Source organism: Poromitra crassiceps (assembly GCF_964638095.1).
Source record: "Poromitra crassiceps genome assembly, chromosome: 3".
Classification (NCBI taxonomy): Eukaryota; Metazoa; Chordata; class Actinopteri; order Beryciformes; family Melamphaidae; genus Poromitra; species Poromitra crassiceps.
Window position 1 is genome coordinate 68,878,117 of NC_139625.1, and position 72,089 is coordinate 68,950,205.

General features: G+C 43.5%; 1 protein-coding gene and 1 pseudogene across 2 annotated transcripts; both read right to left on the bottom strand.

The window, feature by feature from the left end:
• Nucleotides 1–25,809: 25,809 nt before the first annotated feature.
• mns1 (meiosis-specific nuclear structural 1) lies at nucleotides 25,810–27,318 on the bottom strand (the record flags this gene model as incomplete). Its single annotated transcript, XM_083633128.1, has 1 exon — nucleotides 25,810–27,318. The coding sequence occupies one exon, from the start codon at nucleotides 27,316–27,318 to the stop codon at nucleotides 25,810–25,812; it is 1,509 nt and encodes a 502-aa protein (XP_083489254.1).
• Nucleotides 27,319–37,057: 9,739 nt separating this feature from the next.
• On the bottom strand, nucleotides 37,058–39,187 carry LOC310773240 (choline transporter-like protein 2 pseudogene; annotated as a pseudogene). The gene has a single exon. The product of its transcript is annotated as a choline transporter-like protein 2 pseudogene (transcript).
• Nucleotides 39,188–72,089: the final 32,902 nt, after the last annotated feature.

Consider the following 72,089-nt stretch of genomic DNA (forward strand, 5'->3'; position numbering starts at 1 on the left):
CTGAAAACACAAAATATCAAAGTATGATAAATATGTGCACAAAATCAAATAAATAATTTACTTTTACAGTTGCCATGTGGATTTTTAGCTTAGCTTGATAAAAGCATAAACAAATGGAACCAAATGAACCAAGCTTATGTTCTCTCTCTCTCTCTCTCTCTCTCTCTCTCTCACACACACACACACACACAGGAATCACACAGGCAGCTGCAGGCAGCCAAATGGCCGCACATGATCGTCACTAACGTATCGATCACAATAAAACAGTACATACACACAACGTTGCACAACACAGAGCTAGTCGAGTCGCTAAGTTTACACAGACGGCTGTGTGTGATCATTTCATCTCAAACGCGATACAAAAAATAGGCTACTTCTTACCATCGTCATCGCTCTCTCGAAGTGGCACCCATTCCTCCTCCGATTCATCTGTGTCAGACGGATCAGAACGCTGTGAAGGGGAGCCTTCGTCACCCTGGCGCTCCGTCGTGGAGCAACAACAAAAGAAACGCCCGCGTCTTCCTCGCCATCGTCGCCATCCGAGAACTCTGGGTCGGACTCTGTTTCGACCACAGGCTCCATCTGGACCCTGGGCAGGGTCAGCAGCCCCATGGTCTCTTCGATTGTCCGCTGGCGTGGACCGGGGTGCGTGCTGGAACTGGGCCCAGAATCAAAGTGTTGAGGACGCCCAACAGCGCTGCGGCTGCGGCCACGCCGGCCACCGCCTCTCTTCATCTGCTACTGCTAAATAGATTACTGCTAAATGGGTGACTATACTATAAATACTAAACGTGATTTAGCGGGTTCCTTTTATCAGTTTGACTTGAAACAATGTCACAGGCTGGGAAAGGGTCTGATCTAATGTAAACAACCAAAACATGAAAGTACGTCCGAGTACGTCCTTGGCACAGAACGCCATTGTTAAAAGTACGTCCGGGTACGTCCTTGGCAGAGAATGAGTTAAGAGCCTTCTTTAGTGATGTGTTAAGAAGGCTGTTAAGAAGGCGTTTGGGAAACACTTATTTGGAGCCTTCTTAACTCCTTCTTAACTCCGTAAGAAGCTTCTTAACTCCTTAAGAAGCTCCTTTGTTGGGAAACGCAGCCATAGTGACATCACATTGAAGGCTGAGTTCACCCAGGCTACCATTTCCTAGGCAATTGTTTTCAACCACTCCCGCTTGTGGCTCCATTTTGAAGGGTGAGGGGCAACGTGAGGGGCCCTCAAAAACGAGGGGTAGGGGTAAAAATAATAAATGGGATTGGGATTTTCTCTCTGTGTTGCTAACTTTTCCCCTAATAAACACAAACTAAAAAAGTTTCAACTTCTCCACTGAGCTAGCTCTCTCTCTCTCGCTCGCTCGTGCGCTCTCTCTCTCTCTCTCTCTCTCACACACACACACACACACACACACACTAGTGCCTCTTTAGCATTTTTGAGCTAGGCGCTAACTGGCTCCCTGGGGTGTGCGTACGTGTGTGTCTGAGGGAGGGAGAGAGAGAGAGAGAGAGAGAGAGAGAGAGAGAGACAGAGAGAGAGAGAGAGTGTGTGTGTGTGTGTGTGTGTGTGTGTGTGTGTGTGTGTGTGTGTGTGTGTGTGAGAGAGAGAGAGAGATGGAGAAAGTGTGTGCACGGTAACTCTTCCCTCTAATTCTGATAAATGATGTATTCAGGATGGCGCTCTCAGCACTCTAACTCCAGATTTCTCTGTAAATCCCTCTCTATCCCTCTCTCTCTCTATTGCTCTCTCTCTACCGCTCTCTCTCTCTATCGCTCTCTCTGTCTTTCTCTAGTCAGTTTAACAATGTGAATCAGTGTCCTTAAGTGATAGTGGACCTAACCAGACAGTTTTAAGCTTTCTATACCCCTCTCCTCGTCCTTCTCTCAGTAATGATGAAAAACCTATACAGCGATAGAGTTCCTATAAGGACAATATTCAGGTTTTCCATCAGAGCATAAAACAGTTATATAGCCATCTACTGTAGCACACTTTCAGTGGTTTATCCCTTTAATCTCACCATCGCCGACGCACCCCAGCAAGCAAAATTACGTCATGATGACGTTGTGATGGCGTCTTTCAGTGACGTTCAGGACGTCGCCAAATCACAGCCGGTTTGGGGATGATTTAGATGTATATGCGGGAACGTCGAGCTGACGTTGAAATATGACGTTACCATGAATGGGCATACTCAGTTATTCTGCTATGTACACATTGTGTATTCAGCAGCTTTATACATAATTATGTCCAGATTAACAATTTATGCTACATTAAAAAAAAAAAAATCGTGACACAAGTGGGATTTGAACCCAGGATATCCCGCTTAACAGCCTGCTACTCTACCACTTCACTCTCTGTTCACTGAGGTAATCAGTGGTATGTTGAAGTAATATACCATTTCAAAACAAGACTCCCCTTTACTGGTTCTTTTTACAGTGTGTACAGTGGTAGACAGATCAATAAGCGTGTTTTACCGCACTGTGGCATTCATTCTGTCTAACGGTAGAATATGGTATCAAAGTGGGACACTAGAGGGCAGCAGCGCACAACTACCTACTGGAGCTGGTTTCCAGAGGGAATTATCGTCAGACCAACTCGCCACAGACAGCTAGGCCTATATAACCTACTACACAGGCACGGAGCCTTCCTCCTGGCGCATGATTGTATAGGCTACTTTTTTTACTTTCACTGTCCTTCTTGCTGCATGAGGGGATTTCCCCTGTAATTTTTTATGAAACATTCGCACTGTTCCGCCTTGCTGCTCCGACGCTTTCAGGTGGAGGCGGGTTGTCTGTATCACATCAGTGGAGGCAGAACAGTTTAAAAAACAAAAGGTAATTTCATTCTAACCTTAATCTCGAAGAATCATATACCGTAGGATACATGTAACCTTATTATGACAAGAACGTGTTTTTTATTTAAAAACATGGGCGTCACAGTGTGAGACTCTATGGGCTCTATCGTTGCAGCGGCGCAGTTTCTAGGCCGAGCGCCAGCCGCAGCGCAAAGCAGTGGGCGTGGAAAGGCGCACTTGATATCTTGGTATCGGCGCTAAACTCAGCCTCAACCATTATAACCACGCCTTTTAAGCGTAAAATTATGCATTGTCCGCTCATTGGAGAATTGCAGGGAAGAGACACACGCTTGCCTTTTAAGCTCCAATTCCTGGACAAATCCGGTAAAACCAGACAAAGCCAAGGGCTCCGCCGCCCCCCCCTCCCTTCATCCGGTCTGTCTATCTCCATATATAGGCTATTATTCCATATTATTATGCTTCTCAAACCAATCTAACTGCAGTTAAAATACTGCAAGCATGTAAATACGCTACACTATAGCAAGACCAAAGTGAAAATAATGTTCTAAATGCATCTGATAGAAAAAAATATTGCCTATGGCTGGATGTCATGAGATTAGATGAAAGTTTGGCCAGAATGATATTGTTTTATCTCTCCTCCCCCACTGCACGATGCAACATCCTCTGAATGACACCTATCACTTTTACTGGATCTGATAACTTTATTCTATTTAATTTACTGGATTTTATTATTGAGTAATAGTATTTTATTTGGCCTATATATGCGTCCCCCCCACCCCCTGCCCACAGGCTCTGACAAATATGTTCATTCTCAATAAAATCTTCAGTAATCAATCAGAGTGACTTTAAAAGCCAGATTGGCAGCAGCTGGCGCAGTGTGATCAATATGGCAGACCACAACCGATCCGCAAAGTTCTCTGCTGAGGAGAAAATGGTGCTGGCGAATCAGGTGATATATCTGTCCACCATCCATTTTGAATAGCTACAAAACAACTCTTTACTTAAGTCATTTATTCATCTATCCATCCAGGTTCAAATGTACCATCGCGCACTGTTTGGGGAGGGGAATTACCCCGCCGGGAGGGCCGATATGCGCTGCGGCTTGTTCAGCACCTCGGACAGCGCCGCTGCCACAGACGGGGGAAACATTTGGAAATAATTCTAACTACTATGCTTTGCACACAGAAAAAATAAATACAAAAGACAATTCTGTAATGAATAGCTGTAATGAAGAGTGGGGTTTGAAGAAGCGCTACACAACAGTTTATCCAGTTTCTCTCTTTCTCTCTTTCTTTCTCTCTCCCTTTCTCTCACATTAAACGATATACATGCCTATAATGTCAATTATCTGAATGAAATAATAATACATATTAATTAGGAATATTAGTAATATTAGTAGCCTAGCTAATTTCGGGGGGGGGGGGGGGTAATAAAACGTAGAGCTATATTACACATAAATGGGGATTATTATGATAGCCTAAACTAAATTTATGAAACTGCATTACAGCTTCACCCAAAGCCTGAGAAGGGTTGCAATCTTATATTCTATTGTAATCTAAAGTATTTTTTTCTATATATTGTATTCTCCATTCACTTTCCTGTCCCCGGTGCACAGAATCCTGCTTTAGGCCTGCTTTTCAAAAGCGCAAAGCGCTAAAAGTAGGCCAGGTCGGAAGATGGCTGGAAGATAGCAGTACGCCGGTATTTAGCGCCGACACGCCCACTTTGGCGCATTCAGGGACTCCGCCACGCCCATTCGGCCTAAAGCGCATTTGGCAGCCTAAAGCCTATTGCTATCTTGCCGAAACAGGCGCAAGGCACGTTTTTTTGCGGTTAAGGCCCGTAATAGCGCCGATGGCCTGTGGGAGAATAGAGCCCTATAAGTTCGTCACGATTTGCGGTGTCTGTTGTTGCTGATGTCACATCATCAGTGACATTATCAGGTATTCATAAATCCTGATTTTGGTCACATTTTCATTGTGACATCACCAGTGATGTCATAAATCAATTGTGACATCATCAGTGATGATGTCATAACTCAAGCAAGCTTCAAGAGCCAAAACCTGCTGAGGCCAGGCAGCAAGGCCAGGGAGATTAATGTCAAATGAGGTCAAGTTCATTCATATGCCACTTTTATGCTCATGCCTTGCTCAAGCGATCGTTCAGGATTCACGCCTATTTTCCAAGCGTGACGCGTCAAGCCAGGCATGAAGTCAATGGGAGTTGTGGGCGGGTTCAAGGCGTGCCGAATAGGCGCTGAGAGGAAAAGAGAACGCTTCTTGTGTGAACGGTTAGGCGTCCGTTCAGCTTGTGCCTGCTTCAAGCTTCAGTTCTACTTACGTTTGGCGTCCTGTGTGAACAAGGGCTAAGGTAACAGCATTTTGCATCTGAACATATATATATATATATATACAAGACAATGAGACAATGCAAGCCGGGCCCATTAAAACACGTTCAAAAAACGGCAAAACAGGTTTTGTGCAGGACAGATGTGGTTTGGCGAAGATTTGACAAAATCTGAAGGAGAAATTCTAAATGGCGGAAAATCTAGTTAGACAGAAATGGACGTGGTCTATATAGAAAGAATGTTGATCGTAGAAGCTATGGTTCCAAAGTTATGGACCAAAACGTAAAGAGGGCAGCTATAGCGCCACCGTGAGGTCAATCGGTGTAATTTTTGAGTACTCTATGAACGCAATTTGGGAACAGTCGCTCTTATGGTTTGTGAGCTATGGGTACTTATTGTTGCCATAGCGCCCCCTATAGTCGAAATGACACAATTGTTTTTTATCAGCTCAGAGTACATAGCTGCACACCTGTACCAAGGTTCATTCGCAACAGCCAATGCGTTCCGGAGTTAGGGCGATTTTTGTGAACTAGGCCACACCCACAAAAGTCAGCGAAATAAGTTTTGTGTAGGACAGTCCACACACGCTGTGTGATGTGGTTTGGTGAATATTGGACAAACTTTTAAGGAGAAATGGCGAAAAAATGCTTTTGGAGAAAATTCAAAATGGCCGAAAATCTAGTTAGACGGAAATTGGCGGGCCTCTATCAGCAGATGCGGAATGACCCAAAGAATCCAGGGAAAAATAATTTTGGTTGTAGATGCTACGGTTCAAAAGTTATGGACCAAAACGTAAAGAGGGCTGTTATAGTGCCACCTAATCAACAAGTATAATTTTTCCGCCCATAGTAAAAGGTGACTCTGTGAACCTACCTACCAAGTTTGGTAGCGGCAGGCTTATGGTTTCTGAGTGGGACCAAATAGGCTTCCAAATTGGCTTCCAAATCGGCTTCCAAATGGGCTTGCAAATTGGGTCGACAAACCCTGTTATAGGGCCTGCGCCACTGCGTGCGCTGGCCAAAAACAGAAAGAAGAAAAGAAAGTATACACAATCATTTATCAGTTTTGGGGACATGTGGGAGACGACACACTATGATTCAGCTTTGTCTTAAATTAAATGGCCCTTTAACCTTATCGACACGGGGGAAATATATTCGGTGGGTATTTATGTAAAAAGTTTTGGGATGCGATGCATACAGGAAATAAATAACTGTGTTTGTGAGCACTCCAAAAATATTTCCATTGGGCCCCCTCAGTAACACGGGCGTGTTTTAATGGGCCCGGCTCACATTGTCAGAGGCTATATTTTAAAGTCAGGGTCCCGGGCTCAGCACATTTCTGAATCTACAGCATAATACACTTTTGGGTGAAGTGCCCCTTTAACGTTCTCAAAGGCTGGAGAATTAAAGTGCCATTAGAGTTTATCTGTAGAGCCGCTGGAGCGTGAAGATATGTAAATGTGCACTCCCCAGAACAGTGGCGTTTTCCCAATTTATTCGTAATTATGTGGCATTGTGGTTGTTGTGGCATATAAATCTCACGTCTACGTATTCTGTCTATTCTTTCTCTCCTTCCCTCCATTTATTTGTGACTTCCTTCCATCCAATCTATCTCTTACTGTATGGCAGGAATGCACAAATACAATGTGATTATTTTACATAGTTCAGGTTAATTACCCTCCACAATCTATAGAATGTGCAGTTAAAAAAAGAGCATTGCTCTCAGTGAGACTCCCCTGAATAAATAAAGTAAAACAAACATGATTGTAATTTACAATAGTGTGGTTCACCGTTTGCTAACAGTAGCACTGAACCCAAAAGAGGGCCAAATTTCATGCAATTCAGCATAGCACCACCCACTGGCAGCACAAAAAATGGTTTATCTCAAGAACCGTCCAATCAACGAATCCATGAATCCAAAAGAGGCATTCCTCCTCTGTTCTCGGTCATGCAGCGCTTGTTCATCCCTGGCCTGTTGTTCCTCTCTCTCTCCTCGTCCGCTCTTCAATTTCGATTAGCTCTTCATCCGTTGTTGTAAACAAGTCGATAGTCGCGGGAAAATGGCCCCGGTGCGATTCCTAGTAGACAATAGCCAGGTAGACAAAGGAGTCAGCAGGAAACTCAGGAGACTTCAACGGGACTTGGGGCGAGAGTTGTATTCAGACCCGGATGAGAAAACTGAGGCTGCCCGAGGCAGCCCAGAGGAGACTAGACGGATTCACGTTAATTTATATGGATCAGATATTATGAGGATATGAACCGCTACGTTGCGGAAAATACGTTATTTACAGTGAGTACTACCTATGCCCCCTTTTCGCCCGTTTTGGCCAGTTCGGACTCTACTCGGACCTGAATATCTTCTATGGTGATCATAATTAAACCAAAGTTCTCTGGGTGAGTAAAACATAATATTTTAAGCTGGAAATAAGGTCTGGGGTGTAAAAAAACACAATTCTGCTTTAACGGCTGATACCATTACTTAACAATACTGCCTGCTAGTGTGTACTGTGCTTGTCACCAGGGGCGGACTGCATAATCGGGCACGTCGGGCAAATGCCCGGTGGCCTGGCCTGGCCTGCCCTGCAAAAAAAAAAAAAATTGCAGGCCAGGCCACTCACTGAACAGCAGGCCAGGCGCCGCCTACTGGTTTACTAGTGGTTGTATTACTTTATTCAGGGTTAAAGTGGGTGCATCTCATTGTAAAATTGGACTTGGCCCAAATTGGGCTTCAAACGGCCCAAATCGGGCTTCAAACGGCCCAAATCTGGCTTTAAATGACCCAATTTGGGCTTCAAACGACCCAAATCTGGCTTCAAACGGCCCAAATTGAGCTTCAAACGGCCCAAATTTTTCGCCGGCACGCACGTCGGCCCGTAGCGGCCTGGCCTGCTTGGTATCTAATGCCCGGCCTGAATTATGATCCCAGTCCGCCCCTGCTTGTCACCTATTGGATGAGAAGACTAATGGGACAAACAGACAAGAGATACAACTATTTATATATCAAAAAGTTGGTATTCATCCAGGTTGTCAAATCAAAAGCCCTTTTGCTTTTTACAGCCACTTTAGTGACTGAGATACCGGATCCTGTTGCTTCAAAGATCCTTGATGAATGCCATCCCTTGTCTCGTCGTTTTCCACTATCCTTTGCCCCAAAACAGTTGAATATGATATAAATATGTATATATCAAAATATCATACCGCTGAAAATATGAGCTTAAAAAATGAATGTTCAAAATTAAAGTTTATAGTCTGTATCACCTCTGGCAATTCCGTACCCCGTTAGCGTTTCATGAAGGTTTGTGCCATGGGCGGCAAATTAAAGCAGAATTACCATAAACAGAATACAAAAAAAATAAGAAAAAAAATCTAAAAGAAAATACAGCAAGGTTTGATGGCTCAGCATTTTACACCATGCGCGAGCGCGCGCGCGCACACACACACACACCTTCTTAAATTAGTGAAATTTAGAATTTTGGGAGGGAGGAGAAAAAACTTTTCATGACGCTTACTCGCACAATAAAGAAAGTACTCTGTCACTGTTCAAATGGAACAAAAAGAATTAAACTCTCGTAACGGGACAAGCCCGTCTTTTATTGTCACACGAACACCAGAATACATGCATGCGGCCACAACACACTCATGCTGACGGTGGCCGGTGAAAAGTGTCCTCTGCATTTAACCCATCCAGGCATGTCCTTTCCTCCGGGGGGCAGGCCAGGAGCAGTGGTCGCTTTCTCGTACAGCGCCCGGGAACCAACTTCGGATGTTGTCGTCACTGGTCGGATGACGATGACGATCTGATCTTCTGCATGTTTTTAGTGGGGGGGTTATATACGGAGGAACCCCCTGGGGGAGCACGGGGAGAACATGCAAACGCCACACAGAGAGAAAGGCCCTTACGACGAGATACCCCACCTGGGCAGTAAGCACTGAAGATATGGGGGGGAACACAACCACAGCGCCCACAGTGTCCCAGGCGAGAATCGAACTCAGGACCTTCTGACTGTGAGGCGACAGCTCTACCACTGAGCCACCGTGCCCAATGAATGAAAAACAACTTACCTTTTTCACAGCAACCATTTTGATGTGTCATAGCAGGGTAAACAGGTGCATTGCATTTAGGTGTTGCAGTGCCATGCTAGCTCATTGGAATGGAAATGGAACAGCTAATGGAATGGAACCATCATTTACACCTCACCTGTGTTTACCCTGCTATGACACGTCAAAATGGCTGCTGTGAAAAAGGTTTAAATATGTGAGAGGTTTTCATGACAGTTGCAAGCTGCAACTGTGGCACAGTAGCGCAGTGGTATAGTGTTCTTGCCTCACAGCAAAAAGGTCCTGGGTTCGATTCTCGCCTAGGATGCTCTTGGCACTCAGGGTATGTCTCCCCATGCCTTCGGTGCTTAGTGCCCAGGTGGTCTATCTCGTCGAAAGGGCCTTTCTGTGTGGAGTTTGCATGTTCTCCCCTTGCGCCCCTGGGGTTTCCATATAACATAACATCAATATGGACCCCTACTGGATTCAACATGATAGTGTGACAGTCGCATTTCTTAGTAACAGTAATTTGGTGTTAATAATTGTCAGCTTGCGTCACTGCGATGGCGTGGGGTCAGGCTTAGTCATTGGTTTAGCGTGAATCTGCCACCTCCCATTTAGAGTGATTGGAGAAGCATTTAAAGGTTTTGTAATAATTATGTTCTGTTTAATGTCACGTTTCCTATGTAGTGATTGAATGGGCTTAGAGCAAATAGGAATAGAGTTTAGGACTGTGGTTAGCGGTGATTGGATGAGGGTGGCCTGAGAGGGCACCTGAGAATCCCCAGATGTCCAGTATTTTTGAAGGGATAATGGTGATGTGCGGCTGAAGCGCATGGACATTCACTGTTTCATGTTGTCCCAACATTCACTTCTTCATGTTGGGATCGCAGCTCAACAAAAACAACGACTGGACCCACCAAGCCGATAGCTCTACTAGTCTAGATGGACTGCTGGCCAGGTGGCAAGAAGGTCCGCTGGAAAGTCGACACCAAGTGGACCGCCCAGGTAAAGAACGCCTTCATTGCTAGTGTAACGGGTTAATCTGGTTCACTTATGAATTTAACCAAAACACCACCATTTCTTCATTTTGTGTGTGAATGTCTTGATTGAGTGCTCTGTTGTTGTTGTGTGTGAAGGCACCCACGTTGGTGACGTCGCGTTGTGCACATGCGCACAGCTCCAGAACACAGTCGGATGGGAAGATGGCGACGAGTTCAGCTGTGTCGGTGGAAGTCTCTGCCTGAAACGCTTATTATTCATTGCGGTAACACTTTATAATAACGTTCAGTAGTAAATCATTTATAAGCTATTAATTAATGATGAACTAATGATGAACTAATCATTTACAAAACATTTGTAGATGATTAATAAGTGCTATGTAAACATATTAAAAACGTGTTGTAAGTCATCTATAAACTTTCAGCAAATCATGAAATGATCATAAATAAAACGTAAATTGTAAAGACGGTTTTCACCAGAGCGCAACCCCACAGCACTTCCTTTTTCTCAGCATTCGGCAAACTGCAGAAATATTCACTCGACATCGTTACTTTTGTTTTCGCCGCTCAGCTGTATAGACGGTTTGCATGGAATGGTCAGTCCTGCACTTGAATGTTTTTTTTTCTTTTATGTCCATAGCAAACACTGCAACAGGAAGTGAGCGGGGGTTCAATTTAGAATGTTTTTGTTGTCAAGTTAAAACCGTCTATAAGTTGTGGATGTCTCATTGAAGCTGCATTCAGTGATGTTCCATTTGGAGGAGTTCCCCCTCCCCTCCCTACATCATTCACGGGAACGCGCACACGCAAGCTGCGTCTGCAGCGCAGATCCAACATGGCAGCGGTCTGCAAACTGTAAACACAGCAGCAATGTAAGTACAATATCAACCGTGCCACTTTCCAGCCACCTACTGAAATTAAATCAGAACTCATCAATCAGTACTGTGGCGATTCTGGTTTTTAGAGTGATGTTGATGTCTGACTAGGAACTGAAGTGCATGCATGTTTCCAGCCGGAACTGTGTTGTTGTTGCTTTCATGTGCTAGACATGACTGACGTCCATGCTGAGAGTTGCTGGGAAGCTGTGAATTATTAAGCCTGTACCAAAGTAAGTCTCCTGCCTCCTTGACTCTGACGGGGGTTGCTAACACCCGGATGGTAACTTTAGTATGATTATGGTGTTTGCTAATAAAAATGTGTCCTAATGGCTAACTTAGATCGATAGCTGGCCACGGCTAGCATAGCTAGGTTAGCGTTAGCCGAGCTAGCCATCAGGAGGAGTAGATAAACACCACTGTCTAACCAAGCTAGTATTACAACAGTTTTTGCAAACATGTCTAGAGCAAAGCCAATTAGTTATTTATTGCGAGCAAGTTATTAGAATGGGACTCGCTAAAATGGCAGAAAGCAGCAGTTAGCGTCCCTCGCCATTCAGAGAAATCTGAATACTTTACACAAACGCACCTTTTTTCGCTCAATCTTGTGGCCGCGAAAATATTTTGTTTCAGAAATAAATGCTTGCTTGTGTGCCTTGCTACAGTGAGACGGTAGTCTCCTCCATCTGCCATGACCATTGTAACATAATTTTCTTTATCAGGCAGACGAACCGCTGGCTGTGGTGGCAGGGGAAACAAACACAGGGACGTCCGTCTCAAGATCTGCCTGCCTGTGGAGTGGACTTTGGATGATTTCAACAACCAGTTTCATCGATACAATATGTATTGTACATGTTGCTGAGATACTAAATGAACACCTTTTTCTTTGCTTATTTTCCATTTGTGCACTTCTAGTTTATAAGTCATCATCTGTAAATATATCCGTACAGTATGGTGTCCTATAATTTGACAACAAAGCTATATGGAGAATATGTAGGCTTTCTCCTAAGGTTTAGAGACACTGACACTGTTTTATTGTTGTAATTATTGTGTTTTCAATTTGTAAATCATGGTTCCACACATTTTCGATTGAAAAAAGTATTTATTTCCCCCCAGACCTTGATTTTTTGGTATATTACCCCTTTTTGTAATTGGAATGCTGTATTTTAATGATCCAATAAAAAAAAACATTTAGTAAAAGCTGCACAATATAGATGTATTCTGCTGGGGCCTGGGGTCCATTAATCATTTGTACCAGGTGAGGAAGATCTACAGATTATATGTAACACATTTATGAGTGATGAATTGTTTACACTTTAGATTAGGGGATAAAGAAAGTTTTATAAATGATTTGTATACATGTACAAATCATTTGTAACTGTTGAGGAAGAACTACAGATGATATGTAACACATTTATGAGTGATGAATTGTTTACACTTTAGATTAGGGGATAAAGAAAGCTTTACAAATGATTTGTATACATGTACAAATCATTTGTAACCGTTTAGGAAGATCTACAGATTATATGTAACACATTTATGAGTGATGAATTGTTTACACTTTAGATTAGGGGATACAGAAAGCTTTATAAATGATTTGTATACATGTACAAATCATTTGTAACCGTTGAGGAAGCGTTATAAGTGAGTTGTAAATTATTTACACATCATTTATTACAGTTGAGCAAAACTTTGTAGTTTGTGCTGCAGTGCTTCTAAGTGCTGACTGCTTCGGTCGGCCTGGGGATACATGGAGTCAGTCCCTGTTCACCCGCATGGGAGAAGCTTCATTAACAGGTCATAACCGGTACAGTATCATTGTTTTGAGGCTTTTAACAGGCTACCTTACAAGTAATTAATGAGACATCCACAAATTATATGCAGATCATTTACAAATGATGTGTTCATCATTTGTTCATGATTAACAAATGTGTAAGTGGTGAGATACTGATAAACAGAAGTTGCAATATAAAAACTGACTTAGAAGTGATTTATAATGTATCAACTAATTACTTTTAAATAATTTACTAATGATTTGCTCATCATTTGTTCATGATTAATAAATGTTTATAGAGATAATGGTTGGAATATAAAAACTTTGGATAGAATATTGGTTAATTAACAATTTACTAACGTTTTATTTATGATAATTTCATGATTTACTGAAAGTTTATAGATGACTTACAACCCGTTTTTAATATGTTTACATAGCACTTATTAATCATTTACAAATGTTTTGTAAATGATTAGTTCATCATTAGTTCATCATTAATTAATAGCTTATAAATGATTTACTACTGAACGTTATTATAAAGTGTTACCAAGAGTTTGAGACCTAGTACTGCTGCTTCCTGACTCGTGAATGTCGTGACACACGTCTCTAACCAGAACACAACGCAGAGGAAAAACACACGGGTTACATTGCTGCTGTGAGCCGGATTCATATCTGATCGATGTCATCTCGGTCGCTGTGGGAAGCTCAACACACTCGCATTGTTTCAAGTTGGTCACTCTCAGCCGCATGGGACATTTTGAATAGAGAGAGGAACTGCAGCTGGTGCAGCTAAGTGAGCTAACATTAGCTGGCGAGCACCGCATGTGGAGTGAAAAGGTAGCATTGCTGCTGCATGCTGGCCGCCGTGGACTTTTCCCCAGCGAGGAGGGCATGGCAGGAAGCGTCGGAGAATGACGGAGGAGCAGGCCAGGCAGCAGCGGACGGCCAGGCAGCAGCGGACGGCCAGGCAGCAGCGGACGGCCATGCAGCGCTGTCCGGTGGAGATGGGGGAGCTGGTCGGTGAAGGAGCCCAGGCGCTGGAGGAGCAGGCCCAGGGTGAGCGCGTCGCCGGAGGTACTCTGGAGCTACGTGCGGGAGAGCCGGTGCCCCAGGAGTTCAGCTGGGTCGCCATGGACTGAGTTGGGGGTGAAGGTGCCTTGTTGTTCTGAACTGTTCCGGGTCTGTTATGTTGTTTTGCCATACTGTTGACTTGTGTTTTATTTTGTTTTTCTCTAATGAGCATGTTTCACTGAGATGGTTGAATTGACTTTGTGTGGATTCCTGACTGGAGAGCTGAGAAACAAACTGCAGATCCCTGACCTTGGAGTGGGAGCGTCCGATCACCTCTTCATGCTTTTCCCTAGTGGGGCAACGAGGATGTAGGTGGAGAGTAGCTGAACGAGGAGCCGCTGCTCACTGGGGACAGTGCTGTTCAGGTGTTGCGGGCTCCGGGGAGCCACAGCAAGAGTGAGTCTTGTTGGAAGTCTTGTTGGAGTATGAAAATGCTGTATAATGTTTGATTTATTCTGTTTATCGCAGGCTCATAGAGAATATTGTACAGGAACTTGTTACATGGGGTATGTTGGCGAAGCGCAGGGAATGGTGTAGCATAAAGCTAAAGTAGCTATTAGATAGCTAGTAGATATTTTGGATGTGTGTTAAGGGGGGACACGGTCACATGAGCCTAAAGGGACCACGTGTAATGGGTGTAGGCTGCACGCACCTCTATGTTCTGAAAGGGTTGAGGGCCTGATCAACCTGTAACGCCTTTTAATCTGTTTTACGGATAGTTTCAAACTGAACTTGAAGATTAGGGGCTCTATCGTTGCATCGGCCTATAAACTGTGCCCAGCGCCCAGGCCAGCGCAGATTGGTGGGCATGGATCGGCCCACTCGATATTTTGGTGTCAGCGCTACACGCGGCCTTAAGCATTATAACCACGCCTTTTAAGTGTAAAATTATGCACTACCTGCTCATTGGAGAAGTGCAGTAAATGCATCACAAGCTTCCCTTTTAAGCTCCAATTCCACAGAGCGATCCAGTCCGGTCAGAAAAGCCGACCGAAGCGCTCTGAGTTCCCCCCCTCCCTGTTTCATTCCCGTCTGTCTCATATATAATATTATTATTATTATGCTTCTCAAACCAATCTAACTGCAGTTTAAATACTGCCATCATGTAAATATGCTACACTATAGCAAGATCAAAGTGAAAAGAATGTTCTAAATGCATTGGCTAGAAAAATATAGCCTATCCCTATGTCATGATGAGATTAGATTGGTGAAAGTTTGTCCAGAATGATATTGTTTTCTCTCACTACCTTTTCTTCTCCAGTGCTGCAGATGAGGCACATAAATATAGCCTACATTATGTAAAGTCATTGCATAAATGTGTTTTTATTGTAAAAGTGGATGTGAAGTAAGCCAAGTCTTGTTGGAGCGGACATCACAGTACAGCCGTGTTGTGGCTGTCTCTCATTTAAATCACGTTATATCTGCGTGGGATATATATACCACCTAGGTTACATCATAGGTTTCACATAGGGTTGTGTTTGGATGTCGTGTTTTATTTTGGCCAATATTGAAATGTTCGAGAATTGCATGTTGTGTGAACAGAAAGATTATTTCTATCTACCACTTTAGACAATTTAGGCTGATTTGGTTGATATTTCTTCTCAAAATGTATTAGTCTCAATGCATGCTGGGAGATTTGAGGGAGTGAGAGAGAGAGGGGGAGAGAATGTGAGATGGCAGAGGAGAGCTCCGCGCAATTACAATATAACCGGCGCACTGAATAAGGCCTGGTTTTGAAAAGCGCTAAGCGCTAAATTAACGCCAGGGGGGAAGATATCGTTAGGCCGGTATTTAAGGCCGAAACATCCATTCTGGCCTATTCTGGCCCTGCGCCACGCCTCTTCGGCGTAAAGCGCATTTCGGGGCCTAAAACCATGTTGCTATCTTCCCGAGGCAGGCGCAAGGCGCGTTTTTTTTGCGTTTAACGCCAGTTTTTGCGCCTAAGGCCACTGCAAAGATAGGGCCCTAGATCTTTGCTAACTGGTCCAGGGGGCAAGATTGGGTGTGTTACACACAGTCCTTGGTGTTGAAGTGAAGTTTTATTGCAGGATGATTTTGGTGAAATTCAGGAGGTGTGAATGTAACGGGTTAAGGCCGTTTCACACAGATGCGGTGCGGAATGCGTTGCGAAATGCGATGCGAAATTTCGTACGGATTTTTCGCATTGCAAACTATACACACAGGTCCGGGTGCTAATTATTCACATTCCCATGTTAATTTTCCATCTGTGGAAAAACTGTGAGCAGAGACCACGATGGAGTCAAGCAGTAGTAGTAGCAGTGATGACGACCTGCTCCTCATTTTGCTGAGAAAACAAACGAGAAAGAGGAAAAGAAGGTTCTGGGTTCACCCAATTTTAGAGAGGCGCACAGACATGGCGAGTTTCATCAGCTGGTCCAGGAGCTGCGCCTGTATCACGGTCGCTTCAGGCAATATTTCAGAATGGGAGTTGAGCAATTTGAGGCTCTGTTGGGGATGATAGCCCCTCACATAATGAGGAAACACACAAACTACCGCAAACCTATCGACCCTGAACAACGACTGGCAGTGTGTTTGAGGTGAGCATTTTCATGTAATTAGGGGTTCAAGCCCTGAAGGGGCTGAAACCCTATTGTTTTTCTGCCGGTTTATTATTATTCCCGTTCTTGTTCATCTGCCCCAACGCAAATTCCCGTGAGTTGGTAAATGGTAGAGACCTGAAATTTGGCCCAATGACAGATATTGTTGGCAGGTAGCTGCTCAAGAAAGATTTTTTGAATCGGCCTGAAGGTGGTGCTATAATCGACGGTTTTACGTTAAAGGCCATAACTTCCACGCCGTTGGTCCGATTTTCAAACTTTTTTTTTCCAGATGTTCAGGTGAACCTGCTCTACAAGTTTGCCATAAGGACCCTCAATGTCCGTCTGGAAAATTTTTAAGATATTTGGAAAAGTTTGGAAAACACATTTTTGACATCTCCTCCTAGACCGTTGGACCGATTTGCACCAAAATCGCCAGGAAGCATCTATGGAGCAAGCTCTACAATCGTGATTGGTGGATTTTTGAAATCTACTTTAGTTTCGGAGATATTGATCGTTAAAGTTGTGAGAGGGCGTGGCCTCACAGCTAAATTGTCATAACTTCATGACCGATTAAGGAATCTTCACGAAACTTGCAGGAGGTCTTCGGAGACCATCCTAGACCATGTGTGTCAAATTTTGTGCAATTCGACCAAAAGGGGGCGCCATAAACGCCAGAAATGGGCGTGGCTTAACATAAAAAAGGCTGTAACTCCACACCTGTTTGTCCAATGATCGCAAAACTTGTCAGATATATCAAGGAGGATGTCCTAGTCAGAATCAGAAGCTTTGTCATCTGCGCAAGGCTTGAACCCCGCCCATCGCCGCTTGCGGCTATATTTTATTTTGTTTACCGTCTTTTGCTTTAAAAAAAATCACGATATACGAGGGATCAGTGTTTGTAAACAAATGACGAAACTGGGGGGGACGTTCACGCTAGGAAGGCTATAGATAGCCTGTAACATTACAGTAGGCTATGAACACAAATTGAATCATCACCATTCCAAACAGCGGCGCAGCTCCATACTACAATGTGACGTCAGTTGTAAGTAAAGGATTTCATTGGTCAAACGTATCTTGCCGCATCCGAAAATCCGCGGAAGTCAAAGTCCGTCCGGAAAAATAAACCCCGCACGAATGTTCCGCCTCGGTGTGCAAGGTTCAATTGCAACTCATTAAAACATTTTGTTGCAAATCTCTGTGCCGAATATTCACGCGAAAATCCGCACCACTGTGAAACGGCCTTTAATCTGGTTCTCTTATGAATTTAACCAAAACACCACCATTTCTTTGTTTTGTGTGTGAATGTCTTGATTGAGTGCTCTGTTGTTGTTGTTGTGTGAACGCATCCATGATGGTGACGTCACTTTGTGCACATGTGCACAGCTCCAGAATCACAGTCGGATGGGAATATGGCGACGAGTTCAGCTGTGTCGGTGGAAGTCTGCCTGAAACGCGTATTATTTATTGCTTATTGTTTATTTTTGTAACACAGTTTTATGGAACCAGCTTTTTATAAACAGTAAAGAGTTTGAGACCCAGTACTGCTGCCTCCCGACTTGTGAATGTCGCCACACATGTCTCTAAGGGACGTGTTTAGAAGGGGGGGTCACTGGAGGGATTTGGTGTGCTCTGAAATAAAAAGCTGTGCCCCTTCTCTGATCAAAATATATTTTTCCTTGACCCTCCAAGTGATTTGAAAAATATGATTGACCCTCCCCAAACAATAACTTTTCTGGCAACCTTCCTGTCGTACTCATTGACCATTGACTCAATAGCCCTGTGCACGAGTTCAGCGGTCGTCTGCCATTTCCTCATCCCGTTCCTTTTCTTCGTCCTCAACGAGGTGTAGAAAAAAGCTCTCAATTGCCGCTGTCCCATTGAGAATAATAAATTGTTGACCTGCTTTAGTCCTATAGATTAAAACAGGGATGCCGAGTGATTGGTTTAACAGGCAATCCCGAAACCATTCTATTTGAATGTGTTCACATTCAAAAAAAGAAGAAAACAACTCAAACGCAAAATTGAAATTAAGCCATCCACACGGTTTGTCGCCGTTTTTGTGAGGCAGCAGTAACTCTTCCAGCACTCGTTTGATTCCTTTCAGTTTGTTGTCCTCCTTTTTGTCCAAAGCATCTTCGAATTTGACAAGAACATCGACAGCAGAGAGAGACTGCAGCGAAATCCTTAATCTTCTGTGCAGATAGCTGGTTTTACGGACATTCGTCCTCTCTATATTTTTTGATGCCATGTCTGTTTGTTTGCTCGACTTTGTTCCAGTGGGTTATTCGCGCTGGAAATGTACTTCCGTATTATCACCAGAAAAGCGCCACTGATTCGCCAGATACTGTACACGCCTACTGTCTGGATAGGCCAAGCACAAAGATCGACAGATAGGACCGCCAAAGAGAAACAATGCACCGGGACATACCAAACAGTTTGGACAGGAGGGGTGTAAATGAAGCAACTCAGTAGTTGTTGAAGTCCGAAAAGCAAACGTAAAAAAAAAGAAAAAAGTTTATATATTTTTATCGAATCAAAATTGTATACCCCTCCCCTGGACTCAAATTAAAGAGAGTGTACCCTCCCTCAGACTAAATTTAAAACAGGATGACCCTGCCCTATTTTCCTCGTGGACCCTTCCCGAAATAACAAACGGTCCCTAACCAGAACACAACGCAGAGGAAGAACACACGGGTTACACTAGCAGTCACAGAATAATAATTCCCAGTCGTGTGTCCAGATTGTTTGTTGTGGTTAGCGTGAGAGATGTGTGGTTTAGACCCCTAGATGGGGTCCTCTCGCCATTCCGAAGTGTCGGCATTCCGATCATTGATTTCTATGCTTTCGGAGAGGCGGCCCTTTTTATCTCCAAAAAAGGTTTTGCCATTGCGAAAGATATTAGGTCCGCCTTTCCGACATAGCATCTTGAGTTATTTAGCCTACAGGGGTGGGAGAGGTTAGGTTCTGGGGGAGGTTAGGTTTAGGCGTGGGGGGTGGGAGAGGTTAGGTTTAGGGTTAGGGTCTGCAGGAGGTTAGGTTTAGGCATGGGGGGTGGGAGAGGTTAGGTTTAGACGTGGGGGCTGGGAGAGGTTAGCTCCAGCCGGTCCCCCGGGTTAGGGTTCTTTCGCAATGGCGAGACAGATCTCCATTCCGACAATTTTGTCGGAGTGCCGACATTTCGGAATGCCGGGGTGTCCCCCCCTAGATAACGATGCCACATTGGACACATTCACATGCGACCGTGACAATATCGAGTGATCATATTAGTGTCCATGGGATAATGTCCATGTAAAAGGTCATGTAAATGTCCATCTAAGATGTCAAATAAAAGTCCTTTAACACGTTCACTGCCGTCGACGAGATATCTCGTCAAAAAAAATCCAACGGTTGACTGCCGTCGACGAGTTATCTCGTCTAAAAAAAAATTGACGGTGGGACGTGGATCAAACCCTTTTACATCTCCTATAAAAATATGGGAGCCACCGAACGTGTACAACCCATTCCACCGACCCACTAAGTGGCGACAGTGCTCTCCAGACTAGAGAAAGCCGAGCCAAAACTGCAGGGAAAAGCGTGAGGAAACGTGAGGAAACCTACTGTAGAATGGTTTGGCGAAAACGCTTTCGCGCTGGCGCACAACGGTGGGGGGTTCCAAAAATAGACTGGGTGCAACACACTTTGAAACACGCAGCATAAAGCGAATCGCACAAAGCTTCATCCCAGCTCTCAACCGAAACCCCAAGAAACGAACGAGCCCCATCCAGGCTCGCCCTACGAGGGGCCGCCAGGCAGCAGACAGGCAGCAGAAACTCGCTTGTGACACACCCGCTGCAGAGCCACGGAGAAACACACACGGAGGGGAGGAGTTTGCAGGAGAGGGGGGTGGGGGAGGGGGTGCTGTTTTATTGGACTAAACTATTACGGTAGTTTAGTCTCTCTCTCTCTCTCTCTCTCTCTCTCTCTCTTTCTTTCTCTCTCTCTCTCTCTCTTAGCTTATGCTTACTGTGGAATAAGTGTACGCACGCACGCACGCACGCACACACACACATTTAAATACTTTTATTTGGATCTAGAGTACAGCAAATATTACAGACCCAAACATTTTAGAAGAAGGCCGCAGTACAGTACATTTATATTGAACCAGACACTGATGCATGTACTTCTTAAGCACAGGAAAAGACATTGCAGCAAGATGATGACTTAAATATAATGTATGCAAACTAACATATGTAAGCATGTTTAGCACTCAAGGATATACAAAGCATCGCCTTTTCCAGATAAAGAGACTGCCTATTATGGCTGAGATGGAGCAGTATTTTGCTAATTTTTTTGCATCGGGCTTTAGCAGCCTGCCTAGTTGCAGTCCACGGAGCACGAGTTTGTGGACATGCCCCAGACTCCCAAACACAAGCACAATGAGTTGACAGCTGTAGCCTAGAGTTGTAATATATTCTACCAAGGGCTGATATTTCATGAGTTTGGTTGTGAAACAGGTGTCCATGTACAGATCAAAAGAGCAGGCGATTTCAATGATGGTGACTGACTTTCTGCTTTCATTGATGAAAACAATGTCTGGGGTATTTGGGATATTGTGCAGTGTGTTGTTGTCGGTGGTGTTGTGATTGAACCAGTCCAGTTTGACAGTGCTGTGTTTGTGCATTTGTGTTGTATTGTCCTGTACTTCTCTGATGCTGTTTGACACCAGATCCACCAGGCGGTCGTGTCTGCTTATGTAAAGTCGTTTGTATTGGCTGCAGCCGTTTAGGATATGTGCTATTGTCTCTTTGTCACGGGGGGTTGGGTGTAGGATACAGTGTGGGTCATGTGTTGATGGATACCAGGTTGCCAGGTTATATACACACACACACACACACACACACACACAAACACAATACAGTATACACACTTGCCCAAGGGCACCCGTAATCACAGGCACATGAGGTGGTTCTAAAAATCCATTTATCTCAAAACTCTGAAAATCTCTGAAACCATGCTGTATTCAACTGCTAATGCCTACATAACTACTAACTCTACAAACTAACTCTTTTAGACAGAGAAAGCACACATTCTATTAGTTATTTTGAGATATTTTGTGTTCACAAAGTCCTAGCAGAAAATAATCCTCGGCTCTTGAAAGATGAGCCAGAATCCTCAAAAAAAACCTTGGCAGAAGCTACCTACAGTAAAAAAAAAACTGTTGGCAGTGAATGTGTTAAGTGCAGTGGCGGACTGCATAATCGGGCACATCGGGCAAATGCCCGGTGGCCTGGCCTGGCCTGGCCTGCCAAAAAAAAAAAAAATTTTTTTTTTTTTTTTTTTTTTTTGCAAGCCAGGCCAGGCCACTCACTGAACAGCAGGCCAGGCGCCGCCTACTGGTTTACTAGTGGTTTTATTACTTTATTCAGGTTTAAAGTGGGTGCATCTCATTGTAAAATTGGACTTGGCCCAAATTGGGCTTCAAACGGCCCAAATCGGGCTTCAAACAGCCCAAATCTGGCTTTAAACGACCCAAATCTGGCTTCAAACGGCCCAAATTGGGCTTCAAACGGCCCAAATTGAGCTTCAAACGCCCCAAATTTTCCGCCGGCGCCCTTCGGACGCCGACACGCGCGTCGGCCCGTATCGGCCTGGCCTGCTTGGTATCTAATGCCCGGCCTGAATTATGATCCCAGTCCGCCCCTGGTTAAGTGTCTGTGATAATGTCCATGGGGGACCCCAGTCGTTGCAGAGCTGTTTTGCTCAGATGGCATCAGGGGGAGGAAGGACTGACAAAGTCCTGATTTGTGGGGGCTTTTGGGTCTCATTGAAGAGGCGGGTGGCAGCTGGGTAGAAGCTGCCCCTGGGACAGGAGATTCTGGTACTGCAAGAAATAAGTCTTCTGCCATGGGGGAGGACCCTAAAGAGTTTATTACCTGCATGGGTGGGGTCGGCGCTGCAGTCTGGAGATGTCCTTGCGGGCAGCACCAGCAGCAAGCTTCTTGGTGGGAGCTTTGTTCCACTCCCATTTCAGGTCCCGGCTGATTGGAAGCCCAGGAAACGGAAGGACTCCACAGTGTTCACTACAAACATGCAAGAAAATCATCATCTGACCAGCGGCGGTTGGAAGAAGTTGGTACCCGGGCACCTGCTCACCGCTCTTGTCCAGCCCATGGAGGACGAGCCATTGGTGTGTGTGTGTGTGTGTGTGTGTGTGTGTGTGTGTGTGTGTGTGTGTGTGTGTGTGTGTGTGTGTGTGTGTGTGTGTGTGTGTGTGTGTGTGTGTGTGTGTGTGTGTGTGTGTGTGTGTGAGAGAATAATGCGTATGTGCATGAATGGATGCATTGTGGCAAATAAAGACAGGGTTGTCCTGTAGCTTTACAGAAACACCAGGAAAATTAATTAAGACAGTCAAATAGCCAAATCAAAAGACAATCTGCTTTGAGGGTAGGGGCCAATTTAAACCGCATTTGCATACACACTGCATAAAATAACAGAGAGAAGCACAGATGTGAAGGCAGAAAGAGACAATCTGACATGCGCACGCACAAAAGGCACATCTCCTTTCACAGCTCCAAACACAATTATCTTTCCCAGCTAAAAGGTTGCAAATTACATGCTAGCTTCTCTGGAATTTTGTTGTCCGTCTGTCTGTTAGATAATGCCTGCGTTTCTTTGTGTAACTGAATGTCGAATTACTGCTGTTTTTATTCTTCTGGTAAATTCATCTATTTTCAGACAAAGCAAATGTAAAATCGGGACTTTAAATAAACCAGACTGAAAAGTAAGGTTATCCTGAATCAAATGATGTATGGCACGCGGCAGTAGTGTAGCAGTAGATTCCAAGCCTACCAACATGGGGGTCGCAGGTTCGCACCCCGTGTTACTTCCGGCTTGGTCGGGCCGGGTGTCCATACAGGCACGATTGGCTGTGTCTGCAGGTGGGAAGCCGGATTGGGGATATGTGTCCTGGTCGCTCCATTAGCGCCTCGGTCGGGACGCCTGGTCGGGGGCGGAAGGGAACTGGTGGGAATAGCGTGATCCTCCCATGTGCTATGTCCTGCCGGTAAAGCTCCCCGCTGTCAGGTGAAAAGAAGCGGCTGACAACTGCGCATGTGTTGCATTGTGCTAGTCTCAGCTCTCCCCAGATCAGCAGAGGGTGGAGCAGCGACCGGGGCAGCCAATAGGGCAGCAGGGGGGGAAATTGGCCAAGTATAATTGGAGAGAAAATGGGGGGAAATAAGAAAAAAGGGGGGGAAAAGATGTATGGCTGATGCTGAATGCTAGTGTGGAGATAATTTATAAGTTGTAATACCTCCCTGAAGAGATTTAGGGGGTGCTATCTGCATCAAGCTGCTCTCTGTCATAGGACTTCATGTGGAAGGCTATACAAGGTGCGCCCATTACTTTTTACAGTGTGCGGGGAACACAGTCACATTGGTCCCTCATCAAATATGATGGTTAAAAGTGAATGATGACATCACAACAGTAATCCTAATGTTAATTTAAAATGAGATATTCCTCTAAATCTGGCTTCAAACGGCCACAATTTTTGAAAAACGTCAACAAAATGTTGGCACTGCCGAATGGTTCGTTTGGGCCTGAGGATGTGGGGGCTTGTACAATTTGTGACAGTGACATCACTCACTGATGACATCACTCACTGATGGCATCACTCACTGATGGCATCACTCACATCACAATCACTCGAGTGATATCACTGATGCCATGTGTGACATCATCCGCAGTTTTGCCATCACTAGTAGTAACCTGGCCACCAGGCCGAGCCGTCTAGGACTAGTATGACATAATCCATGATTTATGACCTCATCATGAAATAATCAGTGATATATGACATCACTATGGTGACCTGGCCCCCAGGCCGAGCCGGGGCCCCAGGCCGAGCCGTCTAGGACTGAAATAATTATTATTATTTTTTTGGGGATAAACAGACATACTCTTAGACTATGTCAGACTCCTCAGCCCCTAGTGGCCATGCCATAAAAACACATTTGGGTTGGGGAGGTACGGTGGTGCAGTGGTAAGCACTATCGCCTCACAGCTCGAAGGTCGTGGGTTCGATTCCCACCTGGGGACGAGGTGAACGCTGAAGGAATGCGTGCCTGTCCGCATGTCCTCGAGTGCCCACCGCCCAGGTGGGGTCGGCAAAAGGACCTTTCTGTGTGGAGTTTGCATGTTCTCCCCGTGCCTCCCGGGGGTTTCCTTCATATAGGAATCCCCTTCACAAAAACATGCAATATCCTGGTTGCTAGTGTGGTTCCTCCTCTGGTCGTTAAGGGCGCCTGTTCAGAGGGAGGGGAACTGGTTGGAATAGCGTGAACCTCCCACGTGCTATGTCCTACCGGTGAAGCTTCCTCTCTCAGGTGAAAAGAAGCGGCTGCCCGACTGCCCATGTCTCGGAGGAAGCATGGAGTCAGTCTCGGCTCTCCCCAGATCGGCAGAGGATGGAGTAGCAACCAGGATTGAGAAATCAAATGAGCACTAATGGGGGATAAAAAATGGGAGAAAAAAAATCGGGGGGGAGAAAAAAAACAAAAAAACAACACATTTGGGTTGAAAATGTCATGGGATCTGGGCAGAAGAGGCCACAGAGCAATTGAAGTTTAGATGGAAGAATCTGAAGGCCAGTGCAACAAAGGACCATGCTAACTAAACAGGCAACAAGCTCTTTAGGAGAGGTGATTACAGACGTGGTTCTTGTGGAGGTGACAACACGCAGGCTATGCATGGGATTCAGTGTTGTAGGGACAGTGAGCCCACGATTGTAGAGGAAAGCGAGCCAGCCTGGTGGTCGGGTGACATCATAGGTACATCACAGATGTCATAAATCACTGATCCGTCTACAGTTCTAGACGGCAAGGCCTGTTGACCAGGTCACTATAGTGATGTCATAAATCAGATGTCATCAGTGATGTCACTCGAGCAATTTTGATTGTATCAGTATTCCAAGCAAACGCTTCCTTCTTTGTCTCCCCCGCCCCCCCCCACGGTGTGGCCTCTAGGGACCGGGGCTTCGAGGGTCAGTCCGAATGTCTGTCTGGTTTTAGTCTGTATGTCCCCACAGCAGTAGCCCAATCTCAGACAGCCATCAGTGATGTCACTCAAGCAATTGTGATGTCATTGTTGATGTTGTGATCAGTGAGTGATGATGCCATTAGGGCCGTGTATGCCCATGTGTGAAGCTAACGCTTTGTTCACAAACTGCACACCTAGTAACTTGCTATATCCATAGCTAAAGAATGCAGGGAAGCCACGCCATTATTAGACTTTCTGTCTTTCTTGTCTCAGTTCAACTTAGACTGCCATTTAGTGTCATAGCATAAAACTAAAGATGTGTTATTCATCACTACCCCAGCCTTCCACAGAGAATATATCCACCTGATGTTTCTGAAAGTAGCTCCTGAAGTCCTCGTCAAAGTGCTCGAGGTCATCCTCACGGAGCAAGCCCTTAGGTAAATATCCAAGGAGTTTAATTGCATGGTGTTTAAGAAGTCGTTGCCTCTCCTCTTCAATTATCTGTCGACGCAGTGACATCCTCTCCTGTTCAATCGCTCTCTCTTTAGCCTCGAGCTCCATATCAGCCTCATGCTGCTGTCTTTTCTCCTCTAGTAATTTCTCTGCCTCCCGTCTGTGCTGAAGTTGCTTCATGCGTCGTTTCTGGGCATTCATCTGCTCTATGCGATCATCCTCTGCAAACTTGGCCATCATCATTTGGCGGAAAGCCTCTTCTTCCTCTTTCTCGGCCTGCTTCCGCATCTGTTTGAATGCCATTTGGTCCTGGCAGGTCTGCTGCATCTCCAGGCGTTGTCTGATTTTATTCTCCATCTCTTCAATTTCTTTCTGCCTGGTAGCTTCTGCTTGTTCCTCCAAACAAAGTTCCATCCGGACCCGCTCCATCTCTTCATGCTGCTGCCTGTCCATCTCCATCTTCTCAGTGAGCATTTTATGAAGCTGTTGTTTTGCTTGATCTCTCTCTCTGATGTTGGACATCCTGTTATCCTCCATCTGCTGCTGAGAGCTTGCAAACTCCTTGATGCGTCTGTTCTCAGCTTCTGTCTTCGCTCGCTCGATGCGTCTCCACTCAGCCTGCTGTCTCTTTAACTCTTCAATGTACTGCTGGGTGGCTTTCATCTTCTCCAGTTTAATCTGTCTCTCCATCTGATCCTCCTCATAAATCTTCCTGACAATTTCATCAACAATTAACTTCTCATTGAGGAACTCCTGGTAAGCGTCTTCACTTCTGCGGTCCTGCTCCACCACCTGCTGCTCCAGCTCCCTCTGGTACTGCAGCAGGTCCTCGTGGTGCTTTTGCTCAAGCTTCTGCTGCTCATTTGCCATTCGCTCATGTTCATTCTTCATCTGGTGAGCAAAATCTTCCTCTTGACGCCTGGTCTCAAAATTCATAGCCTCCTTCGCAGCAATCTGCTCAGCTCTTTCCCTGTTCAAATATGCAGACTTGAGCTTTGCCTCCAATTCTCGAAGCTCAAAGCTGTTCTCTTTTATATACTGCCTAATTTTTTCATCTCTTTGCTTCTCATAGGTGATGCAGGCCAGCTCTTTTGCCATTCTCTCTTCTTGTTCATGTTGCTTTTCCGTGTTCATTCTCTCCTCCTCTGCCTTTAGAAGAGTTCCCTCGATCTGTCTTTCCTGTAACTCTTGTTGACACTCAAGCAGGTGTCTCTTCCTCTCAGTTCTCTCTTCATTCATCACCCTGGCTTCCATCTGTTTATCTCTGACAATGCATCTGCTCTGCTGTGCTCTCTGCTCCTCCTGACAATGACGCTGACACATTATTCTCTGCTGCTGGGTGCGCGTCCAGTTGTGCCTCTGGCGCATTGAAGCCATGTTTGTGTAGTTGGACTGACTGAAAGAGTGCGGTTACACAAACTCTACCGGTCCTACTTATAGCCTTGATGACATCATCACTAATGGCATCACTCACTGATGACATCATCACTCTGATGACATCATAATTGATCAGGTGACATCACTGATGTAACAGAGATCATGTCCGTCAACCACAGTTGGAAAGAAGGTGAGGAAGGGGACTTCCATTCTTTCAGAATCAGTTTTTTGGCAACAGTTGTCCCCATTGTCAGAGACTGTTGCACAGCTCTGGGGGAGTCCAAAGAGGTCTCCAAGCAGCCGAAGATGGCGAGCTCTGCCTCCGACTGAAGGGTTATTTAGGCTTTAGAGTACCAGTCAAATATTTTGGACCAGAATCTCGTCAGTGAAGGGCAGAACCAGAAGGCATGAGACAGAGTGCCCTCTGACACCTGACACCTGTCACACAGTGGTGAGACAGAGGGGAAGAACTTGTGCTTAGAATAGTGAAGACGATGAGCAACTTTAAATTGAATCAGCTGGTGTCTACTATTGACTGAGCAGAGTTGTACCACAGACAAACTCCTTTCCCATATAATGTCAGATAATTCAATACCAAGTTCCGCAAGCCGTGCTTCTCTAATCCTCTCAGTAGAGGCCGTGGTGCAGTTATCAAACAACTTCTGGACATTTCTGAGTCTTCTTTTGTGCTGCTGTGTGTAAATGACCAGCATGTAAGTTGTTTCATGTTCGCTTAGTTTTATCGTCCAGCATTTATTTACTGGACTTGTTGTCAGTGAAGTTATTTTACAGTTTTACCGAGTTTGAGTGAAGGGTATGGTATGGCTGCTCGCATGTTTGATCATTTGTGTTCGCTTTTTCAATGTGCTACAGTTGTAGGATGTTTAGTGATTGAATGCTCTTAATTCAGTATACCATAGGTGGGTTCCTATATTATGAAAGAGCTACAGTATATTTGCTTGATTTAGATGGGAAGTCCTACATTAAATACTGTTGCTGTATTGCTTTGACAGTATGTTAAAGCCCCATTCAGCAACTTTTCCAAGTTTTGCTGTTGGAGAAACTGCGCCCTCTGGGTGCAATAGTATCGTTATCGATATTGTCGTTCAAAGTCAACAAAACACAGCGCCAGAAAGCTCTATGTACATGTGACATCGGGTACTCACCACCAGTGTTCGGAAGTAACGCGTTACTGTAACAATATTACTTTTCCCAGTAACGAGTAGTGTAACGAATTACTAATAAAATATAAGTAATAATATTACCGTTACCCCAAGATAAAACAACTCGTTACATGCTTACTTTTGTTGTGATTGCGACGTGCCGTAAAACGACATGCAGTCTGTAACATGTTTGATGGTGTTGTGTAGCTTCTGTTAGCCTCCTGGATAGCCAGCTAACATGACAGACTCAATCAAAGCCACGGCAGTTGTGGGATTTCACACAGACTATTTATCCCTTGACCATATTTTAAGCCTGGTCTCACGGCACTAATCGTTCACCACACATGTAAACCGACAGGCTATAGTTTGCATACACCAACTATAACTTGTCACTAAAGAGAAGAGTCTTTCTGACTTGCGTCTTGCATGGAGGCAGACTCAGAATGAGAGTGGCGTAAAGTAACTTGTTGCCGTAAAGCCAATACAAAACAAGGAGCGCCATGCAGTGGACCAATATGGTATTGCAACCAATGTTCACAAAACAGAGGATATAGACTTGTGACTGTTACAAGTCGGCGTTCACGTGACCAAAAAAGCACCAAGCAGCATGGCATTTAACGTGACAACAACAATGTGTGACGTCACCGCATACCACAGCAGAGCCTGCCATGGAGGAATGTCAGCGTTCAGCGGCTGGATATCTTCTCATTACTTTGATTTTGTCGTGAAGAAAGGTGACAAGAACATCAAAGGCAAACCTGTGTCCAGGTACTAAGACTCTTTCCACTGTGGAAAACACAACCTTAACGCTTCATTCACACAGACAACCTACGCCTTGCCTTGCCTCAACCCACGCCTACGCCGAGCTGGGCGTGAACCTGTTACACGCTTTTGCGATCACACCGCACGCCTTTTGCACGCCGAACCTGGAGCCGAGTCACAAGCGCCTCTCCTCTCTCCCGACTGTATTTTTTCACGTGTTGTCCAGAATTGTCATGGGTAGCCTCTAGGTAAAATAAATCGGATATATTTAATGTTCTATTGATGCTGGATATGTATAACCAGGTCTGACTATAGTCGGACATTTTAGAGAGGTGATCTTGCAAGAATAGGCTATGTGCTGGCAGCCTGGCACAACAACATTGTCCATCTTGCTTCTTCGGTCGCTATTCTCTCTCATGAAGATTTGTTTGCCGACGGGGAGAAAGCCCCACGTGATAGCCACCCGTCAATCTCTCTGTCTCTCTGCTCAACATGTTGTAGTAACTCCATTTTATTTTGAAATTCAGTTGACTTTGCAATTTCCGACGGATATTGTGCGTTTTTCTTTCATGGCTTGACAGAAGAAGCCTGCCTGCACGCGCCTTGTCGGCTTCAAAATAGAACTCACGCCTATTCGATAAAATCGGCAAGGCACAGGCAAGGCGTGGGTACACGCAGGGTTCACGCTCAGGCGGCCGGTGTACACAGCCTCGTTGACTAAAACGGACGCCTATTAAAAAGCGTGGGTAAAGGCAAGGCATAGGCAAGGCTTGGGTCGTCGGTGTGAAACCAGCCTAACCCTCCTAACACATCCCTAACGTTAGCGTTATGACTTATGAGGACAGCACAACAACATGAACCTCATGACTAACGTAACCAAAGGTAAGCAGAGAAACAGTAAAACTGTTAATACACAGAGAAATGCTGTATTCCACTGCATATATCTCACAAGGGCACACTGTCTACTGCTGGCGGACGTCAATGTAACATATTGCTATGTTATTGTTGTTGCAGAGCTAACATTATTTGTGACACAAACTTGTTATGCAAAGATGTACAATGCGTATTGAGAATACATTGGCAGTGCACTTAGGGCCCTATTGTCGTACGGCGCTATCGTCTGTGCTGCCGTTTGCGTGCCTCTTATTGCTATCTTCCCAGCGTCTTAAGCTATCGTCTGCCTCCACCATCCAGTTTTGCGCTGGGGTCTAAGCGCAGACACAGGTGTAGGCGTGGTGTTGGGCATTGACCGTGCCAAAATAGGCATTCCAGCGCAAAAAGGCCTTGGGTGCTCTCAATTTTAACGCCACCAAATAGCTGGTCTTAGCGCAAAAAAAAACTCTACGCCAGGCGTACGTCTGATCGCAGAGAGTATTCTCCCGCGCAGTGCAGGAAATCCTCGCTTGGATAGGCCCATTACGCACGGCTCGCGCGCGGACACACTTCCCTCCTCAGAATGCCACGTTAATTTTCAACTAACCTACACTGCAGAAAAAACACACCTTGATTTAACAATGAGAATTAGTTTGTCATGGTTTTGTTCAAAAAAGTTATTTGCGTTTTGAATTGGATTACCAGGGGAACGAGGGTCTGGCGGGGCGGGAGTCTGTGTAGCGCGGGGAGGGGTGCTTTTAAGTGTTCGGCTATGTGTGCCGTGTCCTGGAGGGGGGTCTCCCCGGAGAAGGTGTGAGCTGGGCCGGGTAGGCAGGCCGGGTGGGTCGGTCGTCGGTGCACAGGGTGGGTAGAGGCACTGAGGCAGCGCTGTAGCCTACAGTACGTGGTCCCGCGGATCGAAATCAGTTTCTGGCAGCAAATCTCTTTTTGACACAACACCGGCCAGTAGGCTATACAGTAATCTCTCTCCCTTGCACCATGCAACAATACTGTAGCTTACCCCGAATGAACAATTCTGGTATAGGCTATTGAAATAGGCTATAAAATCTCACACATCCCTACCCTATTAAAGAAACTAATATTTTTAAATATGTATGTTATAGCCTATATGAGCGAAACGACTAATTAATAGGCTACTAATTACAAAAGCATAGATTTTCGTTACGAATCCGAACTGGTTCATCCTCCAATTCTCTCTTCCCTCTCTTGTTCTCTCCCCCCTCTCTCTCTGTCTCTGACTCTCTCCCTCTCTCTTTTCTCTTGTCGTCTCTCAAGGCAGTGGAATGTGTAGAAGAGTGTGCAAAAAGAGAAACTGGAGGCGATGGTTTCAGGTCTCATAAAAAAACAGGCTTTATTTGAGAAGAAAAGTAAACAACCGCATCAAGGACAAGATAGCCTAAAAAATGGTCTATCGAGAGGATTCCCCTAGGTACTCTGACTCCTATCTTGCCGCGTACCGATTTAAATAATTTCCCAATGCTCTCAGTCACCTCCCACTAAAACTCACTCCTCCTTGCTTACTGTCCAATCACAACGCTTCCCCAAAATGAGTGTGCGTTCACTTCATGTGTGTGTCTCTTTGTCTTAAACTTCCTTATCTCACCTCCACATGAGTTCCCCCTGGCCCTTTGTGTTGGCTCACCAAATGCTAACCATTTGCTCTGGATCCCTTTGAAGTCTGCTAACCCCCTAAGGCCCCCTCCTTTCTCTCCCCTCACCTCACAATGCAACTGCTGCTCTTGTGTGTGCGTGCTCCTCCAAAACCTGTAAGTTTGTGTGTAACAGTGTGATATCTCCTATTCACACATAGATGCTAATCAAACCCTTTTGTTAGAACACTGTATGTGTCTGTGTGTCTTGCGTCTCCTTCCCCTCCAACTGCCAGCCTAAGGCCCTTTCTCACACTCTAAAGCCACTTCTTAACACATTCACTGCCAGCCGTTTTTCAATACTGTAGTTAGCTTCTGCCAAGGTTTTTTTTTGAGGATTCTGGCTCATCTTTCAAGAGCCGAGGATTCGTTTCTGTTAGGATTTTGTGAACACACAATATCTCAAAAGAACTAATAGAATGTGTGCTTTCTCTGTCTAAAATAGTTAGTTTGTAGAGTTAGTAGTTATGTAAGCATTAGCAGTTGAATACAGCATGGTTTCAGCGTCTGAAAAATTATTTTGAGATCAACGGATTTTTGTGAAATTCGATAGAACAGTCACTTTAACCATTCATTTTTGGCATCAGTAAGACGTCAGACATCTAAACAATAGTTTTGAACAGTCATTTCCTCCATAACAGCAGGAAACACCCCTCTCCTTCAAACTCCTCCCTCCGTGTGTGTTCTTCTTGGCTGCAGCGGGCGTGTCACAAGCTCGTTTCTGTTGCTGCTGTAACCTCGCGTCACCAGGCTCACTGCTTTGCTGCTGCTGTGCCTGTCTGCTGGCGGCCGCTGTGCAAGTCTGGATGGGCTCGCTCGTTTCTTGGAGTTTCGGTTGAGAGCTTTGATGAAGCTTTTGCGATTCTGGTCATATTTATGCTGCGTGTTTCAAAGTGTGTTCCACCCGTAATCTATTATGCAAATTTGCAATCCCGCACCGCCAGCAATCAGCGCGAAAACGAAAGCGTTTTCGCCAATCCATTTTCATGAGAATGGCTTCCTCACACTGCTTTTTGCTTGCCTTCCTCTAGTCAGGAGAGCACTGTCGCCACTTAGTGGGTCGGTGGAATGGGTTGTACACGATCGGTGGCTCCAATATTTATATAAGAGATGTAAAAGGGTTAGATGCACATCCCACGGTCAAAAAAATAAAATAATTTTTTGACGTATTAATACGTCATTGGCAGTCAACCGTTGGATTTTTTTTGACGGATTAATACGTCATTGGCAGTGAACGTGTTAACATGCGGTGGAATCCGTATTATAACCTGCTCCTAGCCGGTTGGCCTGCATGTTAAACAACAATTAGCCGGCCTACGCGCACTCCCGCGAGTCCGTATCTTATCTCCCTCGACCGCCGGTATAAGATCCGCTTCCACGCAATCGCAGCTCATGTTAAACAGTGGCAGGTCATTATCCGCAGATCCGTCTGAGTGGGCGGGTGTGGCTCTTCGTGACTCACTTCACGTTCACTAGTTTATTAATGAATGAATCGTTCGGGCAATCGCTTATATCAACGAGCAAACTCACGGTTTCCTCAAGTGCTGCAAAAACGGCTTGAATTGTTTAGCCAACGCGCTTCAGCTGCAGGCAGCCAGGTCCAGTGCATCAGGAGGGACGCTTACTGCTGCGCTGCTTGCTTGCTCCCATGTCAGAAAAAGCCTAACTTTTGTGCTTTTTGTGCCACTTGTAAAATAAATCACCCACAGTGACGACAGTCTGAACACTATTTTGACTGGGCGGCTTTATGTAGCCTAACAAAGGCGAACCGCTCATTTTTGGCACATTGCCACCCCTCGTTGGAATGGACTCCGTTAAAACGGCATGTTTTTTGAAGTCTCCAGATTTGTCGCTAACGTGATGCAGCCAATTCTATTGTGTGAGGCAGCCATTTGAGGCAGGCAGTGTTGTGTGACTGTGCCTCCCCACTGCGGAGAGGATAGGAGCTGACTGACTGATAGGCTATCAAACTTTTGTGGGGAGAAATACATTTAAAACTAGTCAGATATGACTTGTCAGAATGGACTGTTAAAACGGCATGTTTTTGAATGGAGTTTGGTTACACATTCGCTAAAGCTGTGTCCTATCACATTTCTTGTTTTCGATACATGCTACCGCGCCGCCCTCCCCCCCCCCCCCCCCCCCCACCCACTGGCAGAAAAAACGGCTCATATCCAGTTGTTTCTTAACAAAGACCCCTCATGTTTAGAAAGGCAAAACCTGAAAATATTCTGATCTCTCTAGCCTGACATGATCCAGAGTTCATGTTTAAAAGGCACTTATGAAGCCAGTCTGTCTACCTACTGTCCCCACTCATTTTCATCTAGTTAACCCCCTTAATCCATAACTACACTCATAACTTAATGATAAAAATGGAAGATAAATAGATGGGCCAGATACAACACTCTCTCTCTCTTTCACTCTGTCACTCTGCTTGCACTGAGCAAGAAAGAAGCTGCTGCTTGTCACAGACGTGATGGCGGTGGCGCTGTGGCTTTTAAGGGGAGTGATCTCAGCTTGTGAATCCTGTTATTGTGGGCATAAACACGCCTATGGAGGTTTGGATGACGTGAAGCGCAGCGGGCCGACACTCCCACAATTAGGGCTATTCCAGCGCAAAACGGGCGCTAACGCAAAATTACCGCCGTTGCGAAGATAGGGCCCTTACTGCATTATTGAAAACAGAAGCTGTTTAAAAGATTGTGTCTGAGCCAGGTGTGTGCTCTTCATCAAGGTAACGTATTAGAGTGGATCACAGAGGAATGGAGAACATGGGAACATACATGTAGGGGCTAGTAACTTATGGATTCATGCATAGTATACTGTATATACATATACATACATACCGGTACATACATATACATACATACTATATACACATATGCAAAGTCTGCATTTTGATGAGAAAGGAAAAGTAATATAACGAGTAATATAAGGAATTACTTTTGGCAGGGAGTAATAAGTTAAGTAATAATATTACTTTTGAAAAGAGTAACGAGTAATGAGTAATATATTACTTTTTTAAAGTAACGTTCCAAACACTGCTCACCACGTGATGAAATAATAATCCATAGTTACGTGAAACGTCATTTTCGTAGCAAATACCAAGTTACTTTCTTGTTTTAATGAACACGCTTCCGCTGTACAGCGAATGCGCGCATCTTGCCTCCGGACTGGGGCTTTAACTCACATTTATGTTATCCTTACATATTGTTATTTCCCTTTTGTTGTAGACCACACATACACACAAATCCACACTCAACCAAATAGATGTCCTACATTACCATTGCATACTGTATGTACATCTTCAAGATTCAAGATTCATTTATTTGTCATTTTTGTCATACTTGCATACAACAAAGACGAAAATTGTACCTCGCTAGAATAAGCAGTGCCAACTTAGTTAGACAGTTAGACGAGACTAAAGTAAATACAAGGAACTTTAGGTGAGAAAAAAACATTATTAAGTAAAAGGCTACTACTTAAAGGGATAAAATGATTTTAGATTAACAGATTACACGAGGGCCATGGTAGAATAAAAATAAATAGGGGATAAAAAACGTAGTGCAAGTGTCACACACACAGGAAGGACACACACATGCACACACAGACACACAAACACGCACACACACACACAGACACGCACACACATGCACACACAGACACACGCACGCACACGCACACACACACACACACACACACACACACACACACACACACGCACACGCACACACAACAGCAGCTACTTGTTGAAGTGACCAGTGCAAGTTAGTGGGCAATACGGGGCAGTGGCCGTATTTGCACACTGACAGTCTGCAATAAATTCATGAACTGTGAAACCTCTCTCTTGAGCCGATTCTTTAACTGGAATCATATCCATATCTGCCGAAACCAATTGTGGCGGCTGCTGTCGCCTGGTTCCGCAACTCGTGGCTATCAGTTCTCCACTACAGAGGTTCAAAGTTATTTCTTGAAAAAATGTGGTTTTGCATTTTTTACAATAGTACAAAATATATTATTTGAACTATCCATTCCATATAAAATGGAGACGTTTTGGGATCATTAAATGCGTTAATCTTGTTAAATAAAAGTCGAGTAGTTTCATCATGGAGATTGCGGAAACAAAAGGATTTTCTGCATAGCAGAAAAATATTGCCAGGCAGCTGGCTGCCGACCACTGATGACATCATTTGTCCTCAGGATTGTGACTGTGTCAGTCAGCTTCAGACAGAGCCAGATTTAGGTCAGCAGCCAGCTGTCGCCGGAGTGATTGTGATGTCAACAGTGATGTAACAAGAGCAGTTGTGATGTCATCAGTGAGTGATGTCACTCTTTGTCCTCAATGTTGTGAATCAGTCTTCAACGGATACTTGCTCAGCAGTCAGTCAGCTTCAGACCTTCAGACAGATCAGCCAGATATAGGCCAAAAATGAACCCAACTAATGGCCAGGCCTTCAAACACGCACATGGACATTCTGACATCACTGATGATGTCACAATGGCTTGAATGATTTCATCAGTGAGTTGCGACTGATTATGACTGATGACATCCCTGATGACATCACAATTGCTTCTATACGACTATTTTATTGGGTCATTGCTCTGATCGCCTCCCAAAGTTGCCACACTTCATGGCATGAATCTGGTGCGTGGGAACAATTCACCCATGGTGGTCCGCTTACAACCATATTTTACACTCATGGCAGCGCACGATACCACTTTACGATACTACATAATTTGGTGCAAAAGACATCAAAGATAATATAAATAAGTTCCAAATTCCTGAGGCCTATTTTACCATTGTACGATTTATTAAACCTAGGTCACTTATGTACTAGAAATGTGCAATTAGGAAGCAGATTGACAACCCTGAGCAAGTATCCGAAATGTCAATCTGATACTTGCTCAGGTTCATTTTTCTAAGCAAGGCAAGGCAAGTTTATTTGTAGCACATTTCATACACAGAGCTGCTATCTGGCCTGGCAATATTTTTGCAAGGCAGCCAGATGACGGTCATCAGTGAAACACATGCTGCCTGGCATAGGCCTATAGCGAATTCGCGCTTGTTGAAATTGGAGCCCTATGAACATAGAAAATGGTGTCACTGTTGATGTTGTGACATCACTGGCGATGTCAATGATGGCGTCACCGATGATGTCACTGTTGACATTATGATATGTAGATTATGACATCACTGATTATGTAACTGATGATGTCACTGATTATGTCACAGTTGAGGTTATAAGACTCGGTTCTGCCAGCCCCACACTCTCAAATCATAGGTTTGTCTGTTGAATGGTCTTCTTTATCCTGATCCTGTTCCTGAATAAACTCTGTTAACCCCGCTTCAGCCTCCAGGATGTCTGTGTCTGCACTTGATTTAACTCGTATCTTCTTATTCAGAACTTCACGGAGGCTCTCTGGCACCAGGTAAGGCCTTTCTGGACTGCCATCATTCCGCTCAAGATCCTCCAAGAAGCAGAGGAAGAGCGTGTCCACACACATGGCATAAACAGTGAAGAAACTATGGGCGATGAGGTAGGAGCCAACCATCACAGTCAGGATGGGCACCCAGTCGTAGTTGGCCTCTCCTCTCCAAGAGAAGAAATAGAATGAAAGGATGCCCACAATCCCCACAACAAGGATTTTCCCCAAGAAAAACACGAAATCTGTGACTTTGTCGAGGACAGCTACCCTGGTCGTGTTCCTCATTAGGAGGAAGACAGCCTCTCTGGCAGATCTGTAGAAGTTTTTACCATGAATTGCCACCATAATGTAGGCATTTCTGTTGAGGAACTTACTCAATTTCAACAAGCACCAGCAGCAGCACTTCACACAGCATAGCAGGAACTTGGTACACTTATTATGGTCAGCATTATAAAGCTTGTGTTCCAGATACTCCAGCAGAACCCTGATAACCTGAATGATAGAAAGAATGAGGGAGCCAAACGCCAGAGTTCCTGTGTGAAACCTGAGAGATCTCCCCAGGGCAGAAAAGACCGGGAACGCAGGCATGTCATCTGGCTTGATAAAGGCCCAGTAGTAGGATGCAAAGGCCCCTGCCAGGGTCATCTGTCCCAGAGCTGTGACAAAGTGGGCACACCAGAAGAAGAGGAAGACATTGTAGAACTGCAGGATGATCAGGTACTTATGGTAAACCGTCTCTTCTCCGTAGGAGGCAAACAGGCACTCAGACTCGTTAGTGTTGGTGAAGTTATCTGGGTCACAAGTTTTCCTCGAGTGCGAGTCCGTCTCATTGAACACTTTGTAGATGGCCTTGTCAGAGGTGGCCAAGAAGACAGCAGTAACTGCATAGTAGGCGATGACCATGCACAAGAGGAGAAAAGTGAACAGAGGGTAGAAAAGGGAAGACATCACATGGCTGATGGCTCTGCTGGCCTCTTTGATAAGAGCAATGGCAATGAGGATCTTCTTCCTGAGGAAGATAAGCAGCAGGATGAGTATAACCTCCATGATGGATAGGATGATCATGAAGGCCAGCCAGACCCGTCTGATCTGCACTGAGAGGTTTGTATGCAAAAGTAGTTGGTCGTAGCAATGGAAGATTCCGTATCCTATGACCACTGTTACCATGACGATCATGACCCGGACCATGATCCCTGTCAGGAAGCGTAGGAGGAGGATGAAAACCAGGCTGTTGAGCATAGCGATAACCAATCCTATGAGGATCCAGTGCCAGGACCGTGCGTAATCCTCAAAAACTTTCATGACCAACGGCCGAGCCAATGGCACAGTGGCATTCCTGATTGCATTCCATAAATCATTGGCGTGTTGTTCTCTTAAAGGGATGCACCTATGGGTGATGGGTACGCTGCGGAACAGCATGGATGGACATAGACCTGCCTTGAGGATCTCTGATACCGTCATTGCGTCAGTCACCTCCTCTTTGCAGAAGGTCTTGTAATTCATTAAATCCTTGTTGGCATAGGCCATTTTCAGCGTCATTGACTTTTCAGGGCACTTCTCCACACAAATATGTGTGGTATGACACTGCAAATGAAGAAGCATCACGATTTGGTTGGTACACTTCATGATGTTGAAGTAGAACAGAAAAGGCTTCTTCTCCTGTGGGGTGCCAGCCTCCCCACAGAACTGGCCTCGACTGTCCATGGGGTAGATTATCTTCCTGGGGTCACCCTGGGACCAGGCAAGTACTCCCACTGCAACATATCCCAGGATGGCAACAATGAAGAGGATGCAGCACAAGATGTCTGTGCAGCCCCTGTTGCGGCCAGGGATTGGGCCCTTGAAGGTAGGTGTGACAGATGCAAAGCATGGGGCTGCTAAAGCCAGAACCTGTGGTGAACCGGCCGTAGGCACTTCAGTTATGTCTACTCTGCTCTGTACTCTGGAAACGGTCTTGGTAGATATTGTTGACATAAATGGACTTGCCTTGGATATGATTTGCCACAGAAAGAAACCACAGACTCCCACCACTTATATAGACTCAGCCTCAGAGCTACAATGTCTATGACCTCATTAGCATAATATAATGTCTATGACATCATCAGTGCTTTATGACCTCACTGATGATGCATCTGTGGCCGTACACAATCATCAATGCCATATACTGTAATTAACCTTTTTTCTCGCTATCACAGTGATTCCACCAATGTGGTTTGAACCCTGGTGTATATCAGCTTTCCTGAACCAAGCTCAATGTGTGGGCGGCACACCTGTGGAGGTGTGGCAGAATAATAACGCCCCTGTGACTGATGGTATAGTGAGCGAAATGTCATGCTCACCAACATCCTAATCCCATGTACAGCGCCACTGCTGGCCATTTTAGTGCCCTAACCGTATTTTGTTTTTCGTGATCCCCCCCGTCTCAAGAAAAACTCACAAATGCAATTATGTGTATATATATATATATATATATATATACTATAGGCATCTCGCGCGGGTATGTCACAATGCCTCTTTGTGTGCAGGCGCGGACTGCATAATCGGGCACGTCGGGCAAATGCCCGGTGGCCTGGCCTGGCCTGGCCTGCAAAAAATAAAAAATAAAATATTGTTTTTTTTTGGTGCCCGCAGTCAGGCCACTCACTGAACAGCAGGCCAGGCGCCGCCTACTGGTTTACTAGTGGTTTTATTACTTTATTCAGGGTTAAAGTGGGTGCATCTCATTGTAAAATTGGACTCGGCCCAAATTGGGCTTCAAACGGCCCAAATCTGGCTTCAAACGGCCCAAATCTGGCTTCAAACGGCCAACATCTGGCTTCAAACGGCCCAAATTGGGCTTCAAACGGCCCAAATCTGGCTTCAAATGGCCCAAATTGGGCTTCAAACGGCCCAAATTTTTCGCGCGTCTGCCCGTATCGGCCCGGCCTGCTTGGTATCTAATGCCCGGCCTGAATTATTTTCCCAGTCCGCCCCTGCTTGTGTGTGTGTGTGTGTGTGTGCCCCATTATGATATCACTGAATGAGCCTGAACAGACTGCCCAGCACATAATCACCGGCTGCCCCCCTATACAGCCCAACCTCAGAAGCCGGCCTCTTCGACTTAGGACCATGGAGATGAGGGCGTGGCTGCACGACATGGAGTTGGCCATCTGATGATACACAAAAGAAGAAGATTGATTGATTGATTGATTTTTATTAAATGTGTCATGCACTTGACAGTGACCAGCCCTCATGGGCTTACAAGACACACAAATGATACAGTACAACATACACCAACGCCGCAGTAATAAAACTAAATCACAGCATAACATAACATACACCACAGCAGCAAAACAAAATCATTACATCATTTTCTGAACAGAACATTCTGCCTTAGCTCCCATGCCTGGGAAATAAAGTTTCCAATAAAGAAAGTGCCTTTCTTAAAACACAACTCAAGTTTTTAATAATCGTCCATCTCAAAAAAATCGTCATAAATAGAAGACATTTTACTGAACAGTATCTCCCTTACCTCATCATAGACGGTACAATAGAATAGAAAATGAATCTCATTCTCAATTTCACCCAGGTCACAGAGCGAACAAAGTCTGTCTTCTTCAGGGGTAGCATTAAACCTACCAGTCTCCAGTGCCAAGGGCAAAGTTCCAGATCGTAACTGTGCACACAAGGACCTTTTTCTTCTGTCCAGATCGAACTTGACATAAGGCTCTACAGAAAAACTGTCTTTTATAAGACGGTAGGTTCTTAACTTAGGCTTAGACCATAAGTCAACGGACCATTTATCTTTATACAAAAGGAACATATTACTCATGGTCTCCCGGATGTCACAAACTAATCTATTATGGAAAATAAATGATAAATCATTCACATAGAATAAAGACTTAAGTTCAGTTGTCCAGGTTCAGTTGTGTCTATGGGCAATGTCCCAGTTAAATATCTGTTTGGTCAGTCTCTGATCAGACATCCTCACAAGTCTGTTCCATAATCGCAGCATTTGACCGTGACGTCTGATGTTTGGAGATTCCCATCCCATATCCCCACTGATGGCCAGAACTGATGTGCATTTATGAACTCCTAAAAAATAACGGATAGCTCTATAATGCACAGTATTACAGCTTAGGTGTTCCCGGGAACCCCAAACACCAGAAGCATAATCCGACACAGGACAAACACATGAATTATACAGTTGCTTGTAAGTATGAAAACCAAGATTACCACAATATTTAACCTTGTTCAATACAGAAGATATCACTGATGACATCATCAGTGTGTGTGTGTGTGTGCCCCCCTATGACATCACTGATCAGTCTTTTCACAATGCCTCCTTGTGTGTGTGTGTGACATCACTGACCAGTCTTGTCGCAATGCCTCCTTGTGTGTGCGTGTGTGTGTGTGTGTGTGTGTGTGTGCACGCCCTTATGACATCACTTTTGACATCATCACTGATGTCTGATGACATCACATCATTAGCTAATTAGCTTAATTAAAGAATCCGGCTCCGCACTGGTGCCCTTTACAACACACACACACACACACACACACACACACACACACACACACACACACACACACACATATATATATATATATATATATATATTTTATATATATATATAAAATCAGCATTGATGTTATTAGAAATTTGTAAGATGGCTCAGACTGCAAAGTTAGTCGTTCAGTAGTCTCGGCTCCCAGACGTTTGGTGAGCTGCGCCACCAAACGTCTGGGAATTTCACTGTCAGAAACTGTCTGTCCGAGCCCGGCACATTTATTATTAGAATTTTATTTGGTAGCGGCAATGCCATTTATCATAGTCCTAACACAGAGCATGAAGCTGATATGCTCCAAACAAAATTTATAGCTGTGGTTTATTTTACAATCGTTTTTCCTACCCGGAAGTGGTCCCGCTTGATACTGTGAACTTGTGTGAAGTCATCAGCAGCCAGCAGGCTCTGTAACGTTAGCCTCGGGAGTCGGGTTTATCGCTGGGGGAAAGACCTCTAGCCGCCGGGGCCGGATGAAACACGTCCTATTAACAGGTTATGTTTGTTTCTACGTGATTAATATGTTTCTCCGCAAATGCGACGATGTTTTGCTTGCGAGACACCGGTTCTGCATGAGATCTGCCCCCAGAAAGCAGGCCCGCCCACAACACTCATGATTGGTTCTCCGATGCAAGGCTTCCAACAGCGCCACCTAACGTTATGCAAAGATTTAAATACTAATATTCTCAGTTTTACAGGAGTGAAACGGATTAAGACTGAGGGCTGAGTCTAGTCGTTCAGTGTAACCCAGGATCTATTTCCCATGTAAATGGGAAATATGTACATGTCCATATTTAATAATATGGACATGGACATGGACATTCCATGTAACACTGAGGCCATGTTAGACCACTTGGCACTAACGTGTTTTCTCTGATCAGATTGCAATCGGATAGTGCTTGACCACATTAGCGTGATTTCATTTACACCTGGCGTTAACATGCGTTTTGGGTGATCAGATTGCAATCCGATCACCCAAAATGAGAGGACACATTGCATTTACACTTCTGTTCAATGTGCTCACAATGCATCCCTGACCACCTCCGGAGGTGGTTTGGCCGATCAGATCCCAATCCGTCTTCAATGTGTCTTAAGGGCGTTTACACCTGTAGGTTCAAGTGGTCAAGCACTATCCAATTGCAATCTGCTGATCACAGAAAACACATGTTAGTGCCAGGTGTAAATGGCCTCACTGATGTCGAACTCTTAACTCATTGAGTGCCAGCCACATTTGGAAAACGGATGCTCCCAGTTCCAGCCCTTTCAGAGCGTTTTCAGTGATAACTCAAGACCCACAGAATATTGTGTGATATTACTATGTAAACACCGAACACGCCCAAAGAACGGTGAGACTCTCTTGTATCATCAGCAAAAAAAAGTTTATTGATATCATTTTCCGTTCTTTAGTTATCAGCCCGAGAAGATAGGTTGATTTCACCAAAAACAGACGTTTCAAACTAGAAGCTGAGATAATGAGCCTTTTGTGAAATTAAGCATTTCAAGCACATCACTGACTCTGAAGCTAATATTTTCTGATGTAGTGACACCTCAAAAATAATTTCCTTCAATAAAAGAGCGAAAACAAAGGAATTTTGATGGCAAAATAATATTTTTTAGCTGCAACCAGCAGCGCTGGCCTTCTTGCTGGTCTTGATTTACTGCTGGTGGGCATCAGATATTCTAGCTTGTGTTTGCCAATCTGTCCATCGAGCCTGCTGTCTGGGTCGGTGTTGAATGGTGCCCTGCGTGCCCCACCCCCTCAACTGCACACTCCTCCTCCGTGGGAGTGTCTCTGGTGGCTCTCTGCTCTGAATTTTCCACTGCACGTTTCAAAGTGCGCTGCACCCAGCCTATTTTCACAGCACTCCGCCGTTTTTGTCGCTGGCTCCCAGCGCTTCCAGCTGAGAATAATTTATCTTTTCAGAAAGACGCTCGTGTCGGGTGCTCCTTTTCTGGCAACTAATCATGTGGAGGGGCTATCGCAACAGACAGAAAGGCTCAATTGTGGGAGCAGATTGCCTGCTGTTCACAGGCACAGCTAACGTTACAGCATGCATCGGTTTCCGTGTGCCCACTGCCCACGGCTTCTTCTCTGTTTTTTTCCTCACCTTTCTCTAATCTGGAGAGCACTGCCGCCACCTAATGGGTCCGTAAAATAGCTTATACACCTTCAAAATCCCCCATACTTTTACAGGAGATGCATCAGGCTTTGATCCACGTCCCACCGTCAAAAAACGCAATTGACGTCTTTAGACGGGTAACACTTTATAATAACGTTCAGTAGTAAATCATTTATAAGCTATTAATGAATGATGAACTAATGATGAACTAATCATTTACAAAACATTTGTAAATTATTAATAAGTGCTATGTAAACATATTAAAAACGTGTTGTAAGTCATCTATAAACTTTCAGTAAATCATGAAATTATCATAAATAAAACGTTAGTAAATTGTTAATTAACCAATATTATATCCAAAGTTTTTATATTCCAACCATTATCTCGGGGCGGCTGTAGCTCAGGAGGTAGAGCGGGTTGTCCACTAATCGCTTTGGATCAAAGAGGTCGGTGGTTCGATTCCCACCTCCTCCAGTCTGCATGTCGAAGTGTCCTTGGGCAAGATACTGAACCCCAAATTGCTCCCGATGGTGTGTAGGCACCCTGCGTGGCAGCCTGCCGCCATCGGTGTATGAATGGGTGAATGTAGACTACCTACTGATTGTAAAGCGCTTTGGATAAAAGCGCTATATAAATGCAGGCCCAGGCCATTTGCAGGCCATCTCTATAGACATTTATTAATCATGAACAAATGATGAGCAAATCATTAGTAAATTATTTAAAAGTAATTAGTTGATACATTATAAATCACTTCTAAGTCAGTTTTTATATTGCAACTCCTGTTTATCAGTATCTCACCACTTACACATGTGTTAATCATGAACAAATGATGAACACATCATTTGTAAATGATCTGCATATAATTTGTGGATGTCTCATTAATTACTTGTAAGGTAGCCTGTTAAAAGCCTCAAAACAATGATACTGTACCGGTTATGACCTGTTAATGAAGCTTCTCCCATGCGGGTGAACAGGGACTGACTCCATGTATCCCCAGGCCGACCGAAGCAGTCAGCACTTAGAAGCACTGCAGCACAAACTACAAAGTTTTGCTCAACTGTAATAAATGATGTGTAAATAATTTACAACTCACTTATAACGCTTCCTCAACGGTTACAAATGATTTGTACATGTATACAAATCATTTATAAAGCTTTCTGTATCCCCTAATCTAAAGTGTAAACAATTCATCACTCATAAATGTGTTACATATAATCTGTAGATCTTCCTAAACGGTTACAAATGATTTGTACATGTATACAAATCATTTGTAAAGCTTTCTTTATCCCCTAATCTAAAGTGTAAACAATTCATCACTCATAAATGTGTTACATATCATCTGTAGTTCTTCCTCAACGGTTACAAATGATTTGTACATGTATACAAATCATTTATAAAACTTTCTTTATTTCCTAATCTAAAGTGTAAACAATTCATCACTCATAAATGTGTTACATATAATCTGTAGATCTTCCTCACCTGTTACAAATGATTAATGGACCCCAGGCCCCAGCAGAATACATCTATATTGTGCAGCTTTTACTAAATGTTTTTTTTATTGGATCATTAAAATACAGCATTCCAATTACAAAAAGGGGTAATATACCAAAAAATCAAGGTCTGGGGGGAAAGAAATACTTTTTTCAATCGAAAATGTGTGGAACCATGATTTACAAATTGAAAACACAATAATTACAACAATAAAACAGTGTCAGTGTCTCTAAACCTTAGGAGAAAGCCTACATATTCTCCATATAGCTTTGTTGTCAAATTATAGGACACCATACTGTACGGATATATTTACAGATGATGACTTATAAACTAGAAGTGCACAAATGGAAAATAAGCAAAGAAAAAGGTGTTCATTTAGTATCTCAGCAACATGTACAATACATATTGTATCGATGAAACTGGTTGTTGAAATCATCCAAAGTCCACTCCACAGGCAGGCAGATCTTGAGACGGACGTCCCTGTGTTTGTTTCCCCTGCCACCACAGCCAGCGGTTCGTCTGCCTGCTAAAGAAAATTATGTTACAATGGTCATGGCAGATGGAGGAGACTACCGTCTCAGTGTAGCAAGGCACACAAGCAAGCATTTATTTCTGAAACAAAATATTTTCGTGGCCACAAGATTGAGCGAAAAAAGGTGCGTTTGTGTAAAGTATTCAGATTTCTCTGAATGGCGAGGGACGCTAACTGCTGCTTTCTGCCTTTTTAGCGAGTCCCATTCTAATAACTTGCTCGCAATAAATAACTAATTGGCTTTGCTCTAGACATGTTTGCAAAAACTGTTGTAATACTAGCTTGGTTAGACAGTGGTGTTGATCTACTCCTCCTGATGGCTAGCTCGGCTAACGCTAACCTAGCTACGCTAGCCGTGGCCAGCTATCGATCTAAGTTAGCCATTAGGACACATTTTTATTAGCAAACACCATAATCATACTAAAGTTACCATCCGGGTGTTAGCAACCCCCGTCAGAGTCAAGGAGGCAGGAGACTTACTTTGGCACAGGCTTAATAATTCACAGCTTCCCAGCAACTCTCAGCATGGACGTCAGTCATGTCTAGCACATGAAAGCAACAACAACACAGTTCCGGCTGGAAACATGCATGCACTTCAGTTCCTAGTCAGACATCAACATCACTCTAAAAACCAGAATCGCCACAGTATCGTCTCTGATTTAATTTCAGTAGGTGGCTGGAAAGTGGCACGGTTGATATTGTACTTACATTGCTGCTGTGTTTACAGTTTGCAGACCGCTGCCATGTTGGATCTGCGCTGCAGACGCAGCTTGCGTGTGCGCGTTCCCGTGAACGACGCAGGGAGCGAGGGGAGGGGGGACTCCTCCAAACGGAACATCACTGAATGCATCTTTAATGAGACATCCACAACTTATATGCAGATCATTTACTAATGATTTGTTCATCATTTGTTCATGATTAATACATGTTTATAGAGATAATTGTTGGAATATAAAAACTTCATAGTATATTGATTAATTATGAACAATTTACAATTTACGTTTTATTTATGATCATTTCATGATTTACTGAAAGTTTATAGATGACTTACAACACGTTTTTAATATGTTTACATAGCACTTAATAATCATCTACAAATGTTTTGTAAATGAGTAGTTCATCATTAGTTCATCATTAATTAATAGCTTATAAATGATTTACTACTGAACGTTATTATAAAGTGTTACCAATGTTTTTTTGAAGTAAGCTACACCATCAGTTACACTATATATAGAATGCCTTTAATCATGTTGTATTTTATTTGTTTATTAACCTGCTACCTATCAAAAATACAGAACTGTAAGAAACAAACAAAGAGGAAAATGTATAACACAAAAAAAACAAAGTCTTGTTGCTTGTCGAGGTGTGCTGTCACATTTTCTGAAAGGGTGAAAACTGTTGTGCAGTTCAAAGATCTAGCTTACGGGTTCGATTCCCACTTTGTCTGTTTGTCTCAGCAACTTGAGACCTTGGAGAGAACTGCAGGGTTTCCATCCCATAGGACAATCTCAGCATGCCGCCATTATATTTTACCAACCATCAAAGACACTGCTGGTGGTTATAAAATATTCAAAGACTTTCTTGTATCATACACGCACATTTATAGCCCAAGTGTACAGTACAAAGTGTTGGCAATCCACCCATCTTTCTTGGTTAATTTATTCAGATAGTATAGTACAAGGTGGTGGTGTTCTTTAAATGTTTTTTTTAGGAGAGTTGACAGTAATTGTGACCATTGGGAATGTTTGTAGTTCAGGTGTGCCTGACTGCACATGTCCAAGTCCACGAAAGACAGTCTGGCTTGGAAGAGCCAAGTACACCTGCAGGCCCACTCCAATATATGTTTCATAAACATATGCCCTTTTATTCAAACACCTCCAAATCCCAAGTGTACAATAACAACCTATTCTGTGATCCACCACACATATAAAAACCCTCCATGCTTTCTCAAATTTGTTATTCCCCCTGAATGTGAACCTGAACCAGCTTCAAATGAGACAATAGAGTATGCAGGAATAAGTCCAGAAGACCTGGAGGTCTGTGGTTAACAAAAGTTTATGAAACAGCCAACTTTGTGCTGAGCAAGATAATCTTCACAATGAGGACCACTTTTACGATTATCCATTATCGAAGCGTAAATGCGTTTTTAACGCGATTTTCAGAAAACGCTTCAAATGTCATAAAATTTGTGAAGATGATCCAAATCCTATTGACTTTTACACGTAGGAACCAGGAAGTGCAGGGACATCGGGTAAGCCTGCAAAAATACATCATCTATAAGTATTGGTAGTCTGCATCCATTTTATAGAACTTTATATCAAGTCATCTTGGTAGGAAAATAACAGGTGATTGTAATCAATTAATGATTGATGATTAATGATAGCCACAGCCAATCAGCTGTGTGTACGATAAAGCACCATATTCTCCGTCGGCTCCGTCAGCTTCCCTGTAGCAAGGAGCGTTACAGGAGGTCTTTCGTACCCACCGCAATAACAATTTACAATAACTCCTGGACACGCAGAGAGAGGAGGGCCCTCCTCTCCCTACCGCCCCCTCCCCTCCCGCCCTCCTGAACATTGAATCCTATGCACTGTGCACATGCCCACATTGCACACTCACTATGTATAGTATGTATAGTCATATCAATCATTATATAAATAACAAACTGTACAGCTTTAGTTTAGTTTTAGAAATAATAGAAATATAAAAAATAGTATTATTCAATATTATTTAGGAGTATTTAGTTGATTTAATTTAATTTACCTACAGTTTCTGGGAAACGTAAGATGTAAAGGCGGTATTAGTAAAGTGGTATATATTGTATATTGTATATTTTCGAGTATTGGTTTGTTTCTTTTCTTATTGCAATATTTTAATACTGCTGTTTCTGCACCTTACCTTAGTTGTGTAACTTTTTTTATTTGTGTAACTTTTTTATTGTTTAATTGTTTAATGTCATTGATGCTCTTGTCATTGATGCTCTTGTCACTGTCATTGATGCTACTGCTGCTGTAACGCCAGAATTTCCCCTCGGGGATGAATAAAGTACTCTATCTATCTATCTATCTATCTATCTATTGCTAGGAAGAAATTCAGACATCATGGAGATACTATGAATAAGTAGAGCAGGTGCTGTTTTCTTTACCACGTACAGGACTGGCTTTAATGGCATTGTCATACGCCTGACTGAACACTGCTTCCCATGATGCACCTACGCTGGAGCAGTTGCAATGTTTTCCTTTGTCACAGTCCTTCAGGTATTATGAAAGATTAGTATTGTTCGCAAGGAGTTAATGTTTGCCACAGGTTGGAAGCATACATCACCTGTTAAATTGTATGTCCAGAAGAAAGACCCTTGAGGTTTGCATGTGGTCACACGCACAGATGACACTGAGCTATCCACTGGGGTAGGTGATGGTGTTTCAGGAAAAGGGGAGTATTTAAACTGAAGTTAGCACAAGAAGTTTTGAGAGAGTAAGAGTGAATTTCACTGACAGCTGAATGATGCAAAGACTCCAGCTATATATAAATTCCATTCCCATGCCAGGCCCTGCAGAAACTTAAGCTTAGCTTGGCAGGGCAAACTTGATGGGCTTTTTTAGCCAAGGCACAATGCAATTCCATGAGGGCGCACATTTTTAGCATGTAGCCCCAGGAGGAAACAACTCCTAAACTTGGCCGTGTTAATGCCACACTTTACAGCTTTTTAAGCTATTTGACCATATTCCTTTGAGCTCCTAGTCATGTAAGGCTCCAACTCATCTTTTTGGGATTTCATTTCTAGGCACCAAAAATTGAGGCGAAGTGGCACACGCTAGCGGAGGATTTCCAGCAAAAATGACAATTCCCATACTGTGTATGTTTGGTGCTCGTGATGTGAAGCACATACACATCCAATAACCAGGACACATTGAGAGCACATTTGCAATTATAAAGGAAGTTGTTCAGCCCTTATTTCGGCTGCTGCAGATGCCAATTATAAGTTCTTGTACCTTGAGTTGTACCTCGTATCCTGGTTGATTTCCTGAGTGAGTGCCGATATGAGGCATGTATCTGTAGGACTGCCAGGCAGGCAGGACGCTCACCGATATGAGGCATGTATCTGTAGGACTGCCAGACCGGCAGGACGCTCTCCACAGATCAGTGGTGTATAAAGTACTCGAAATCCATACTTGAGTAAAAGTATAGATACTTTACCAGAAAATGACTTGGGTAAAAGTCAAAGTCACCCATTAAAATATTACTTGAGTAAAAGTCTTAAAGTAGCTCATATTTTCTGTACTTGGCTATCATGGTGATGAGATATCTTCATGTCAATGGGAACTATATAATAATCACCATCATCATCATCATCATAATCACCATAGATCATGGACATCTCCTCCATATAGCTATATGCCTGGATATTGTCACGGCCAGATAAACAGTTAATCAATGTAATCACTCTATAGAAATTGAAACTGACGTTACCTTTCTGAAACTATGGCGTAGCTACGGGTGCGCCTGGGTGTGCAAATGCCACCCACACAGGCAGCTGGCACACCCAAACAAAAGGACTTGACTTAATGCCTCACGGCTTCAGCGTCAAGCTTGGAAAATCGGTGTCAGGCCTGAGTGATCACTTCGGCGTGGCGTGAGCGTGGCTTCGGCACGGCGTCACCATGGCACGCGCGTGGGTGGTGTGAACGGCTTCGCCTGTTAACAAGGATGCCGAAATGAAACTTGTGGGTACAGCGTGGGTACAGCTTCGGTTGAGCGTTGGCGTCCTGTGTGAACGAGGGCTAAATCAATAGAGCATGCCCTGGGCTATCTGAGCCAAATTTGGTGCTTTTGCATGAATTTGCACAAACTGACCATATCTCCCTAAGGCCCTGAACTACTAGTAGGCTAGTCCTCCGAGTAGGGAGGGTGAAAGGGAGGGAAAGCTATACGTATATATATATATATATATAGACAGAAGAGACTAATTTAAGTTATTCCTTTTAGTCTAGTCTGTACCTAATAGTGCCCCAGCATTCCCTGTTTGCAATGGTGATTAACTTTATCGATGCTTTTCCATTTGCATTAAGGCATATGCATGAGGCTGCATATATATACAGTATATATATATATATATATATATATATATATATATATATATATATATATATATATATATATATTTATATATACAGTATATATATATATATATATATATATATATATATATATATATATATATATATATATATATATATATATATATGTTTTAGCTACAATAGGGTTGCAAAATGCAATATGCAAAATCATGGCACCTGTCATGAGGTGACAGAAGACAAGGTGCACACAACGAACACACACAGGTCTGGTGCTGCTTTATCAGGGCCCCCTCTGGGACCTGTCATGAATGTTAAATAACAGGTGAATAACAAGCACACGGAGAGAGCGAGAGAGAGAGTCTATGTCTGGCGTGATGGAAGCAAGGAATGGAAAGAATTGGGGAGACGTCAAGACAAGAGTAGAGGTGAAAAGAGGATAAAAAGCAAAACAAATCACTCAAATCTCTATTTGCGCTTATATAATTTATTCCCTTACCACCTTAGGGACAATCTGGCTTGAGAGACTAACAGGAAGTGTAAACACAATTGGAAGTTCCGATTGTGTTTACACTTCCTGGGGCTCATAAACCTAGTCTGACACACAGTATGAGTATGAGGTGAGTCAGACTAGTTTGCGCCATGGTTTGAGCAGGTCAAACAGCCGGCTTTTTGAACAGGATGTCGTGACACAATGGGGCTACATAAGGTGCCTGTAGCATTCTCTGTTCTATAGTTCTACAGGAATACAGTCAGGCCCTGACATTTGCACTCCTTATTTGTGGTTGCTTGAACTGTAATTCTTACTGTTGCAGCCATTGTAAATCACTCTGGATAAGAGTATCGACCAAAATGTAAACGTACAGTAAATGAAGGAGGAGAGGAGCAGAAAGGACAGGAAAGCTGAGGAGAAGAAAAGCAGATAATGACTTCCATGTGAAAGGACTAAGTGGCTCTATAGCAATGACAGAACAGAATAGAAAATGAGACTTCGGTCTAGCTGATGAAATGTCTTGTCTCTCCTGTCCTGTCTGATTCCAGCCCGTTCGCTTCAGTCTAGTACAAAGAACACAACTTTCCACTTTCAAATTGCATGCTGTGAATACACCAAAGAGTCGGGAGCTGGAACCAGGAAGTAGTGTGACATTCAAATGAGCCACAGCTCTTTTTTTATGTAGCGCTCCTACCCCGTAGTCATAGTAGAGAGGGCAGGGCCCTTGAGGGCCCTTGAGTTCTTTTTATATATGTAAATATCTATTTATATTAACCCTGATCAATTCAGTTTTAATTATCTTGGACTAATTTTAACACACACAATCAGCTTTAAACCAAATGATCTTATGGTGCAGTGGTCGGGGTGTGTTCGTCTCGCAGCGTGTCCAAAGTCTACAATTCAACCATAACTCACATTTCACGTTTTTGTCATTCAAGCATAACCCTAACCTTAACCAAGTTGCTTTACTTGCCTAAACATTGCAGCCTCATGCATATGCCTTAATGCAAATGGAAAAACATTTTAGACAATTTAGAGTTGGTCAGTTGTGTGTAGTCCACAAACCCTTATATATATACTGTATGCACTTTTCTTCTTTTTTCTTCGTTTCAGGATTTACCTCTATGCATTAGGCTGTGATTACTATTTATATAAATATATTTATTCACATAGATTCATGATATACAGCCTACCTGTGACATCAATGTTTTGATTAATCTACTGTCTAAATGTAGCCTATTACTGCATGACTGATCCTATGATGTAATTGTAATCACACTCAGGTGTGCTTTCAGGACAGGTGTTGTCCATTCAATCAGCTCACCTGTCTTTATAATGTGTTTGTATGAGACTTGACAAAGGCTACGGCCGAAACTGTTGTCAAATAGCGTTAAATTACAGTTTCTTGCATCTGGAACCAGAGTGTGTGCAACTTCCCCTCTATCAAAATACTCGTTTACTTACATTCCAATTCATGAACTTTGGAGCGTTATTTACCCCCCCTTCCCGACATGCTAGGTTGACATGCTTGGTCCCAATCGATTCCTTATTTCTTCTACTTTCATATGGTATAAAGATCACCACTCTAGCTTTAAAGATCAGCTCACTGTCAGCCATCGATTTATGGGCCAAATTCAGTAAAAAAATGTGGGAGTTTAAGGTCGCGGTTTTTATTAGGAAAAATGACAGGCTATGCAGCATGAAACATTAATAGGAAAAAATAGAGCTGCTTGGTGGACCATTTGTACGCCGAATTTACAGACCCGGATAACTTTAACTTAATTGACTTACTTGCACATCCTTTCCGTCTGTAATCGCGTGCAGCCGATGACATTGCATATATCCCAGTGTTTGCGGAGATTTGTGTCCGCTGCGCGTACCACGGCCGCCCGCTCTAACTCGTGTTGGCTCGCGTAATGAAATGCAACAACTGTCTGGCTTGTGAGCTAACTTACTGCTTGATAAAAAATAAAAGGGGAAAATATAATATGCTGCTACTGTGTAAATATATCTATTACTGTCATGTCATCACAGCAAAGTGGAATCTTGATGTCAGCATTCACTTCCTAGACAATGGCGCTGGATTCAACAAGATTTTGAGACTCATTCATCAGACATTGGACAATACAATGTCAATCTTACCGATCTATCCAATCAACAACCAATTAGGTTGAATAAATTAATTGATTGGTAGTGATTGGTGAGGGCAATTTAGGCTTCACTGTTCCCTGTGAAGTGCATGCGTTTTTCACCAATCATATTTAGCATTAGATAAATTGCAGAGAAAATGAAACGCCCTAGGAGGGAATGTTTTTCTACTGTACCCCTGAAGGACAGACCCACTGGCACAGACCTGGCACAGACTCTGTCTGCATGCCGCTCCATCAGTGCCCTTCTGTTGTCAAAGCATTTTAAGAATAGCATGATTTTTATTAAGAAAAAACACATTTGATTGATATTTTATTAAAAATATATATATTATTATATAAAATCCCCCATCTCTTCTAAAAAATAAGGGAGGACCATCCTCCCTTGCCTCACTAGAAAAACCTGTGATATATATATATTTATAAAATGGCTCTCTCAAATCAAGCAATCTGATTGGTTCACAGCCATTGTATAATTCCAGTAACCGAGTTCAATAACCCATGGCCATGGGTTATTGGTTGCCATGGCAACTCTCTTACTAAGAGAGTAATAATAAGGCTTACCTCAAATGACAACGTAGAAAAAAAAATGGCGGAGACAGCTGTCAGATCCTTGTGAATCGATCTTCGCTTATAACTTTACTAATACTTCGCAGAAAATGATGTTTTGTACAAGAATAGATGCGGGCTAATGTCTTCTTTGCAAAAGAAAGGCTGTTAACTCCGCATTTAACCCCGCATTTAACCCCGTAACGTTAGTTGGTGTCGGGCAAGCCCTGAGAATGCAACGCTGCGCTCGAGCTGCCTGGGTTTCCAGAAAGCTCTCAGCCAAGCGCCAGGATTGGCCAATGTCAACTTCAGTCTCCAGAACGATCCAATCAAATCACCCGCACGTCTATCTTCTTGCTAGAGGTCCCGCCTTACAGTAGTGTTTCAACTGACTCTCAGAATACCATGCCAGTCGGACTTATAGTGTTATTATTATTATATTATTATACTTGGAACCCTTTTATAAAAGCAATATAGCACTCGAGCAGCATGTGTTGTGGAATATATCCCCCTGCTCAGTTGTTATCCCACTCGGCCTGCGGCCTCGTGGGATAACAACTGATCAGGGGGATATATTCACCACAACACACTTGCTCTCGTGATATATTGCTTAAATATATATATATATATATATATATATATATATATATATATATATATATATATATATATATATGCTTTATATTAAGGTTATATTAATAAGCGTTAATTAATAGATAATAAGGCTCTTATAAGGTGCTTATTGACACTATTATTATCTTACTAATACTATATAAGTGTACATAATCGCATTATAAACATATTTATTGGTAGCTTATAAGACATTTATAAGCACTTTATAACCACCTTTACTTGCTGGTTTTGTTACTTCATTAAGCCTAATAAATAGTTTGTTATTACCTTATTAGCAGTTAACTATGCACTTATTAACAGTTAACTATGCTTTTTGCAGGTACCTCATGAGCCCATGCTCACTTCCTGGATAAGCGATGAAAATTTCAGAAAGATCCAAGCGTCGGTTCTAGAGTTATTCAAGAAAAACCTCTTATTGGCTGTTTAGAAGGCTCTGGGAGGCTCAATTTGCATTTATGTCCCATCATGCAATTCTGACCCTCTTAGAGACACAAAACCCTGAGTGAAACACACATCTCTCAGAATCATTCCCCTGGCCGTTTGGCCATTCAGACACCTGAGCATCGGTCATCTGTCTGAGACGAGAAAGAGGAGTAGAGAGGAGGTTACTCAGGGCACGGCGGAGTATACCGCCCGAGTGGAACACTAGCTGTGCCAAAAGAATAAATAATGGGCAACAAAAAGCACAAATCAGAAAACCAAGGCGGAGGGAGAGGCATGGAAGCCTGTGTTCAGGGGTGGGGTGGGGTGGGGTGGGGTGGGGTGGGGTGGGGTTGAAAAAAGGGGTGGGGTTTGAAAAAATGGCGGGTGATAGTGACAGAGAGGAAATGGAGTCTGAAGACAGCGAAATACAAATTGAGGATTCAGGAGGAGCTCTAAAGAAAAGTGATTCCAGTAGATCAGTGAGGAGGAGTGAGTCGTTTGTGGTTGTAATGATTGCGGCAGAAAAAGTTGATGGTATTTTCAAAGATGCACATGTTGTAGGTAAGTTTGTTGAAAGAAAAGGACAGGTTCGTTCGGCCAGGATTACAAGAAGCGGTATGGTTGTTATTGAATGTTTGTCAAAGAGCCAGCGAGATAAAGCTTTTTGAATATCAGTGAGTTTGGAGGAAAAGGAGAGGAGTATGATAAGGTGTCTTGTTTCCCACTTGGGTCAGAAGTCAGGAAAAAAGGAGTGGTAAGTAGCGTGCCTTTTTCTGTGAAAGCAGACTTGTTTTTGGATGTGTCAGGTGTATGTGAGGCTAGGAGGTTAACACGATTCAGTGAAGGGAAGAGGGAGGATAGTAACTCAGTGTGCCTCATTTTTGAAGGGGAAATGCCAGAAAGAGTATATCTAGATTATGTGTGTTACAGGGCTAGGCCATATGAGAGAGCTCCACTAAGATGTTTTTGTTGTCAGGAGTATGGCCATGTTGCAGCGGTATGTAGAGGAGCTAAAAGGTGTGGGATGTGTGGGGAAGAGTATTGTGATCCGAGATTAAGGTGTGTGGTAGGAAAAGATGAGGTGAAGTGCCTGCATTGTGTCGGAGATCATTATCTGGGGTCAGCACAGTACCCTAAAAGAGTTGAGCAAAGAATAGTGAGCAAGATTAGAGAGGAAAATGGTATATCAAACGCAGAGGCTGTTAAGAGGTCAGAGGAGAGAAAGAAAGAACCAGAGCAAAAACAACCGGAGAAGGAAAAGGGACAAACTAACCAGAGTAATGTAATTTGCATGGACAAGAAGCAATTCCTGGCTTTCATAGCCATGGTTATAAACTGTGCTGCTAATTTGAGTGGGAAGACGGAAAGGATTGAGATGGTGCAAAAAGCATAATAAGTGCATAATAAAGGATTTATTAACCTTACTAAGGCACTGTTCTCGCTTTAGATCTGGTACCTGCAAAAAGCATAGTTAACTGTTAATAAGTGCATAGTTAACTGCTAATAAGGTAATAACAAACTATCCCCCCCCGATTTGTTATCCCATTTTTATCCCCCTTAGTGCTAATTTAATTTATTTATCCTGGTTGCTGCTCCACCCTCTGCCGATCTGGGGAGAGCCGAAACTGGCTCCATGCTTCCTCCGAGACATGGGCAGTTAGCCAGCCGCTTATTTTCTTCACCGGTAGGACATAGCACGTGGGAGGTTCATGCTATTCCAACCAGTTCCCCTCCCTCCGAACAGGTGCCCCTAACGACCAGAGGAGGCACCACATTAGCAACCAGGATATTGCATGTTTTGGTGAGGGGTTCCTATATGAAGGAAACCCCCAGGGGGCATGGGGAGAACATGCAAACTCCACACAGAAAGGCCCTTTTGACGACCCCACCCGGGTAGTGGGCACTCGATAACACTTGGATAACAAATTATTTATTAAGCTTAAAGGATGGGTTTTCCGTGGGGAATATGAATATATATTAAATCTCACGCCCCTAAGGTTTTCGAATCCGTTGAAATTTTTGAAATTGGATATTCACTGCCATGCCTATCAAGCATCTATCACATTATTTCCATGTCGCTCTGATGCGACACCCCCCGCCTTGCGGAAGTCGTGCACCTATGAACTACAACTGTTGTTGGCCATGGTCCCGCCTCTAGAGGTCCTCCACGCCCCTTCAGAGGCCTTGACAAAAACAAAAAGCCAGCCATCTTTTTCAACCGCCTAGCCTGCTGTAGCTAATATTAGCTTCCCATAGTTCCTTGCAAAGAGACCATATCTCGGGAACGGAAGCACTAATAGACACGGGACTGGCGGCATTGGAAAGATCTTATTAAATTAAATTTTACATCTAGTAGTAGGTGGGTTGAAGTAACGAAATCAACGCTGAGCAATGTACCCGTTTTTACACATTTTTACAGAAAATAGTTACAACATCAGATGCGCGTAACTCCTACGAAAATGCCTTAAAATGCATGAAAAAATTTTTATGAAGACATCTCCCGACATATATACTACCGTTTACATTTGGTGCAATTTGGAGGCAATTTTATTTTCGATTTATTTCTTCTTCTTTGTATCTTTTATTGTCGAAGCCTTCTTCTTCTTCTTCTTTGAGTTTTATGGCGGTTGGCAAACATATATGTGCATTACCGCCACCTACTGGAGTTTGATATCAGCCAAATGCCTGAGGGGTGGGCATGAAAACGAAGGCCACGCGAGCCCAGTGCATTGTGGGAAATGTAGTATTTCGAGTCCCCGCACCCGCACCTCCCCCCCACCACCCCCCCCCCCCCCACACACACACAGAGTGGATTTCGGTTGATATCTCTGTGAGTAAACCACCAATTTCAAAAGTTTCAACGGATTCGAAAACCTTAGGGGCGTGAGATTTAATATATATTCATATTCCCCACGGAAAACCCATCCTTTAATGAAGTAACAAAACCAGCTAGTAAAGGTGGTTATAAAGTGCTTATAAATGTCTTATAAGCTATCAATAAATATGTTTATAATGTGATTATTAACACTTATATAGTATTATTAAAGTCCCTGGAAACCAGAAATATTTTTTTATTATTTAGCATTTTGAGTTCATCACATCACAGGAACGTTAATAAGCCACCAGCCAAATTTAAACGATGATGAACGTCGCAAAGTATATAAATTTAGGTTTGACAGTCATGACAAAAGTCATGAGAATCAATTCGATTTTAGACTGTCTTTTCTCCCGCTGACTGGTGGGCGTGTCCCGTGTGTGTGCGTGCAGGACTGCAGGTCTCCTCCGAGAGAGAGAGAGAGCGCGAGAGAGAGAGGGAGGGAAACGGAGAGAGAGAGAGAAGGAGAGAGAGAGAGAGAAGGAAAGAGAGATGGAGTGTGTGTGTGTGTGTGTGTGTGTGTGTGTGTGTGTGTGTGTGTGTGTGTGTGTGCGCTCGTTGCTCGGCGCATACTGACAGAGAGGAAGAGAGACTCTGCCGCTGCGAGTGCACAGCGCTACTGTGTGTGTGTGTGTGTGTGCGTGTGTGCGTGCGTGCGTGCGTGCGTGTGTGTGATTCGATTAAATCTTATGATGTGATAAGATCATTCATTTTAGCAGCGCGCACCACTCTCTTCAATGAGGAAGTGGAAATCCAGACCTTGTAGAAAAGTGGCGATTTTGGGGGTTTGGGTTGAAACTAATGTCTCCTACTTTCTGAGGCACACAATTACTCACATAAGACCCTACATTTAATAGTTAGAAGGTTTTTGTGGATTTTGGTTTCCAGGGACTTTAACATAATAATAGTGTTAATAAGCACATTATAAGAGCCTTATTACCTATTCATTAACGCTTATTAATAGAACCTTAATATAAAGCGTTATCTTATACACACACACACACACACACACACACACACATACATTAGAAATGCACGGATGAGCTTTTATGCCATCCTAATTCGCATGTACTGTATGCATAAACCATCCGCCCGCCATCCATCTGAGCAAATTATTTCCTAGCTTATAATTATAGCTGCGCAGCAGCTATAATTATTATTATTTTTCTTCTCCCTGGAAGTTCGACTTCCCATGGATGAAAACTAACCAAACTTTGCACAAAGGTCCAATCCCATGCCAAACGTCTTTGACACAAATTTGGGGCCAATAGTCCTAACGGTGGCACTACAGCGACCGTCTAAAGTTTCAAACTTTTAAAATTCATAAAAAATCAGGCATACGTGCTACAGCTTTGCAACTTTCACCGAAATGTGCGCCCAAATGAGGAGAAACTTTTGTACAATGCAACCTATGGCCAATTATGAAGTCTAAAGACCGCAAAACTGCAAAAACTGCAAAAACGAATTAAACCCTACTCCTCCCACATTTTTTCTTCAAACGACACCAAACTTCAGCATCTGCATCGTTAGACTGTCCTACACAAAAGTATCAAAACAGATTTTCGATCGGTCGAAAATTGAGCCCACAGTGCATCAAAACGTTGAATTCTGGCCCCGTGTATAGCCTAATTGCCTTAATTACCTATGGCAATTAGGTTGTATTTGTGATGTCATCAGTCAGTCAAGCAATTGTGATGCCATCACTGATGTCACTCGAGCAATTGTGATGTCATAATAGCTCAAAGCCTTGAGACTTGCCCAGCCACGACCCATTGCTGTGCAGCAGCCACTTTTTTGGCGCGTAATAACTCCCACAATTTCTGCTCCACATAGACATGCCCAAACTCAAAACATGCGGCTTATTGAGGACAGGTGTGCTATGACTTTTCTAAGGGTTTGGTCAAGCGGTTTGGCACTTCTTTTGAATGGACCCAGACCCGGCCGGGTCCGGGTCGGAACCTCGGGTATTCGGGGGATCGGGCATACCCGAAGACCTCTAGCTCAAAGCCTTGAGACTTGCCCGGCCACGACCCATTGCTGCGCAGCAGCTATAATTATTGTGCTTGCTGACAAGCAAGGCACAATCTTGAAATCCCACATACTTATTATTCTTATATCTGCCAAAAAGTTCTACGCGTAATAACTCCCACAATTTTTGCACCACATAGACATGCCAGAGCTCAAAATGACCGTCTTATTGAGGACAGGTGTGCTATGACTTTTCTAAGGGTTTGTGAAAGCGGTTTGGCCGCTATTCGCCATTAAGCGCCATTTTCTTCCCCATTGACTTGCATGGGGTTTGGAAAAATCTTGCAAAATCTTGCAGTAAATTAGCTGTCATTCAGAAACCATAACAGCTAGAGCTACGAAACTTGGTAGGGAGGTGCACTGAGGGGTATTTTACTATCCCCGAAAAAATTGCACCAATTGACCATATGGTGGCGCTATAACAGCCCTCCTTACCACATCATGTGGGGACTGTACTGCACAACACTGATTTGGAAGTTTTTGAAAAAAACGCACCGTTGCGATAGTATCCACTTCCAATCTTCTGTGGGTGGGGCCTATTTCACAAAAATCGTCAGATGCTAACCAAACTTGGTACAGGTGTGGAGGGATGTACTCTGAGCCTATAGGAGAAGTATTTTGTCATTTAGCCTTTAGGGGGCGCTATAGCAGCATTCAGTGCCTGTCCCTTCTAAATTGTTTTATTTTGAAGGGCGGCAGGAAGTGCGGATTCATTCTCATTATGGCCAGCCTTCCTTCTTGTATGACACTTGACACTTTTATGTTTCATCCCCTCTGTTATGTTTCATCTGCTCTGTTATGTTTCATCTCCTCTGTTATGTTTCATCTCCTCTGTTATGTTTCATCCCCTCTGTTATGTTTCATCTGCTCTGTTATGTTTCATCTCCTCTGTTATGTTTCATCTCCTCTGTTATGTTTCATCCCCTCTCTGTTATGTTTCATCTCCTCTGTTATGTTTCATCTCCTCTGTTATGTTTCATCCCCTCTCTGTTATGTTTCATCTCCTCTGTTATGTTTCATCTCCTCTGTTATGTTTCATCTCCTCTGTTATGTTTCATCTCCTCTGTTATGCTTCAGCTGCCATTTCATCTTCAGCTGCCATTTCATCTTCAGCTGCCATTTCATCTTCAGCTGCCATTTCATCTTCAGCTGCTATGAATTATATGATTAGAATTTGTGAAACTGTAACCAGCATAGGTTTGGTATTCTTACTTGATGATAAATGACTAGCACGTCTATTATCAAAATGATAACAGACACATTGTCTGTCAATTACTGACCCAGTGTCGATGAATTAGCCCTTTGAACACACATAGGCAAAATATTATTATTGTGCTTGCTGACAAGCAAGGCACAATCTTGAAGTCCGACATACTTAATATTATTATTGTGCTTGCTGACAAGCAAGGCACAATCTTGAAATCCCACATACTTATTATTCTTATATCTGCCAAAAAGTTCTACGCGTAATAACTCCCACAATTTTTGCGCCACATAGACATGCCAGAGCTCAAAATGACCGTCTTATTGAGGACAGGTGTGCTATGACTTTTCTAAGGGTTTGTGAAAGCGGTTTGGCCGCTATTCGCCATTAAGCGCCATTTTCTTCCCCATTGACTTGCATGGGGTTTGGAAAAATCTTGCAAAATCTTGCAGTAAATTAGCTGTCATTCAGAAACCATAACAGCTAGAGCTACGAAACTTGGTAGGGAGGTGCACTGAGGGGTCTTTTACTATCCCCAAAAAAATTGCACCAATTGACCATATGGTGGCGCTATAACAGCCCTCCTTACCTTTTGGTCCATGACTTTTGAACCGTAGGGTTTATCATCAAAATTCTTTTTTCCCTGGATTCCTTGGGTCCTCCCGCATCTACTCAACTAGGCCACGCCCATTTCCGTCTGACTAGATTTTCCGCCATTTTGCATTTTGTCCAAAACCGTTTTTTTGCCATTTCTCCTTGAAATTTTGTCCAATCTTCACCAAACCAACGCACACATCATGTGGGGACTGTCCTGCACAACACTGATTTGGAAGTTTTTGAAAAAAACGCACCGTTGCGATAGTATCCACTTCCAATCTTCTGTGGGTGGGGCCTATTTCACAAAAATCGTCAGATGCTAACCAAACTTGGTACAGGTGTGGAGGGATGTACTCTGAGCCTATAGGAGAAGTATTTTGTCATTTAGCCTTTAGGGGGCGCTATAGCAGCATTCAGTGCCTGTCCCTTCTAAATTGTTTTATTTTGAAGGGCGGCAGGAAGTGCGGATTCATTCTCATTATGGCCAGCCTTCCTTCTTGTATGACACTTGACACTTTTATGTTTCATCCCCTCTGTTATGTTTCATCTGCTCTGTTATGTTTCATCTCCTCTGTTATGTTTCATCTCCTCTGTTATGTTTCATCCCCTCTGTTATGTTTCATCTGCTCTGTTATGTTTCATCTCCTCTGTTATGTTTCATCTCCTCTGTTATGTTTCATCCCCTCTGTTATGTTTCATCTGCTCTGTTATGTTTCATCTCCTCTGTTATGTTTCATCTCCTCTGTTATGTTTCATCTGCTCTGTTATGTTTCATCTCCTCTGTTATGTTTCATCTCCTCTGTTATGTTTCATCCCCTCTCTGTTATGTTTCATCTCCTCTGTTATGTTTCATCTCCTCTGTTATGTTTCATCCCCTCTCTGTTATGTTTCATCTCCTCTGTTATGTTTCATCTCCTCTGTTATGTTTCATCTCCTCTGTTATGTTTCATCTCCTCTGTTATGCTTCAGCTGCCATTTCATCTTCAGCTGCCATTTCATCTTCAGCTGCCATTTCATCTTCAGCTGCTATGAATTATATGATTAGAATTTGTGAAACTGTAACCAGCATAGGTTTGGTATTCTTACTTGATGATAAATGACTAGCACGTCTATTATCAAAATGATAACAGACACATTGTCTGTCAATTACTGACCCAGTGTCGATGAATTAGCCCTTTGAACACACATAGGCAAAATATTATTATTGTGCTTGCTGACAAGCAAGGCACAATCTTGAAGTCCGACATACTTAATATTATTATTGTGCTTGCTGACAAGCAAGGCACAATCTTGAAATCCCACATACTTATTATTCTTATATCTGCCAAAAAGTTCTACGCGTAATAACTCCCACAATTTTTGCGCCACATAGACATGCCAGAGCTCAAAATGACCGTCTTATTGAGGACAGGTGTGCTATGACTTTTCTAAGGGTTTGTGAAAGCGGTTTGGCCGCTATTCGCCATTAAGCGCCATTTTCTTCCCCATTGACTTGCATGGGGTTTGGAAAAATCTTGCAAAATCTTGCAGTAAATTAGCTGTCATTCAGAAACCATAACAGCTAGAGCTACGAAACTTGGTAGGGAGGTGCACTGAGGGGTCTTTTACTATCCCCGAAAAAATTGCACCAATTGACCATATGGTGGCGCTATAACAGCCCTCCTTACCTTTTGGTCCATAACTTTTGAACCGTAGGGTTTATCATCAAAATTCTTTTTTCCCTGGATTCCTTGGGTCCTCCCGCATCTACTCAACTAGGCCACGCCCATTTCCGTCTGACTAGATTTTCCGCCATTTTGCATTTTGTCCAAAACCGTTTTTTTGCCATTTCTCCTTGAAATTTTGTCCAATCTTCACCAAACCAACGCACACATCATGTGGGGACTGTCCTGCACAACACTGATTTGGAAGTTTTTGAAAAAAACGCACCGTTGCGATAGTATCCACTTCCAATCTTCTGTGGGTGGGGCCTATTTCACAAAAATCGTCAGATGCTAACCAAACTTGGTACAGGTGTGGAGGGATGTACTCTGAGCCTATAGGAGAAGTATTTTGTCATTTAGCCTTTAGGGGGCGCTATAGCAGCATTCAGTGCCTGTCCCTTCTAAATTGTTTTATTTTGAAGGGCGGCAGGAAGTGCGGATTCATTCTCATTATGGCCAGCCTTCCTTCTTGTATGACACTTGACACTTTTATGTTTCATCCCCTCTGTTATGTTTCATCTGCTCTGTTATGTTTCATCTCCTCTGTTATGTTTCATCTCCTCTGTTATGTTTCATCCCCTCTGTTATGTTTCATCTGCTCTGTTATGTTTCATCTCCTCTGTTATGTTTCATCTCCTCTGTTATGTTTCATCCCCTCTGTTATGTTTCATCTGCTCTGTTATGTTTCATCTCCTCTGTTATGTTTCATCTCCTCTGTTATGTTTCATCTGCTCTGTTATGTTTCATCTCCTCTGTTATGTTTCATCTCCTCTGTTATGTTTCATCCCCTCTCTGTTATGTTTCATCTCCTCTGTTATGTTTCATCTCCTCTGTTATGTTTCATCCCCTCTCTGTTATGTTTCATCTCCTCTGTTATGTTTCATCTCCTCTGTTATGTTTCATCTCCTCTGTTATGTTTCATCTCCTCTGTTATGCTTCAGCTGCCATTTCATCTTCAGCTGCCATTTCATCTTCAGCTGCCATTTCATCTTCAGCTGCCATTTCATCTTCAGCTGCTATGAATTATATGATTAGAATTTGTGAAACTGTAACCAGCATAGGTTTGGTATTCTTACTTGATGATAAATGACTAGCACGTCTATTATCAAAATGATAACAGACACATTGTCTGTCAATTACTGACCCAGTGTCGATGAATTAGCCCTTTGAACACACATAGGCAAAATATTATTATTGTGCTTGCTGACAAGCAAGGCACAATCTTGAAGTCCGACATACTTAATATTATTATTGTGCTTGCTGACAAGCAAGGCACAATCTTGAAATCCCACATACTTATTATTCTTATATCTGCCAAAAAGTTCTACGCGTAATAACTCCCACAATTTTTGCGCCACATAGACATGCCAGAGCTCAAAATGACCGTCTTATTGAGGACAGGTGTGCTATGACTTTTCTAAGGGTTTGTGAAAGCGGTTTGGCCGCTATTCGCCATTAAGCGCCATTTTCTTCCCCATTGACTTGCATGGGGTTTGGAAAAATCTTGCAAAATCTTGCAGTAAATTAGCTGTCATTCAGAAACCATAACAGCTAGAGCTACGAAACTTGGTAGGGAGGTGCACTGAGGGGTCTTTTACTATCCCCGAAAAAATTGCACCAATTGACCATATGGTGGCGCTATAACAGCCCTCCTTACCTTTTGGTCCATAACTTTTGAACCGTAGGGTTTATCATCAAAATTCTTTTTTCCCTGGATTCCTTGGGTCCTCCCGCATCTACTCAACTAGGCCACGCCCATTTCCGTCTGACTAGATTTTCCGCCATTTTGCATTTTGTCCAAAACCGTTTTTTTGCCATTTCTCCTTGAAATTTTGTCCAATCTTCACCAAACCAACGCACACATCATGTGGGGACTGTCCTGCACAACACTGATTTGGAAGTTTTTGAAAAAAACGCACCGTTGCGATAGTATCCACTTCCAATCTTCTGTGGGTGGGGCCTATTTCACAAAAATCGTCAGATGCTAACCAAACTTGGTACAGGTGTGGAGGGATGTACTCTGAGCCTATAGGAGAAGTATTTTGTCATTTAGCCTTTAGGGGGCGCTATAGCAGCATTCAGTGCCTGTCCCTTCTAAATTGTTTTATTTTGAAGGGCGGCAGGAAGTGCGGATTCATTCTCATTATGGCCAGCCTTCCTTCTTGCACTTGTCACTTGTCGCACGCACGCTATTATACAGACAACAGACACACCTATGCTTGTATCACAGTGGGTATATCACTCATGGTCTCACTCTCATTTGCATACTGTATGTTTTCAGCAGCTCCAACTCTTCTCTGTTAAAAACCAAATGCTAAAAGTGTACTGGAAACAGGAATCCGGTGAGATTTGACCAGATAAATAGAGCTAAAGAGCAACTCTGAGCAGCAGCGTTGCATGTTGGGTAGAGCAGTGTTGCATCTTGGGTAGAGAGAATGATATACACTTGTCGCCAACCATGGGAGGCCTGTCTGTTCTGTAAGCTGCTGTGTTACTGTAGCATGGAAACATGTACAGAAAACAATGAACTGAACCCATGGGTAAGTGTCACCACTTTGTGGTTGTTCATTTTATACAGCCAGCTGGGTTTGAAAACATAATGGAAGAGATAGCCTAGTGTGAATAGCCTAGTGTGAATGGAGGCTGTTAGCCACAACAACTGTGCCTTATAGGCTAACCTCAGCCAGCCAAAACAAACACCTTGTCCCCCTGGCGTTAGGACACACTGTTCATCAATGTTTGGGACTAGTTGCAACAAGCTAATTGAGCTAATGCTAGCGTTAGGCCAGCGTTTCTCAACTGGTGGGTAGCGTCGCGGGGCCGTTTTGATTGGGTCGCGGACATTTACAGCCTTTTGTGTCTCTCTAGTAGGCTACAACCAGTCTGACTTCCCCACCTACCAAGTACTTCTACTCCAAAGTCCTTTTACTCACATAGGCACCCCCATAACTACTTAGTCCCCCTAGGTCCATGGGCAGGGACTTTGGAAGCCAGGCGGTGCATGGCGAGGACAGCAAGCACAATTACATTTTCGTTAGGAAATGTAGACATTCTAGTTATTATTAATATTCCTCATTAATGATCCATCATTTCACTCGCCTGTAATCCATCCGCTATTAATCAGAATGTTTATTTTTATGATCTGCCCCACCCTGGGGCGGGATATCCGCGGTCAGTGCAGATATAACTGCAGCCGGCACATCGCTACTGCACATGGCTATACGAGGGATCAGCCGAGCAGCATTTTGGTAAACAAACCGCGTCACTGGGTGGAAACGGCAATGGAACCCTATGGAGCCTGAGCTTGAGTGTCTGACTCTAGCCGGCTAACCTGCTTACATTTTAAAAACTGCGACAGTTCACACAACTTTAACATGACATGCATATCGTCGCTGTTGTGCCAGGACCTCAAATGTCCCTTTTTTCACTTTTTTACTTTTTGTCATAAATCAGTGCCATTGGTCACCCTTCACGTCTCTGTGTGGTTTTTAACAAATGCAACCAATGGAAAAGCATTAAAACGAGCTTGTGAGTAAATCTTGTAACGCCATTCGCCCTCAATCTGTCAGTCAAACCTCAAAATTCGTCCCCTACCTCCGTCTGTACCCCCCCACGCAGGACAATAAACCCGGAAAACTCACACGGCAGACGTGCTGTGTATTTCTCATATCGTTTTGACTAATCCTGGCTTCCTCTGACGTTAATATATCAATCAAATGTTTTCCAGTTATTCCTAGGCTGCAAACTTGTTTTAACATGCAAATCGGAGTGTTTTCGGACGAGAATAAAGTAACGTTAATGCTACGTTATGTCAGACTATTTCTCACCCCATGCGAAAGCCCCCGCCTCGGCCATGAGAGGCGAGGGGCAATGTTGTTGCTCCTGCGCGCGCCCCCGCGGCCCGGAGCTTGGGGCTCGTGCATGAGCATACGACTCTCTCCCGCCTGCCTGGCCGGGAGAAAGTGCTTCCAAGTCGGACTGATAATATAAACAACATCATTTGAGCTTATCCAGGTAAGATATTAATAAAGTAATGACACATTCAGCGGGAAACTAACTATAATTAAGACGTGCCAACTTTGACGAGGTTTGGTTCAGTATTTTAAGAGTTTTTTTAACTTCCTGAAAAGTTGCTCTTTTGGAGATTCGAGGTCCTGGAACGACAGCGACGATATTACGACGGTTTTTGAGATATTAACATTTGTTTGGCACAACTCATACTAACTGCCGCGGGGTTCCGCATTTCTGGGTGGCAGTGACGTCACGCTGATTCGTCCTATATTTAAGCTGAAAACAGGGTGTCCCACATGGAAAGAATCTATATGAACATATATGCAACTATATGCAACCTATATGCAACCTATATGCACATATAGGAGCATATAGGCCATATATATGCCGCATATAGGCCAGATTTAGGTGCATATATGCGCATATAGGAGCATATACTGTAGGCCATATATATGCCGCATATAGGTTGCATATAGGCCAGATTTAGGTGCATATATGCACATATAGGAGCATATAGGCCATATATATGCCGCATATAGGTTGCATATAGGCCAGATTTAGGTGCATATATGCGCATATAGGAGCATATAGGCCATATATATGCCGCATATAGGTTGCATATAGGCCAGATTTAGGTGCATATATGCGCATATAGGCCACATTTATGCTGCATATAGGTTGCATATAGGCCAGATTCAGGTGCATATAAGTGCATATAGGTCTCCTATAGCTTCTTTATATCCACATATAGGTACTATATGTGCACATACAGGGCATATATGTCTCCTATATAGCTTCTTTATATACACATAAAGGCCCTATATGTTCATAATACAGGTCATATAGGTCTCACTTCTTTATATCCACATATAGGCCATATATGTACACAATACAAGGTATATGCCTCCTATATAGGTCATTTACAAATCTGTTTGTATACACTGTGTCATAATCCATATATACCCAGCGAGCACAAAACGTTTTTTCAACGTTGATTTTTAGTTTAAATCTGGGTGATATTGGGTTTGAACGTCTAAGACCTAATTTCACCCTCTTTTCAACCGGCTAAAATGCGGTTACAACGTAAACGTGTAAAAAAACACAATTTGGTTCATCATATTGTTAAAACATTTGTTGTAGTTTGGAATAGAGACAATATTGATAGTGTGTGAATTGGCATTTTATTGTCTTTTATTGTGTAACTGAGAGTTGAAATCTGGTCTACACGAAAACTACATTTCAACGCATTTTATGTCACATGAAATATCATAAATATGGGACTATAGGCTATGTGGTGCCAGCAAAAAGCTTCCAGGACACAACTATGGTTAATAGTTTAGCGCAATACTATAAAATAATGAATTCAGTTCCTGCAGCAACGCGCATGCGCAAGTACTTTCTAGCTGTGACTGACTAGACCAAAGCAAGTCTGCACCGGTCTGCACCAAGTGCGGAACGAGGTGCTCTGGGCACACTATGTTATTGTAACAGACTGTATACATGTAGGCCTACCTCCTGAGTCTCTGGTGTTAAATGAAGTTAACCTCTGAAGCCGTACAGCCTACAGACTATAGATGCACACACACACAACATAATTTTAGTCTGTTACATAATATGACTCGTACGCATCACATAAAATAACTTCCCGATTGCTGACAATTGTGGTCTACGTTGTGTGCGAGAGAGTATATAATGTGCCCGGCTCTCTGGTTAGTATAAGAAAATGTATTGCGGTACCTAACCACTGCTCGTCTGTACAAGTCGACGAATCACAGGGCGAAGTCAATCTTTCTAAAGCCAACCACATGCCGAGCCTAATCTTTCAAGAACCAACCACATGGCGAGCCTAATAATTCAGAAGCCTATCAAATGACCAAGTGAATCTTTCACAAAGCCATCCAATCAGAAGGCGAATCCAATCTTTCATTCAGCCAATCCCAGCGAATCCGACCGCCGAGAGGTCACCGCCCTCTTCTTCTTCACCGGAAGTACCCCAGTGTGTGGTTTGTTTGGCTAACGGATAGCTAGCCATTAGCTCTTATTATTATCCCTACACAACGTTACAGGTAAGCAACTGCCGATCCTTTTCATGTTTTAATTAAATACACATATTTCACGTCCACTTTGGCCATATCGTTGATATTTGCGCATATTTTTGATCGCGGTCTTTGACGTAAATATCACAGCATAACGTAACGAGAAGCTAACTAGCGTTAGCTGTGGCTGTGTTTTCGCTATCTGAACCCAAGTTCACGTTAACGTTAACAGCTAAATAAGAAATAGTAAACCTTGTTATCAGTAATAATGAGAAACTCATACACAGATAAAAGTAACAGCAGGTAGGCCTACTGATATAAACATTAAATGCCTGTCTATGCCTGTGTTTCTGTTTGTATGTTTTTAGTATCTAATGTATGTTTGTTTATTGCTCTAAGTATAATTTAGTCTACTGTACATAATTTCAGATGTCATTACGAAACAACAAGGCTATGGCAGGTGACACTGAGTGGCTCTCTACTGGGGTGTCTGGTATGGCCATCCAGTGAGGGAAACATACCTGCTCCTTGCCCAAAAAAAGAGAGATGGCATGACCTTTATAAGGTAAGATTATATGGCTTATCCATGTTCAAGTTAACAACATGACCCTAACACAATACACTGTAACATCAGGTACAGTATGTGATGGTACATGTATGCAAGTCCAGTTAAGTTACCGTATGTGCATTGTGTGTTTCAGACTGCCACAGCCAGGTATCTGCACAGCTCAGGGATTACTGAAGTATCCCAGCAAGATGGAGCAAGGTGACCCTCTACTCCAAGCAGGGCTTCAGGTATGACCTCACCTTCACCCACTCATGCCTCCTTGGCCAACAAGGTGAAATAGTCATATTTAATTTCACTGGGACTTATTTTTCCCTCTGTGTATCTTTCTCAAGGTGAGCGCCTACACTCCAGACAGCGTGTCCCAGGCATTGGAGTATCTGAAGGAGCTCCTGCTCGTCATCCAGCAGCACACCACATCTTGTCTGCACAGGCACACATCCCACCTGCTACAGCGAGCGTGGACCAGCCTGCACGACTCCTGACAGTGAGTACCTGATTGTGTCTCCTGTCCAGATTGTGTTAAAAACGTTTTAACAACCTCACACAGACAAGACTCAAGTCATTACTATTGCTTCAGACAAAATCATTTCCAAGGTTGTTCAGTGTTTAACTGTATGGTCTAATCTTAGAAATATTGGTGTTATTTTGATCAGGCTATGTCCTTTGATCAAGTTAAGTCATTGTCCTGTACATGCCCCCCCCCCCACACACACACACACATTTTAGAAACAAACACTCAGGTCTGTTGTGTCACACAGATTATTATTGATGCCTTTTGTATCATCCCACCTGGAGTACTGTAATTCCCTTTTGACATGCCTCACCGGTCCCTGGACTGTCTACAAATGGTCCAGTACACTGCTGTTGACTAAGGCCGCATGCCCACAGGGATTGTTTTTTTGTTTTTTGTTTTTTTCCCAGGTCAGAATGCTTTGGAAATCATGTCCAGAGTGCTTCCAACATGCACAGACACAGCATTTATTTGTTGCTGCTGAAAAAAATTGACATTGTGTAACTTTTCTCTGCTTGAGGCGCCCAGAGCACCCTGCCCAAAAACACTAGCCATCGAGAGCGTTTAAACACCAGGTGCGGTGCTGGGAAGAGGAGCGCTCCTAGAGCGTCCTTACCATAGAGAATGAATTGCAGAAAGGCGCTGGCAGCTCAAACAGACGTTCCCTGTGGACACAGCTGCTTAGTCCAGCACGACATGTCACATCACATCCATCTTAGCTTCCTTACATTGGCTTCCATCAAGTTTAAGGTTCTTGTAATCACTTATAAAGCCCTGCATGGTCAGGCACCTGTGTAAATCTGTGACCTGATCCATCCCTACATCACCAGTCAATGTGACTGCTCTGTGAAAGGTGCTATATAAATAAACGTTACAAATAAATGTTACTTTCTTAGTTAATTGCTTACTTACTTAGCTGGATTCAATTTACACCTGGCATTAAAACAGGTCCAGGATCTACATCAAAAATGTGATTCATCCTGTTTAATCCATGCCAACTATGTCTCTTTTCATCTATCATCTACAACGTGTATCTATCAGTCTGATGTGTCCCATGTTTGTGTTTTCCCTACAGTGGTGAAGTGTCAGTGTGGTGTCTGCAGAGCCTGCTCGCCTCCAACACAACCCACCATCATCAAGACCTGGACCCAGGAGCTGCTGACGCCAGCATGATGGCAGCATACAGATGCCAGCTTTTTGCACACCACACACACTCGACACTGATCTACACAAAGTTACACTCACCACACACACTCGACACTGATCTACACAAAGTTACACTCACACTGACCCTTTCTGATGCTGCCATTTGGTTGTCTCAGCTCCTGCTCTCTAG